The sequence below is a fragment of the Lissotriton vulgaris genome, chromosome 2_1, assembly GCF_964263255.1.
Source record: "Lissotriton vulgaris chromosome 2_1, aLisVul1.2, whole genome shotgun sequence".
Classification (NCBI taxonomy): Eukaryota; Metazoa; Chordata; class Amphibia; order Caudata; family Salamandridae; genus Lissotriton; species Lissotriton vulgaris.
The window spans coordinates 335,800,786-335,872,874 of record NC_141687.1 but is presented as its reverse complement, the minus strand read 5'-3'; positions in this window follow the sequence as shown (position 1 = coordinate 335,872,874).

Below are 72,089 nucleotides of genomic sequence, written 5' to 3'. Positions count from 1 at the left end.
GTCTAGCAGGATTTGACATGCAAGCAGGATTTGACACTGCAATTTAAAAAAGGATGCTCACAGGCCCTTCCCTGAAAATTCTGGGATGTTCAGAGGAGTCATGTCTGTCCATTCAAGTCAGCCCATTGTTAGGTCCTGGGAGTCACTTCGCACCTTTTTCACACATATTTAAATAGTAATTACTGACTGGCATAAGTGGCAGAGCCTATCAAATGCAAATACAAATGTAGACTCCAGGAACTTCAAGTGGGGCAAAGGTAACTTTCTAACAGCTACTTTTCTTAATATTTATTAAAAATCCAACTTCACTATCGAATTAGAGTTTTAATAACTATAACAGACAGTTGTGATTATTTTTCCAGCTAGTCTCATTCCTAAAATACAGTATTGGGGTTTTTAATCTGCACTCTAGATTTTTTTACAATCAATCAATCAATCAGAGTACTTGTTAAGCGCGCTACTTACCCATGAGGGTCCCAACGCGATGAGGGGAGAGGGTGGGTGCTGCTACTGCTCGAAGAGCCAGGTCTTAAGGATTCTTCTGAAGGCGAGTACGTCTTGGGTCTGCCGTATGTGGGTAGGGAGGGTGTTCCAGGTCTTGGTGGCGAGGTAGGAGAAGGATCTGCCACCGGAGGTCGTTCGCTGGATGCGGGGGACATCTGCGAGGGCGAGGCTGGAGGAGCAGAGCTGGCATGGGGGGGTGGAAGCTGAGTCTGCTGTTCAGGTAGGCTGGTCCGGCATTGTGGAGTGCTTTGTGTACGTGAGTGAGGAGCTTGAAGGTGATCCTCTTGTCGACGGGGAGCCAGTGTAGGTCTCTCAGGTGGGGGTGATGTGGCTGCGGCGGGGGACGTTGATGGTCAGACGGAGGCGTTTTGGATGCGTTGTAGTCGTCGTAGGTGTTTGGCTGGGATTCCTGTGTAATGTGCGTTGCCATAGTCCGGTCTGCTGCTGACGAGAGACTGTGTCACCGTTCTTCTTGTTTTGGTCAGGATCCACTTGTAGATCCTGCGGAGCATGCGGAGGGTGTTGTAGCAGGAGGAGGAGACAGCGTTGACCTGCTTAGACATGGAGAGGGAGGAGTCGAGGATGAATCCTAGATTGCGTGCATGGTCGGTGGGTATTGGTGCTGTTCCCAGTGTGGGCGGCCACCAGGAGTCGTCCCAGGCTGAGGGGGTGGGTCCGAGGATGAGGACCTCCGTCTTGTCCGAGTTCAGCTTCAGACGGCTGCTCCTCATCCAGTCGGTGACGGTCTTCATTCCCTCGTGGAGGTTGGTTTTGGCGGTGTGTGGGTCCTTGGTGAGGGAGAGGATGAGCTGGGTGTCGTCAGCGTAGGAGATGATGTTGAGGTCGTGATGGCAGGGCACATGTGCGAGGGGGGCCATGTAGACATTGAACAGTTTTGGGCTGAGGGATGAGCCCTGGGAAAAGCCACAAATGATGTTGGTGGCTTTGGATTGGAAGGGTGGGAGGCGGATGCTCTGGGTTCTTCCGGAGAGGAAGGAGGTGGGACAGTCAAGAGCCTTCTCTTGGATTCCAGCTTCTAGGAGGCTTGTCTTTAGAGTGCGATGGCAGACCGTGACGAAGGCGGCTGGCAGGTCCAGGAGGATGAGGGCTGATGTTACACCGTTGTCTAGTCAGCACCTGATGTCGTCTGTGGTGGCGATGAGGGCTGTCTCGGTGCTGTGGTTTCGTCTGAATATTGACTGGGACGGGTCTAAGATGTTGTTGTCTTCCAGGTGGTGGACCAATTGCACGTTGATGATTTTCTCGATGACCTTTGCCGGGAACGGGAGCAGGGAGATGGGCCGGACGTTCTTGAGGTCCTTGGGGTCCGCTTTCGGGCTTCTTGAGGAGGCCATTGATTTTGGCGTGCTTCCAGCTTTCCGGGAATGTCGCTATTTCGCAGGAGATGTAGATGACCTTCCGTAGTTGGGGTGCGATGGCTGCGTCTGCTTTGTTGAATACATGGTGTGGGCACGGATCAGACGGAGATCCTGAGTGGATGGAGTTCATGACCTTGCGTGTCTCGTCGTCGTTGATGTTGGACCAGGAGGTCAGTCGGTTGACGCTGGTGGTGTTCACAGGGGAGGTGGAGTCTGGCATAGTCGTGGCGGTCGTGGTGTTGAAGCTGTCGTCGATGTCAGCGATCTTGTGGTGAAAGAAGATGGCTAGTGAGTCGCACAGTTCTTGTGAGGGAGGGATCTCATTGGCGTGGCACTGGGGTTGGAGAGTTTCTTTACGATGCTGAAGAGTTCTTTGCTGTCGTCGTATGCGTTGTTATCCAAGCGGTCTTTGAAGTAGGATCTCTTGGCTAATCTGATGAGATGGTGGTATCTGCAGGTGGAATCCTTGTGGGCTGCTTGATTATCCGCTGTGCATTTGTGGAGCCATGTCTTCTCCAGTTTCCGGCATGCGTGTTTAGAGTTCTGGAGCTCGACAGTGAACCAGGTGGCTCTCTTGTTGGTGTGGCTGTTGGAAGATTTCTTGAGCGGGGCGAGGGTGTTGGTGCAGTCGTCGATCCACTGTCTGAGGTTTCGGGCTGCAGCGTCTGGGTTGGTGGCTTCGGTGGGTGGGTTCTTGGTGAAGGAGGTGATCAGCTGGTCTTCGGTGACTTTGCTCCAGCAGCGGCGAGGCAGCTGCTGCGTGCGGTGGTGCGTGGTTGGTTTCTTGAAGGTCAAATGGATGCAGTGGTGGTCGGTCCAGTGGAGTTCGGTGGGGTGGTTTATTTATTTATTTATTTATGGGTTTCTATAGCGCTGGAATCGACTCCAACTGGAGTATCTCTGCGCTGTGATACCAAATAAGATTTAAATATTTGAAGGTTGAAGGCAACGTGGGAGCCTGTGGAGAAGACGGGATCCAGCGTGTGGCCAGTGGCGTGGGTGGGTACGGTGATGAGTTGTCTGAGGCAGAAGTTGGCGAGGTTGTCGATTAGGGTGGCAGAGTTGGCGTTGTTGTTGTTTTCGAGGTGGAACTTCATGTCCCTGAGGAGGATGTCGTCCGTGGAGGCGAGTGCGTGGGTGCTGGGAGGTTGGCGATGGAGTCCCTAAACTGAGCCTGGGGTCCGTGGGTCTGTAGATGAGTGTTCCTCTAAGGGTGGTGTTGGGGTCGGTGTGGATCCGGATGTGCAGGTGTTCGGCGGTATTGAGGGTCTCGTCTGCGTGGGTGGCGACATTGAGGGTGGACTTGTGGACGATGGCTATTCCTCCTCCGATTCCGTTGACGCGATCCCTGCGGGTGATCCGGTAGCCGTCTGGGATGGCTATGGCGATGTCGGGCGCCGAGGAGTCGTTCCACCAGGTCTCGGTCAGGAAAGCCACGTCTGGGGCAGAGGTGTTGAGCAGATCCCAGAGCTCGACGGCGTGTTTGCTTGCGGAGCGGGTGTTGAGGAGTATGCAGCGGAGGTGGTTGGGTCCAGTCCTTGGAGGTTTGGTGGTTCTGTTGCAGGTGAAGCTGCAGGTGTGGCAGGAGAAGGGTCAGTAGGTCAGTTTCGGGGCGGCCTGGAAACAGGTGTGGTTTCGGCTGGCATTGAGTGCGTGGAGGGTGCTGGCATCGTAGTGGATTCTGGTGTCGTGGCATTCGCGGGGTCTTGGGGTTCTGGCTCTGGGTGTGGTCCAGGCGCGGAGGGGCGCAGACAGGCTTGCCTTAGGCGCGCCCGCTGCCCGAGCCCGCTGTATGGCCGCTTTTCGGCCTGCATATGAGGTGGCTTGGGAGGGAGGAGCAGCTGGGAGGCGGGAGCGGGGAGGCGAATGGGTGTGCAGGGGGCTGGGGCCGCAGGGAAGCAGCTGCGGGAAAGGGCCGGATCGGCAGCGACGGGGGGGCAGGGGGAACTGGCGCACAGGGCAGAGGGGAGAGAAAACCCGGGAAACAAGGAGGCAGCAGGGAGTCAGGAACCAGGCAGTCAGGTGACGAGCAGCGCTTGGGGGCGACCTGCCTGCGACCAGGGTCAAAGGTCACAAAAAAGCGCAGAAGGTAACAAAAAACGGGGGAAACGAGGGGCACAGAGGCACAAAGGTCACATGAAAGGGCAGAAAAGGTCACCAAAAACAGGGGGAAACGAGTGGCACAGAGGTAGTAAGGTCACAAGAAAGGGCAGAAAGGTCACAAAAAACGGGGGGAAGCAAGTGGCACAGAGGCAGAAAGGTCACAAGAAAGGGCAGAAAGGTCACAAAAGACAGAGGAACGAGTGGCACAGGAGGCAGAAAGGTCCCAAGAAAGGACAGAAAGTTCACAAAAAACAGCGGGAAATGAGTGGCACAGAGGCAGAAATCTCACAAGAAAGGACAGAAAGGTCACAAAAAACGGGGGGAAACGAGTGGCACAGAGGCAGAAAGGTCTCAAGAAAGGGCAGAAAGGTCACAGAAATGTAGGGGCAGCTAAACAACAGAAGACAAAACTGGTAGAGAGACACGGGTGCCGCGAGGGAAGTAGAAGGTCTAAGACAATCTAAGACAATGAACTATAGTTTTTGGGTGTTAATAACATTAAGTACATGCTAACATTAAATGTCTACATATCCTGTTTTTATACCATACACTCTGCCTTGTCGGCGATAAGGCCTACATAGGGGTGACTAACTAATATTTAAAAGGGAGGTGTTTGATCTGTCAAAAGGGTTTATTTAGAGAAGTCGAATTGCAGTGTTTACACTGCTACAGCCAGGCCTCACAGTATAAGCCTGAAGCCACATTTGCACAATCTCTGTAGTGGATCACTCAATGGGTAATCGAGTCCACCAATGGCACTTTTACTGCAAGGCACTGGGTACACCTTGTACCATATACTGGGGGCTTATAGGCAAGTTAAATATAGCAATTTACAGTATACCAATTTAACTATCATTAGAGGGGGAGCACAGGCAATTTACCACTGCTTGGTGGAGATAACGTGAACAGTGGTCTAACATCAGCAAAAGGAGAAAAATACAGGGTGACTATGCAGAAAAGATGGATTTATTACAGGTCGTCCCAATGTTCTCCACCACCCTGGCGGATGGTGTACCAGCCACTAAACACACAACCAGGCCCAAAGGTTTTCATCATAAAAATTATAATAGGCAAGCTGCTGAGCTGCAACAAACTTAACACATGTGTCTCATTTACATCTTGTAGATTTGCAGGGATGGAACGTGTTGGCAAAGCTATTGTGTGGTGATTATAAAAAAAAGAGGATAATTGATTTTCAATAAAGGATTTACTACAACTACAATCAAGACATATGACTGTTTGATATTTCTGTCTGGGAAGCCTTTCTGTTTGCGATATTTGTTTCTATTTATCTATATAAGCTGTACTATATTAGCTATATAAATAGAATATATGCTTCTCTGGTGCAGGGTCAGTTTAGAGTTTTGTAACAGTGACTTTTAACCACCAAAGGGGGATGTATGTGGCTGCATCCCAAACCCGCTGCACAAAGGTTTAGTACTAACTCAATAGGCCTACGTAATAGTGACGTCTGGTGCTGGATCATTTAAAACCTTTGACCCTGATCTTTTATACATTGATTCAATACTATGCCCTGATGGATCTTATGTACTTTGTTATCAATAAGGCTTTTATGATAACTTGTATTTTTTACTGTTGGACTGTAAGAATGATGATACTTTTATGATACTTGTTATTGAAATAAAGCTATTTGGTATGGTGTACCTAAGATACATACCAAAGAAAAAAAAAACTCCTTTTAGACCTGTTGTTTCTAATAAAGATGCCATTACTGAATCATTGAAAAGAAAAAGACTGACAAGTTACCATTTTACGTCAATAGCAATTTTGTAGTTATGCTTTATGTGGAGTAATTGTATATTAATATTCCTCAGAAAGAAGTGGTAAAGATAGCCAATGAAGCTGTAACAAACAATACTGAGGTGCAGACCCTGTATTTATTTACACAGTGTGCCAAGATTGTTTTAGAGAATAACTTATTTTTGTTTAATGGCTCCACCGACAAACAACACAAGGGAACTAGCATCAGAGCGGTATGTGCCCCCAGTATGGCGAACCTTTATGTAGGTGTCTTTAAAGGTAGATACATCTGTAGTGAATTGGCACGTTTCAATGAGAACTAATATACAGATATATAGATGATGTTTTCTTTATCTGAAGGAGCAACAAAGAGGCTCTTAATGAACTTCTAACTTAGCTTAACTTGTGGGACCCCAAATTGAGACAGACTCCTAAATCGAGTAGCTTGAGAAAAGTATATTAATATATGGATCTTTGTTGCTTTTTTTTTACAAAACCGTTTACATCAAACAACTGGATGTAACGCTCTGTAGCATTTTTCAGAATGAAGCATTGCCTTTTGGATAGTGCTTTGGCTTTGAAGCAACTGTTCTAATCTGGAAAATGTTGTTAAACATTTAGAAACTCTGAAAGAAAGTTTTGGGCTTGGGATTAGTCCAACGCAACATTTGATCACTCATTTGTTTCAATCGGAAGATTTTATAATAGAGTTTGTGAGTTTGAACAACCTGTGAAAAAAATGATGACACTATTGAAAGCATTATGAATCACAGGAATGTTTCAAACCACATTACAAATTTGATTATTAGCGTGGTGAAAGGGACTTTGGGAGTATCACTAGTAGTTGGTTAAAGGCAGAACCTGGTTTTTACAAATGTACAAAATGTGAAGCATGTAAACATGGGACAAATTAAAAAAAAGTTGGACAATCACTTTTCTAAGACACAAAGACCCCCTAAAAGTTGTTTACAACTGCAAAATGGACTATGCTACTTACATGCAAACATGCCTATGCTGTAACAAAATACAAATGCAGCACAAAACATGCAGTACACATCCTACAGCATTTGAGGGCAATAGATAATAAAGATAAGACATATCCAGACACTTCAGGAAAGACCATAACGGAGACAGTACCATGCTAAAATATAGTGTCATTGATGCAATCCCTAACACCATAAGAGGAGGTGATAGAGAAAAAACACTTGTTTCATCATGTAAATGCCTTCAGTTCTGTGTGAACAGAGGGAAATGACTGTTAATTGATGTTTAAGCAATTTAAATGATGTTACTTTTTTTCAGATGGGGCTTAAGTTAACTAAATATGAGTGAGAACTAAGCAAGAGGTAAGCAAGAAAGTCGGGTACGATGTCTTGTCAGAAAAAATAGGGCTTTCTAGAACATTAGGTTCCTAAAATGAATTTACTAATGACAAAAGCACAAAGCATTTAATCGGAACACCTTGTATTGCTGTACTTGGGGCAGCCCACAGGGGTGGAAATATATTAAGCCGATACACAAACATGGACTTAATGATGATACATAAACTCAGAATAAATTGCAGTATGATTGACTACCCATCAAAGAATCAGGCACAAGAGAAGAATCAGGGTGTAATAATTTGTGACACTTTCATAAAATGATTCACCCACAATATTCTTGAGATTATGGTGAAGTTATGGATTTTGAAATGCAATGCAATTAGGTAATCGCAATTTACAACGTATGAAACTCAAAGAGTTTTATATAGCGATTCCTAGGGGGTCGCTAATTGCTCTACCTCACTAATATTAATGTGGTAGATCGAAAATTTGCGAACCCCTAGGAATCGCTAAAATCATGGGGATGGTGGCTCGCTGGGGTCAGCAGACCACCATGTCCGTGATTACTTTTAAATAAAGCAATCTTTTTTTTAAATGCAGTTCGTTTTCTTTCAAAATAAACAGAATACATTTCAAAAACAAAAATTAAAAGTTTTATTTTTATTTTTTAAGAGTAGACAGTGGTCTGGGACCACTGCCTGCTCTTAAAAAATGCTGTGACAAGCATTCACAAAGGGGAAGGGGTCTCTTGGGGACCCCTTCCCATTTGAGAATGGGTTATACCTACTTGAAGTACGTGGTAAAATGCAAATGTTTTGCGACCGCATTTCGGTCACAAAACATTCCTACATACTGATGCAATTAGGTATAAGGAAGGGATGCCACAAACACGCCCCTTGTGATTCACAAACTCATTTTTCGATTCGGTAACAGGTTACTGAATCGCAAAATGGGTTTTGATACATGCAAAAAGCCTTTGTAGCGTTTGCAAACTGGCTCGTTTGCGAATGCTGAATAGCTTGATACATGTAGCTCTAACTATCATATTGACCACTAAATTATTTGTTTTAACTTTATTCATTGTATAGTAAAATTTGTATGAATATTACTCGAAAGGAGGATTCCTTATTTGTTCCTTTTAAAGTTCTTATGGGAGCTCTGGTTTCTGCTTTTGTAAGAGACTAGCAGCCCGTCCCGACGTTGTCCGGGTATGAATTGCTGCCGGCCAGTAGTATATTGTTTTGTAGGATTTCATTTAGATAGCATTTCTTATCTGTGACAGGCCTGTGAAACGCTCCGATTCACAGTGCACTGCTGATGCACTTAAGAGTGCGCGTTCAGTAGTGTGTGAACTCGAGTTTCCCTACTTTATTTTTCCTTGCAATATTATATAGCGCGAACTCGACAACATGGCATGAGCACAATTTACATTACAGAAGAACACATTCATTTGTGGTAGGCACGGGGAGACAAAGCGATTTGCCTGGAATCACAGGATGTTAAGCTGATGCCGAGATTCGAATGTAGCTCCCCAACTCTAAAGTTCGCAATTCTAGAACTTGTGGCGGGAGGTGTGTCTAAAAGGTATGTCGGTGCTGGCCATCAATGAGAGAGACCTGTACATTTTTCAAATGGGTGGTGAAAAAATATGAGTATGTTGCTGGAGTTGTGGGCCGCCGTGCCACCAATGTACTTACCGGGGGAGGGTAAACACCCATTATTCTGCAACTTTCTTTCCGCATACCATCACTCCGCATACTTTCATTGCGAAAGTACCATGACTCCGCAATGCCATTATAACGTATGGCATTACATTTTATATGCTTTTACCACGCATACATTTACAACAAAATTCGTTGTAAATGCATGAATGGTAAAAGCATTTTTTTTAATGTTTGGATAAGGTAAGTATGGGCATAGGGTATATGTTTTGGGTTACTGAGGTATATGTTTTGGGGTGTTTGGGTATTTTAAGGGTTCAGATATAGTTTTGGGTTATGAGGTAGAGGGGTAGTTTTAGGGTTTAGGGCTAGGTTTGGGTTTTGGGGTATAGGGGTATTTTTAGGGTTCAGGGGTAGGTTTGGGATTTGGGGTACAGAGGTATTTTAAGGGTTCAGGGCTAGATTTGGGTTTTGGGGTACAGGGGTATTGTTAGGGTTCAGGGCTAGGTTTGGGTTTTGGGGTACAGGGGTATTTTAGGGTTCAGGGGTAGGTTTGGGTTTTGAGGTACAGGGTTATTTTTAGGGTTTAGGGCTAGGTTTGGGTTTTGGGGTACAGGAGTATGTTTAGGGTTTAGGGGTAGGTTTGGGTTTTGGGGTACAGGGGTATTTTAAGGGTTCAGGGCTAGGTTTGGGATTTGGGGTACAGGGGTATTTTAGGGTTATGGGGTAGGTTTGGGCTTTGTGGTACAGGGGTATTTTTAGGGTTCTGGGGTAGGTTTGGGTTTTGAGGTTCAGGGGTATTTATAGGGTTCAGGGCTAGGTTTGGGTTTTGGGGTACAGGGGTATTTTTAGGGTTTAGGGATAGGTTTGGGTTTTGGGGTACAGGGTGTATTTATAGGGTTAAGATGGGTTAGTGTTTAAGGGTGTAGGGTATTTTAAGGAGTAAGGGTGGGTTATGATTATGGGGTGCAGGGTGGGATTAGCACACGATATTAGACATGGCATGAAGGGCGGAACGTACCACACACCCTCAGAGTTTGTAACGCCCCAGCACATGCCCACAGCCCAACGCAGAAACGCCCACAAGGGACTACTTTGCTGGCACGGTTCTCTTACCTTTTAAATGTATATGGTGGGCGTCTGCATAGCCTATGTACTTTTGCTGCAACTGCCCTTTCCAACGCTGTATTGGGTGTTGTGATTGGTGCTGTGGTTCCTGAGATTACCCGCCTCAAAGGTTTGGGCTCTCTCTTCATTATATTAGTATGGATGGAGTTATAATTGTTCATATTGGGGGTAAAGGGGAAGGTGTGTGGTACATGTTCACTATACCTTTATGTGGGTAGGTTCCATTATAGAATGGATTCTCACAATAGAACTTTAGAGCCCTGTAGAAAGGCAGATGGTCCTGGCTGTGGTGTGTTGCAATAAACATATCTGCAACCTGTAAAAGCTTTGTGTTTGCTGTATCATTTCACAGACACTCATGCCGTCACTCTCCGAAATGCACCAGCCACGCACTGTACCTACCTATGCCGCTAGAAGACTGCCAGTGTCAATCATTTTCTATTTTGTATAATGAAAAGATCTTTCACAAGCTTCACTAACATACACAAAAATGAAAACAATGGCAAACAGAAGGGCCAGTTGCCTGTCATGTAAAGAGCGGTGACATAAGAATGGTAGCAGTGCATACTTCTTCACACAGAAAATATCAGCTGCCCCTTCAATGTATTATTGAAGATTGTGAACAGCTTCAAAACAATGTTAAGATTGGTAACGGCGAAATAAATGCAATTGTAGTGACAAAACAACATATTTTCAGTAAATTAATTCAAAAAAAGATTATTTTGCCAATGCTTGTTTTTAGGTGAAGTGGGTCTTCAATTAATCAATCAATCAAGTATTTATAAAGTGGTGCTCTTCACCCCTTAGGGTATCCAGGCACCAAATTATGACTATATTTTACCATCCAGCCATTGGACGAGGGAGGGCAGCTTACCCTGCTTACACCAGACACATGACACCATTGCTTGCCAGGCCCAGGAGACTTCTCAATATTGGGTTAGTGCTCCCTGGCTAGGGCAGGGTACCCCCTCTCTTGTGCCTTACAGTACTGTACCGTGGCTGAAAGTGTAGTGTAGTTCCGATAATACCCTTTTATGCAGGACCTACGTTGTTTACGGTTAACATATACTGTGGGCTTGGTGGCAAACTGAGTCTGTACTCCCCCACCGAATATGTCAGCCTGTTTGGAATTTTATTGCGCACAACTACCCTGGGGTATCTCGGTGCATGTCGGACTTCCTGGGACAGAAAGCAACCAGATGCTCATTGATTAAATAACCAGATTTTCAGAAGTTTACGGAAGATGATGAGAGAGGGACTGGTTTTGATGAACAGAGGGAGAGAATTCCAGAGCCTGGGGGTTGCTACTAAGAAACGTCTGCCTCCCCAGGTAGTGGTTCTGGTACGTGGGACGGAGAGAAGATGGGTGCAGGATGAGCGAAGTGATCTTTTTGGAGCGTAGATCCGAAAAGCATCCTTAAGAAACCTGGGTCCTGAGTCATGGATGGCCTTATAGGCGATACAGAGTGCCTTAAATTGTATCCGACTCTTGACCCTTAGCCAGTGCAGGTGACGTTTGGCCGAGGAGGTGGGGCGGTGACCAGGGATGCCTAGCAAAATTCTGGCTGCAGCGTTTTGGACTGATTGTAGTTTGGTTAAAACTTGTTCTTGCGTGTTGAGGAAGAGAGCGTTGCCATAATCCATCTTGGAAAAAACGAGGGTGGTGATCAATGTTTTTCCTGCAGCTGGAGGGAGATATGGCAGCAGCTTCTTAATCTTCCTCAGCATATAGAAGGAGGATGCGACCACTGCATTCACATGGTGCTTGAATACTAGCTTGTCATCGAACATGACACCGAGGTTTCTGACCTTGGCAACTGGAGTGGGAGGAGAACCCATTTCAGTGGGCCACCAAGTGGAGGACCATTCCGGTGAAAGGTTGCCAAAGGTCATCACCTCGGTCTTGTCCGAATTTAATTTCAAGCAGTTACTTGACATCCATGAGCTAATGGCCGACATCCCCTCCTGGAATCTTGCAGCAACGGCTGGTCCATCCTTATGTACCGCCAACACCAATTGGGTGTCATCCGCATAGGTGGTTAAGAGCAGCCCGTGTGCTTTTATAACCCTCGCCAAATCCGCCACATATATATTAAATAATGTGGGGCTTAGCGAGGAGCCCTGGGGCACCCCGCACGGAAGGGTGAAGGTAGGCGAGTAGAAAGTGCCCAGTTTCACCGCCTGCATGCGGTTGGCCAGAAATGAAGCAATGAGGTCCCTGGCAAGATGGGTGACCCCAGAGATGTGACACGGTCGATCAAGATGGAGTGATCGACTGTGTCAAAGGCAGCGGACAGATCTAGGAGTATAAGGACCGCCGCCCCACCCTGGTCCATTATAGTCCTAATCTCGTCAGAGGCCTTTATCAGAGCGGTTTCTGTGCTATGGCCCTTCCTAAACCCGAATTGGGTGTCATCTAAAAGTTGATGACAGTCGATGAACCCTGAAAGCTGTTTGTTCATGACTGCTTCAAATATTTTGTCCTGGAATGGGAGGCAGGCGATGGGTCTGTAACTGGCTGAGTCAGCAGGGTCCAAGGACGTTTTTTTAACAGGGGCTTGATGACTGCCTTTTTCCAAATTCAGGATAAATGCCTGTCTGGAAGATGGAATTACATAAGTCCGTGAACGGGGAAGTAATAACCTCAGTGAGAGCGCTCAGTATGGAAGGGGGGCAAGGGTCTAAAGGAAATCCAGATTTATTAGAGGTGATAAGTTTGCTGATCTGGTCTGACGAGACCAATTGAAAATTGGAGAAGATAGGTGTAGTTGAGGGGGCCAGAGGAAGTGGGTCAGGGCAATCCGAGCATTTAGGGAGGGAGAAAGATGAATAGATATTAGTGACCTTGGTGGAAAAGAAAGTTGCTACCTCATTACAAAGATCTTGAGATGGCTCAATGGGCGGTCCTGTCGGAGGGTTAGAGAGAGAATCTACTACTTGAAATAGCTTTCTTGTAGAGTTCTGGGCATATTCAATATGGGCCTGAAAAAAAGCGCTTTTATGTTTAATGATGGATCTTTTGTATAGCGCCCGCGCATCTTTGTAGGTTTGCTTGTCCGACAGACTGTAGTGCTTGCGCCAGCGTCTTTCTAAGTTCCTACAATACTGCCGTTGTAGTCGAAGATCCTCTGTGAACCATTGGGCAGATGGCATGGCCCGGTTAGAAGTGATGGATTTGGCCGGGGCTACTTGATTAATTGAGTCCAGGATCCATTTCTGGTACCTGCTTGACAGAAGACTGGGGTGAGGTGATACCTCGTAAGGAGATTCAGCCAGGATATTGGACAATAACGGGTAGTCCAGGTTTTTTCAGGCTCTGGTACTAATGGGGGTACGAGATGTGGACTGAGGAGGGTTAGGGTTATGAGCCCAAATGGTGTAAATGACTGCAAGGTGGTCCGACCATACTACGGGAAGAACAGTGACAAGTGAAATGTTGGGGTTGTTAGTGAACAAACCATCAAGCGTGTTGCCTGCTTGATGAGTAGGGGCTGCCACTAACTGCTGTAGACCTACCGTGAGTAGATCGGCAATAAGTTGAGTGGTGTCTTTGTCCCCTGCGACTTCCAGATGAAAATTGAAGTCCCCCAAGATGGTATAGTCAGAATGGACTAAGGAGAGTTCCGTAAATTCATCAAGAGCCGAGAGGAAGCGAGTATGTGGGCCAGGCGAACGGTATAACAGAATCCCTTTAAAAACTTGATTGTGATTAAGTGTAATGAAAAAGGTACAGGCTTCACAATCCAGTCGATGAACAAGTTCGATCTTGGAGTGAAAAACCGCTTTATGGATAATGGCTAAACCACCTCCACTCCCTGTAGTTCTGTCCTGTCTTACCACACAGAAGCCCTCCGGTGTGGCCGAACAGAAATCCGGGCCGGAGGCAGCATCTCCTCAAGATTCAGTTACAAACAGGATGTTCAGCTCCTGGCTTACTATGAATTCCCTGATGTCTAAGCTATATTTCGGGAGGGAGCGGGTGTTATCAAGCGCCGAGCGAAAATAGCGCTTAGGTGTGGGACTAATACCATAGGCAGAAGGCATATGACATGGGAGAGTGTAGTTACAGCCTGGACATGGGGCAGGAGCGGGCACAGGGCAACTAGGAGGGGGCAAGTGTCGACACCGCGTGTTAGTGGTAGGAGTATTGAGTTCCCACAACTGAGAAGTGGAATAGCGCAAAGAGGTACTGTGAGTATCAAAGTGCCCGGGGCCAGGGGGAGTGGCCCTGGGCCCGGTACAGGCACGGACGGGCACAGACGGGCTTGCCTCTGGCGCGCCTCCGGCGAGCCATCGGCGCGCCTGCTGCACCCGCCCGCTGCGCGGACAGGAAGAGGAATTCATTATATCGTATGTAGGCCCCCAATCGGCCTAACACTAGAGCGCTGTCCTCGTCCTCACTTAAGATGGCGTCCGCAGTTCGTGCCGCGAGGGGTCGAGGGCGGTGGACAACAGAAGCCCCAAATCGGCTTCCTGAGGCCCCGGTAATCCCTAGAGGCCCCACAGGTAGGGAAATGCGGCGAGGGGGGGGAGCAGAGTATGTTTTCGCATTAGTTAGCAGGCAATGCTACTAGAATCTCCTGTTATCAGAGAGATTTGTTTTTGCAACTTCAGAGCATAATAACCTCAGACTCATGGAAACAACATACTACTTTCAACCCAGTCACTCGTGCTTGCTTGTTTTGCTCTCAGAGAGATACACAGAAGAACAGTTGAGCGTGTTTACAATAAGAATTTATTGTACCGTAGTTCTTCTCATGTAAAATAAGTGCGCTGCTACAACTGTAATATAGTAGCAGAGATCTAGAACCAAAGTACAGTGAAAAAGAAGAAATAGTATTGTTCTACCATTTTGCAATAGTCATGAACACATACATGAATATGAAATGCATTTATAAAATAAAGTGTGTACTCTTAAGATGCCTGTCTAGATGTACCTAAGTGTATGTGAGTATGTGTGAAAGAGCCTAAGCCTAAGAACCTAAGTCTAAGAACCTAAGTCTAAGTGCCAAGAATCCCAATAGGATTTAGTCGAACCCCCATACCTGAATAGTGAGAGTGTGGGACTGCATCCTGGACTTGAGCTGGACACCCCGCAATGGATCGTCAGACCACTGTCAGCTGGAGCGATGGAGCGATGGCATGCCGGAGCCGCAGTGTCTCTGGTCAGTGTGTCGGCCTTGAAGTGTTGGTCCCCTCCTGCTTACTGATAGCAAGAGATGTTGTATTTATACAGTCTATGTGCGTATGTTCCCCATTGTTCAGTATGAGGATGACGCTGGGGATTAAACCTTGTGCGTCGATGGGAGATGTGAAGTGGACCTCCTGCAGACGGTACTCATAAATTATTCATATGTGCTAAGGATGACGTCTTAGAAATATCAATTGGGAAAAACCCACCCTCTGCCAGGAATCAGGTGAAAGGTATCGTCCAAAAAAGGCTATAGTCCTTTAAGGTGTTATGTCCATACAAGGCAGTCTGTCCTTATTTGAAGTTATGTTCTTATAAGGCTCGTTCATGTGAAATGACGGGGAGATGACGTAGGGTAAGTGTACGATGTTCCCTAGACCTCTATCAGGGTACCGATATGAAATATAACACTCCACCTTATACCTAACAATGATAATACACATTTGAGATACACATTTATAACGGTGTCAGTGCATAAAACTATGAAGCAGTCATTTAAAATGCTTCAAAAAAATGTTAAAATTCCATTTAAAACAGTTTAAAAAACGATGAAAACATTTTATTTGTGAAAGAACAATTTGTAGTAAAGTTCCGCAAATCACAGTTCTAAATGAGTTTGATCACAGAAGTTGAACTACTGCAAGCGTACTGAGAAGTCCATGCTTTGGTATAGAAAGTGTCAATTTGAAAAAGTTATTTTGAGAAAAAAGAAGGGGAAAGAAAAACTGAATTTGTTCCCAGCACACGATGAGCCAGATTCAAATTATATGTCCTGGCTGGGAGACATAACATTGTTGTTGCCTTCTGTCGTAGGGGACAAACATTGTAGTACCTTGCATAGCACATCAAGTGTGCATAAATGAAACTCGTCAGTGCCGCCAACAGTTGTTGGTGAGGCAGCTGTTGCTGTATTCGATACCTTGGTGCCAAGGGTGGAGCTGAAATCCAACTCAGTCAAGGGCACCTGCGTATCCTCGAGGAATTCATGTGTTGAGATGAGAATACGCTGGGGAAAGAGTCGAGCCTGGGACAGCAGTGGTTCCAGCCTGGAGTCTATGTTCGCTGGCGTCTCCATTACAGGTGTCATACAGATGTCTAATTCACATTCTCCTCCGCAAAACAGGCATCAGAAAACAGGTACGATGCAGTCTTCGTAGACTGGTCTAAATGACAGGAGCCAAGAAGCACTTAGTTCTCGAAGGCGAGGCGCACCCAGATGTTGTACCATGAGCTCATGGTAATATCTTTCCAGGAGAGCTTTAGCAATCTCGCTGGCGGATGGTCCGTCCATTGCGAAGCAGGTAAACGTCAATCAGTATTCCAGATATTGCAAGCAGGATCAGAGGTATACCCCTGTTGTGCCCTAGATAGTGGGCACTACGACCCTGCAACACAAGTGGGGGACGAGGCAGACACTGGACACCAGTTCCGGTCAGGGGAAAGGAAGTGGGGGACAGACGATGGTGACCAGGGATGGCGCAGATCATTGATGCTGTAAGAATAATACAAGAATAAAGTTACCTTGATCAAGTGGTGGTCTCCTGTCGTGATTGAAGTACAAGGACACAACATCTGGCGACGAGGAGTGAAAGAATAACACGCGTGTCCTGCACAGCTGATCGACTAAGAAAAGCGAGACCAGGAGCCCACCCTGGTTCGCATGAAGAAGGAAGTCACGGCGCGAGAGCCCACCACGGCCATGACAACAGCGCCGGAGAAAATCGGATCTGACTGGCAGGAGCAGCACCGGTAAGAGACCCGATCAAAAAGCGCGCGTGAGAAACTGAAAAAGAGGCGAACTCTCGCGAGATCAATAGCAGCCATCTTCAGGTCAGGCGAAGTGACCAATGAGCGCCGCCGAAAAGCGGGTGGCCATTTTAAGGTCAGGCATTACCGGGATTGGCTCCAAATCGCGTGAGATTTCGGCGGCCATTTTAGAAACAGGCACACGAACCAATAGCATACCTCAAAGAAACGGCGGCCATCTTAAAAACAGGCAAAACATAGAGAAAAACAACAGACAGTGCTGAGAAGAGCACAAGATAGAGGAAACAAGCACTAAACAGTGCAAATGAAAGCAGTAATAAAGGAAAGCACAAAGAGCAACCAAATAAAGACTGAAAGTTCAGAATAGAAAAAAAAGAGAAGGAAAGACAGCAGAAAGAAAAAGTGCCAATAAGAGCACAAGAGACAAAAAGTGCAGAAGACTTTAACAAAAGAGGAAACAAGCCCAAGCATGTGCAAACACAAGCACAGGGAGGCAGAGTAGCGAATTACAATAAATACAATAAAATAAAGAGAAGGAAGTCAACAAGCAAGAGACACTTGAAGGTCATCGGAGAAAGGGATTAAGAAAGATGGCTGAACAAAAGAGTTAAAAGCAGAGCGCCCAATACCGCAGACCTCTCCCATTCAATCTATCGGAACCGCAAGTAGGGATCAGATGGGAGAAATGGATGAGGAAATTCAAGTGATACATGCGGGCCACGGATGTAATAGAGGCCAAACAAATGGATCTATTTCTAAATCTGGTCGGCGATGGCATAGATGACCTAGTAGTAACAGCGGAGGAGACGTCGACATACAAAGGGCTAATCAAATGTCTCTCAAGCACCTTTGATCCCCAGAGAGACATTGACTTTGAGAGATACACGTTCACCATAGCGTTCCAACACACGGATGAATCGCTGGATGAGTTCGCGATGAGGTTGCGCAAGCTAATGACACACTGCAAATTCGAAAAGTTCGATAATGAACAAGCGATTCGCCTGCGCATCATTGAAGGATATCGTGACACAGACTTCAGGACGAGAATCCTGAAGGAACCGACCTCACAGGAGAAAATATTGTCAATGGCAAGGGCTGAGGAATGGGCAACGGCGCAAGCAAATCAAATGGAGCGGGGAAAGGCATGGCAAGTAGAACAGGCACACCGCGTGGCGGAGAACAACTGCATGAACGGGTGGAAAAAAGGACAGAATGAACAAGTGGCAAGGAAGCACCATGATTCGACCTGTTACAGATCGGAACTTGAATTCCCACACAAAGGCGCGTGCCCGGCAATGGGCCAAACATGCAGGAAGTGCAATAGGAGCAATCATTTTGCCAGCGTCTGCCAGGGACTGCAATTCAAAAGTGAAAGAGGAAGACCGGGAAGACCAAGGATGATGACAAGCAAGCATGTCAGACACGTAGAAACAACAAACAGAAGCTCATCGTCCGAGTAAGGAGAAGACGAGGAAGAAGAAAAGGTAGAACGACTGTACCTCATGTCCGATAATGATGCCATGCACACCGATGAGGGCATAACTAGAGAAAGCATCCACCTGGTGAACAAAGACAACATCAAGAAGACGGAGACCGTGACCATAGAGGTGGGACCACACAAAACACGCTTCGTGCTAGACAGTGGAGCAACGTGTAATGTCATGTATGTGTCAGAATATGAAAAGATGGAAGTAAAGCCAGTGTTGATGCCATCAAAAGTTGAAGTATTCACGTGGGGGTCAAGAAAACCAGTGATGAACATGGGAAAATTCACAGAAAATCTGAGATACAAAGGACAAATGCTGAAAGAAGAAATACATGTGCTAAAAGGTGACATTCCGGCACCATGCCTATTGAGCAATGTCACAGCCCAGGTAATGGGCCTCCTCGAAATGACATACAACATGTCAGAGAAGAAGAACATCCTGCAGGAATATCCCAAACTTCTCCAAGGACTAGGGAAGTTAAAAGGACGACAAATAACACTGCACATCAATGAAGCAGTAAAACCAGTGGCTCAACATCACCGGCGAATACCAATACACCTACAACCGCAGGTAGAGGAAGAGATTGAAGTGCTGCTAAGGCAGGACATCATAGAGCCAGCCGAGGGACCGACACCATGGGTGTCGCCAATAGTGGCAGTGCCAAAGAAGAACACGTCCAAGATTCGCATCTGTATCGACATGAGAATACCGAACACAGCAATTGAACGTGAAAGACACCCAGGACCTCACATCGATGACATGATAAGTTGCCTAATAGGCACAAGACGTTTCTCCAAACTAGACCTGTGCAAGGGATATCATCAGCTGGAACTCGTCCCTAATTCCAGATATATCACAACATTTTCCACGCATTTGGGTCTCTTCCGATACAAACGTCTGAGTTTGGGATATCATCGGCTGCTGAAATATTTCAAGAGACAATACGGCAAATAATAAGGCCAGTGAAAAACAGTCTGAACTACAGTGACGACATTCTGGTGTTCGGCAAGTCAGATGAGGAACATGACAAAGCAGAGAGGAACAAGAATAGTAATGCCCAGGGCACTGAGGAAACAGACGGTAGAACTGGCACATGAATCACTAAGAGGCATGGTAGCAACAAAGAAAATGCTACCGGAAAAATGTTGGTCCCGGGACAAGACAACATGGTTGAGGCTGTAATCACACACTGCCATGTCTGCCAAGTGACAGGACAGCCACAGAAGCCGGAACCGCTGCAGATGTTGGAACTACCGAAGGCAGTGTGGACCGAATTGGCAGCCGATTTTTATGGGCTCCTGGAGACAGGAAACTACCTGCTAGTGATAATAGATGAATTCTCCAGATTTCCCATCGTACGGCAAGTGGCGTCAACGTCAGCAAACGCAACGCTGCCAGTCATGGATGATGTCTTTGCAGCATGGGGATCTCCACAAACTCTAAAGACTGACAATGGCCCGCCCTTCTCAGGAGAGGAGTTCAGAAAATTAATGGACTACCTAGGGATCTGCCACCGGAAAATTACGCCTCTGTGGCCCCAGGCAAATGGCATGGCAGAACGATTCATGGGAACGATCAAAAGGGCCGTACAATGAGCAAAGATAACCCAGATGTCGATAGGGCAGGCCCTGTGCCAGATACTAAGGGACTACCGAAACACTCCTCACAGCTTCACAGGGCGGTGCCCTGCTGAGCTCGTGCTAGGACGTCAGAGCAGGACGAGGATACCGCAGTTGGAAGAGACATCAGGAAGGGAGCGAAGCAACATAGCTGCCATAGACAAAGAAGCAAAGGCGAAAATGAAAGCATACGCTGACGCAAGGAGGCATGCCACTCCGGCACGACTAAAAAAAGGAGACAAGGTAGTAGTGCGGCAAAGACAGCTAAGGAAGTCAGACAGCCCGTTCTCAAAAGATCCGCTGACGGTGACTGAAGTAAAAGGGCCCATGATAACAGAATCAGCAGGGCGTTACCACATCACACGAAACAGCTCGCACTTCAAGGAAGTGAAGATCAAGGAAGAAGATGAGCAGGCACCAGTGCAAGAGGAAACCAGACAAGACGAAGGTGCACGAATGGAAGAAGGAGGGACAAGGCAGAGAAGGGAATGCAAGAGGCCAAAGAGACTGATTGAATAGATGTAATGGGACTGTTCCGCAAGAGAGTCTCTCTCTCTCTCTCTCTCTCTCTCTCTCTCTCTCTCTCTCTGTCAGTGAAAAGAGGTAGTGTCAGAAAATGTTTGTTTGCAACAAGGGGGCAGATGTCGTGCCCTAGATAGTGGGCACCAGGACCCTGCAGCACGAGTGGGGGACGAGACCGACACTGGACACCAGTTCTGGTCAGGGGAAAGGAAGTGGGGGCCAGACGACGGTGACCAGGGATGGGGCAGGACGCAGATCATTGATGCTGTAAGAATAATACAAGAATAAAGTTACATTGATCAAGTGGCGGTCTCCTGTCGTGATTGAAGTACAAGGACATGACAACCCCCGAAAATGCTTCCAAAGACAGAGTGTACAAAGCTAGGAATAACTCTGAGGATGGTCTGGGAGGTGTTAAGGAATCCCGACCATATGGTTTTAAATAGGTGCACAACACCGCTCATATGAGACATATTTACATATCTGCGAAATGTTGGAGGCAGTTTGTACGGATTAGTGCCTGTATCTCTGCCGAGGTCCTTGCAACTTGAAGTTCAAAGGTTTCTCGTGCAGAGGTCAGTGGCACGGTTTGCTGTAAAAGCATGGCTTTCATTCTGCTCAAAGCATCAAACTGCATAAAAAAAACATTCAGTGAAGGCCATACTGGCGCCTCCCTGACTGTATGTGTTGGAGGAAACAATCCTTGCATACAACAAGTAACCCTGGTGTTCACGGTGACCAGAAAGGAAATGCCCGGTAGCATCCCACAACAACCTTGATCGTTCAGCATCAAGTAACTGCCATTCGAAAGTAACCCGAACACAGGCGTGATCACGGCAGCTGGAGTTTCTTTCATGTGGCAAGACAGATTCGAAACTGAAGCACTACAGGCCCCGTGCAAAACGATATCTTGGCACATAAGAGAACTGCTTAAAGCGCTCTTGTAGTTAGTACCACTAACAAACACTTCCCTACTCCTGCATCGAAATCTATATGGCAAATGCTAGGATTTCCTAATGTATTCTTTACCCAATTTTTCATATCTGCCTGCCTGCCTGCCTTTGTTCAAGGCAATAGTGAAACTGAAAGGTCGTGACCCAGAGACTGATATGGCCGTGGATTAGCCACTCTCTGGATGGTAACTCAGCCACTGTCAATGGAAGCCTGTCCAGTTTTTCAATTTGCAGCATTGTATATTTTTCTCCCCTTTGTGTCATTTCTATCTGTGTATCAGTTAGATTGTATTCTTAAAACAGAGACACACTGTTTATAAAACGCCAAGGAACAAAGCATGCACTCAAAGATTGTAGCATCCAGCTCAATAACATAATAGAACGTAACTGTGATTGGCCGTGTTGTAATATGGCTAAATCCTGTTCCAGTGCGCCTATTGCAGAAGATATAAGGTAACCCAATGAATATACTCTGGAGCTCAAAGTTGTTAACCCATTATCCACCATAGAAGAATAAAATAGAATAGAAGTAGCATTTGTAAAGCGCATGGCTACCCATGGGCATCTCAGCGCTAGAAGTAAGAAGAGGCCTATGAAGCTTATCTGGGGAAGAGCCAGGTCTTCAACAGCTTGCGAAAAATGAGGTGATTAGTTTCTTTCTGTAGCTGGAGGGGAAGAGAATTCTAAAGCTTGGCGGCATTGTAGGAAAAAAGCCGACCTCCGCTTCTGGCTCTTCTAATCCTTGGGACACAGGCCAAATGCAAATCATCCGATCTTAGAGGTCTGTTATCTTGATAGGATTTAGCAAAAGGGGAGATAATCTTTGGTTCATTCCCTCCAAGCAATTTGTGAGTAATACAAAGAGCTTTGAAATGGATTCTCTCCCGAATGGCCAGCCAGTGTAGGGCTTTCAAAGCAGGTTTAGCTGACTGTCGATAGGGAGTTCCCATGAGGGTTCTTGCCGCACAGTTCTGGATTATTTGAAGCTTAGAAAGCACTGCCTATGGGGCACCCAAATAGAGTCCATTGCTAAAGTCAAAGCGTGATAGAATAAGCGCTTGGACTGCAAGTTTCCTAGCTTGAAAGGGAAGTAGAGGCAACACTTTGCGAAGCATTCTAAGCATATTGAAACAGGCGGCAAACACCTTTCTGGCTTGGACTTTAAGGGGAAGGTCTGAGTCCAGCCAGAATCCTAAACTCTTTATGTTTGCTTTGGGAACAGGTGCTGAACCCATTGCCATCGGCCACATCACCGTTGGTTTAAATAATAGAGGATTACCAAAGAGCATAAGCTCAGTCTTATCCCCATTCAACTTCAGATGGGAGTAATGCATCCATTTGGCCACTTCTTCGAGACACGTACAAAGTCGGGATGTGGATGAATCAGACTTGTTGAGTGAAACCACTAGCTGAGTATCATCAGCATATGTTATAATATTTACTACATATGGCTGTATGATTTCTGCCAATGGGGCCATATACGCATTAAAAAGTGAAGGGCTTAAAGAGGAGCCCTGTGGGACTCCACATGACAGGGGCCAGGGTTTAGACATGGTTCCACCCTCAAATACTTGGAAGGAACGCCCTTCCAAAAATGACCTCAGCCAGGTTAACGCTGTTCCCGTCACCCCTAGATTTCTAAGACGGTCAATCAAGATACGGTGGTTCACCGTATCGAATGCCGCACTTAGATCTAGTAAAATCACAGCAGAAGATCCTCCAGAATCAAGAATTTTTCTTTATTCTTCCAGGACAGCTAAAAGAGCTATCTCTGTGCCGTTACCAGGACGGAATCCTGTTTGAGTTGGATGGAGGAGATGATTCGTTTCTAAGTAGGCAGAAAGAGTGATATTTATATGTTTCTCTAGGATTTTGCTAATTCCAGGAAGAAGAGAAATCGGACGGTAGTTGATGAGACAGTCAGGATCTAAAGTAGGTTTCTTCAACAAAGCTCTTACCATGGCTTTTTTCCAGAGTGGGGAGACTACTCCGGACACAATAGAAGAATTAACAACATCTCGAAGGACAGGGCCAACTGTCTCTACTGCCTGCTTGAGGATACTAAGTGGGGTGGGGTCATTAGGTGATCCACTTTTTACTCGATCAACCATCGCTAGCAGACAGTAGTAGTCAATTGTAGGAAAGGTCACTAGACTTATTTCCTTGCCTTATATGGAGGGCTTATCATGGAAATAAGTTCATCGGTGGATGAGAAACATTCATAGATATTCTTAATTTTTTTGTGAAAAAATTCTGCCATTTTATCACAGCGCTGGTCTGATGAGGCGGAGGGATCAGAGAAGGAGGGGACATTCATTAGATTCATGACAATTTGGAAGGTTTCCCGGGAGGAATTAGCAGCCGAAGCAATAGTCTTCTCATAGTAGAGAGCTTGAGTGTTTCTGATTTCCATTTGATAGATTTTGATGACATTCTTATATTCCTGCTTCTTGTCTAAGGAAAAATTCCTTCTCCAGCTTTCTTACACAGTTGTTTCAGTTCTCGAAGCTTTGGGGTATACCAGACAGCTTTGGTGGGACCTTTATAGACCTTTATAGAGCTTGATAGTAGTTTTAGGTAGGACTGAATCCAGAGAGTTATTAATTCAATTGTCAAATTTCACATTGGCCACTGTCGGATCTGATGTAAAAGCAGGTTTGGATTTCTCCAAACTTTCTGTCCAAGAGTCCAGTTGGAGTTTTGACCAGCATCGGGACTTAGTTTGAACTAGTTGAGTTGGGGGAGTGACATAAGCAGGGGACCATAAAAAAGGGATGAGGAGATGATCCGACCAAGGAATAGATAATGGTAATTGGCAGGATAATTCCTTCAGACCAGAGAAAATAGGGTCTAAGAGGTGTCCTTTTGAATGTGTTGCTAGTTGAACTATATGAGATAGCTGTATAGCCGCTAGGTTAGAAATCAATTCAGTTGCAAGCTTAGAATTCATATCATCAAAATGGATGTTAAAATCTCCAAGAATGGTAAAATTAGCGCTGGAAATTGCTACTTTGGAGGCCGTGTCTATAAGTGAGTCACAGAATTGGCCTGCGGGTCCTGGAGGGCGATAAACCAGAATCCCTGAAAAGGTTAGTGTAGGAGTAAATCCAATTGAAAAATGAAAATGTTCGCAGTTCGAGAGAGGACTCCCCAGGACTCTGCAAGTGAAGTGATTCTTTAGAATTATAGCAATTCCACCCCCTTTACCATGGGTTCGATCAAGTCTGTGTATTGTGTAACCATGAGGGAGGTCTTGTACTATATCAGGGTCAGTGGCTATATTCAGCCACGTTTCCGTTCAATAAGAATAACCTAAAAATTTGATTCGATTTCGCTGCATATGAAGTGATATAACTAAGGTCCTGAAAACTATGTGAACAGTGCTTACACCTATAATTCCTTTGGTCAGGAGCGATGGAATGAAGGGAGAACGGGTCTAAAGGTAGGTTAAAAGACTTAAGTAAATTTGGGCTGTACCGTAGTTTTCCTGATGGGGAACAGACAGGGGGTCTGGCCAGTGGTCCCCGAAGGGTGCGGACACATCATCGGGCTTAATATAGCACTGGTGATGTGATCGACTAGAGTGCTAACTAGAAAGATGGCGGCAAGTTATATTGCAGGAGTTCCCTCCACAAATTCCCACTGGTACAGCAGTTCGTGCAGCAATGGGAAGTGCTATAAGGTAACAATTTCAAAATTCTATTGGCAGCATTCTAAAAAAAATTCTAATTCCGTTTTTCAATTCTTATTCAAAACGTGGTTCTCGCGCCAGCTAAAATTCAAGCAGCTTCTTACTCGCTGCGCGTTCGCGACATCTGGCTTAATATAGCCCTGGTGATGTGAGGGACTAGAGCGCTAACTTGAAAGATGGCGGCAAGTTATATTGCAGGAGTTCCCCCTCAAATTCCCACTGGTACAGCCGTTCCTGCAGCAATGCGAAGTGCTATAAGGTAACAATTATAAAATTCTATTGGCAGCATTCTAAAAAAACATTATAATTCCGTTTTTCAATTCTTATTCAAAACGCGGTTCTCGTGCCAGCTGAAATTTAAGCAGCTTCTTACTCTAAGGATTTTTCTAAGTTTATACGGTCTATTTCCCGTATTCTCTCTGCAGCTTCTTGTTGGGAAATCTTCTAGATTTCATTGTAGGCAGAATAAATGCCTGCATATATGAAACGTTTTTGAAGTTGTTTCCTAGGTCCTAGTAAAAAGTCCCTAAGATCCATGTCTTGTGAGAGTAAGGCTAAGTGTTGTTTCACTTCTGCAAGTGTTGAGGTTTCTCGCCATTCTAGGCACAACTTCCCGACACTATAGGATGTCACTACCCCTGGATGTTCTCTCTGTACATATTGTGGATCTGGCCTATTCATACTGAGTCCCTTTGTGATGTGCAGGAACCGTTTATGACATGTGTTTGTGTCTAAGGGCCAAACCACCCACTCCTTCCAATTTGAGTCTGAGCTTTTGTGCTTTAGTTCCTTGGAAGAAGAATTCTGCCACCCCTGTGATGGTGTAGGAAATTTTGGAGTGTTCAGGTCCTTTATCTTGGCTATTCCAAGGTAGGATGTCTGTTGCACATTATCATTTAAAAAGATCACCTGCTGTGGAATGAGGCATGCTCTAAATAGTGCCTCTGTACCCTGGACTTGCCAGATTCCTGAACCCCAAATTGATTTTGAGTCATATTCGTTTGGTCATAGGTTGAAACCCTGTTCAGATAATTGGGCTACAAAGGAAGCAAAGTAAAACTGTTTAGTGTTGGTCGACATAATTTTCAGTGCTGATTTTGGTACAAACTTATATTAATATGGGTCTGTGGTGTTAAACCCTGAAAAGTATGCAAAATTTTGTGCAAACAATTGTAAACTACTTTTTGGTGGTGTTGGGCAATGTTCCCACTGATGATACTCAAATACACTCCTAGGTGAAATGGATTTGTGCAGGAAATGATGACCAAAATGTTGATAACAATGCAATTTGTCATAGTCTTAAGATCCCTCTAATATTTATACAAACAGAATACCTAAGCACACCAGTATCATTATTTCCAATATTAGTAATGTAAATATTGCTCCAAACAGTCTGTAAGGTCTCAGTGCCCTATACAATTCAGTCCGAAAAGTCTCAAGAGGAAATGAGTGAGTAATCCAAACAAATCTTCATGGGCCGAAGTCTGTTTTTAATTTCATAAATCACAAGAAGAAGACAGCAGCCGACGCGCGTTTCGCCCACAGGGCTTTTTCAAGGCTTGTTGTTTTTTTCTCTCTTCAAGCATCTATGAATCAACGTGTTCCCTTAACGATACTACTCATGCGTGAATGGAAGGTATTCCAAATATTTATGATCAACTTTCTTTTCCGCAGTATATTGTCGCATGCATGTGCTCCTATTTTTTCACTCGATACTAAGATAAGTGTGGCCCCAATGTGTGAGACACATTTGTCCTTTTTCAAGTTCTAAAATTCCATTTTGGAGTTCAGTTCCATCGTACAACGAACACGAGTGGGCGCGATAAGCTTTTCCTTTGGAAATTAAGAAGCATACCATTGGATTTATCAAGATTTGATGGAATGATTAATTCCCTTTTATGGATGGAACTGAACTCCAAAAAGCCAGTGTAGAAGGTGGGCGAGGGAGTCTGTAGAGTCAGTCCATAGTAGAAAAATATCATCTATATGTCGTTTCCACAGGGCTATGCCACTGTGGAAAGGATTAGAGGTGTTCAAGATACAAGATGTTTCAATGCTGTCCATGTATAGAATGGCCAGATTGGGAGCAAAAATAGCTCCCATGGATGTTCCACGTACCTGGCCATAGAATTGTCCCTCAAAAAGAAAAAAATTCTTAGTTAGACAGATTTTCAGTAATTGGAGAATGAATAGTGATGGGACATTATGCGGGCGTGGTCGTGTATTTAGAACTTTTTCAATAACCCGAAGTGACTCAAATTGAGGGATGTTAGTGTATAATGATTCCACATCCAGTGTACTTATGGGGCTGGATGTGGGATCGTATTTGGAACGTATTTGGAAAATGATGGAAAAATTATACTTTCTCTCCTGGAGCACTCCATTACGAATGCAGGCGGCAAATCTTGTTCCGCTAACAGGATGTCATAACCAGATGATAAGTTCTTCCAAAAAAAACGTTTACTTTCCTGGGCTTGTCCCCCTCCAACTCGAGTGTTATTTCATATAACATATGTGGGACGCTCACCCTGGTGTCGGGTGTTTCCACCGTGATGTAATCATTCAACTCCGCTGTCACCAGAAATTCTTTCAGGTTCAGGCGTGCTATTGTTACTTCTGCCGCACTGTCTAGCATCGTCAGAGCCCATTCCCCGTTCAGAAGTTGTGTCCTCAGAATTCTGGGCATGTCTGATTTCCATACCAGAGTAGTTCAACAACGAGAGAGAAAGGGTCAGAAGGTCACTCTCATACCCCTTAAATAAATCTCAACAAACAACAAAAGAGTGACAGAACAAGTGCAGTATACTTCAAGACGTCGATGGTTTTTGTTTCTTTGGACATCCGGCTCAAGTCCCTGACATTTCCATTCATAGGCTGTGACCGTAGAATGTCTCTTTTCAATGTTTTATAAATTTTGGCCACAAATTTCGGTTTGTTGCATCTGAAATGTTTGATCCTGTATTGATTGTGGTATCAACATTTTGTTTTTTTGACTAAATATGCCTATCTCTTTTTGAACTTCACATCTTTAAGCACCCCCCTTTCTTTTCCTTTCTCCCCTCACCTTGGGGCTTTCTAAATAACATCAATCTATATAAAGTGATTGTCACCAGTATAGGTGCTCAGTGTTGTTAATAAACTGCAATACTTGCACGTTTCATACAAATGTGAACTTTGTCCTTGAATTGTGTTAAGTGCTAGTCTAGCTAGTGTAATACACCTTTTCTTACGGGGACCCCGTATTTACATGTACCAGTATACTTCAAGGACACGAATCGTGAATCTTGAAAAAATTAACAGAAAGTGACAGGTGAGTGAACTACAATTCGAAAAGAACCCTCATGCACCAAACAAGTTGGCGACTGGCTTCATCATTGGGTTCACTTTCGAGGGCTTGTGAATTTGTGCCCAAGTGTGTGTTAGTGAAGATTAAAAGAAGACATAGCTATACCCTATAAACATTTTAATAGAGGGATAGCCCACCCACAATAAAAACAAAGTGAAAGTGGACACCTAGAGGTTATGCAAATTTGAACCAGTGTGTCCAAAAAGGTCCTTATGGTCGACATGTTTCTGCTATACAGAGCCACTTAGGCTCAGCTTTCATCAGGACCAAAGATCCATACCCTAACGCTAAGGCGTGACCACTCAATAGGGATATGTACAGTTTCTAGCAACTCCCGGAATTCCCGTGTAGACTCTCCTTGTGTTGTCAAGGGTCTGCAATTGGGCAGATTACAATCCGGGCCGTGGTGTTGAATACGGCAGGTCCACAGCGGTTAGTCGCCTGATAGCACTAAATCGGGCGTGAAGGTTTCCCCCACCACGCGCCTAAGGTGAAAGTTCATTGCCATTAAGCAATTGCAGACCCTTGACAACAGATTCCAGGAACCAAACAAGTACCCTGTCCCCCCTGAACTATTATACCTCTAGTTATTTTTGCTCAATACTACTCAATCTAGTGTTGATGTCTGTAAGTTTGTTTAATAAAGGTTTTAACAGCGCCATTAACTTTTCCTCTAATTTGACCAGTATACAGTCTTCTAAGTCTACTGGAGGCTGCTTGCAGGGACATTGAGGTCTAGGGACACTTGGGCTGATGGAACTAATAACGACTACCTCTTCTGGCATGGCCTTTCTTACCGCGAGCAGGACCTTTTGTTTTGGCCACTTTACTAGTTTGTTGTGTGGTAAGAAGTAAACCCCGCCTTTCTTTTCCTAGCAATGGCTGGAGCCGTGCCCCCCTAGCCCTTGCCTGTGATTGTCGTGTCAATCAGGTTGCAGTCGGGGGTAAAGGTAAGGGTGTAACTGGCGGTTCCATGTCGATAATGAGCGGGTCTTCTGAGATTGCTATCAGAGGCTCAGGGACCGATTGGGGAGTACTATCCAAGTTGCATTCAACCGAAGTGACTGAATTGAGAAGGGGCCCACCTATGGGGACTTCAATTGAGGCTGGACGTGTGTCAAAAGAAAGTCTCCATTGAGTCAGTTCTATTTCATGGATTAAGACCGACTCAACCCTAATAAGGAAAGCGTCAAGAGTACCCACAACCCCTTGACCCCCTACCCCTTTGCGGATACCCTTACTCACACTCATTCTTAAGGCAGCCAGTACAATCAAAGCTAAAGAAAGATATAATGCAGACAACAGTAGCTAGTAAGTTCAAAGTCCTGACCAAGTTCGAGCCACGTTGGGCGCCATGTAGTGTAGTTCTGGAAGTACTGTTTCATGCAGGACCTACTCTGTTTACGGATAACATATACTGTGGGCTTGGTGGCAAACTGAGTCTGTACACCCCCACCGAATATGCCAGCCTATATTTTCGCATTAGCTAGCTCGCAGTGCTACTAGAATCTCCTGTTATCAGAGAGATTCGTTTTTGCAACTTCAGAACATAATAACCTCAGACTCGTGGAAACAACATACTACTTTTCACCCAGTCGCTCGTGCTTGCTTGTTTTGCTCTCAGAGACATACAGAGAAGAAACAGTTGAGCGTGTTTACAATAAAAATTAATTGTAAAGTAGTTCTTCTCATGTAAAATAAGTGTGCTGCTACAACTGTAATGCAGTAACAGAGATCTAGAACCAGCAGTACAGTGAATAAGAAGAAATAGTATTGTTCTACCATTTTACAATAGTCATGAACACATACATGAATATGAAATGCATTTATAAAATAAAGTGGGTACTTCTAAGATGCCTTTTCTAGATGTACCTAAGTGTACCTAGCATGTGAGTAGGTGCGAAAGAGCCTAAGCTTAAGCAACTAAGTCTAAGAACCTAAGTCTAAGTGCCAAGAATCCCACTAGGATTTAGTCAAACCCCCATACCGGAATAGTCCAGGACTTTGTCCTGGATTTGAGCTGGACACCCCGCAAAGGATCGTCAGACCACTGTCAGCTGGAGCGATGGCATGCCGGAGCCGCAGCGTCTCTGGTCAGTGTGTTGGCCTTGAATTCTTGGTTCCCTCCTGCTTACTGATAGCAAGAGGTGCTGTATTTATACATTTTCCTCATTATTCAGTATGAGAATGACATTGGGGATTAAACCTTGTGCGTCGATGGGAGATGTGAAGTTGACCTCCTAGAGAGTGTACTCATAAATTATTCATATGTGCTAAGGATGACGTCTTAGCAATATTGATCGAGAAAAACCCATCCTCTGCATGGAACTAGGTGAAAGGTTTAGTCCATAAAAGGCTACAGTTCTTATAAGGAGTTATGTCCATAAAAGGCAGTCTGTCCTTATTTGGAGTTATGACCTTATAAGGCTCGTTCATATGAAATGACTGGGAGATGATGTAGGGAAAGTGTATGATGTTCCCTAGACCTATATCAGGGTACCGATATGAAATATAACAAAAGGTCCAGGAGGGAAAGGGACACATCTCAGGATATAGCTATCAATAGTGGAGCAGGTGCCAGTGTAACCAGGCCCAATGGGTTTTAGTTGGCCAATGCACCCAAATTATGGCTGTATTGTACTATCCAGTTAGTAGACCCAGAGGCTTGCACAAAGGATTTATGGCAGCACTGCTATGCCACTGGCTCCTCTGACATGAGCCTTACAGTGACGATCCAGTAGTTCCAGGCCCAGGAGAGGCCCCCACCCATACACCTTGCAGCACTAGGCAGCAATGGACATTAGCTATGAGTCACAGCAAAGAAACCTCTCTGGTTCCACCCTGATGCACGCATACCGTACGCCAAGCCGGAGAGAGACTTAGCAAACCCCACACCACTAAAGGCCTTTCATCCCATTGGAATCCCTCGGAACCCACAAGATATTCAACCACTATCCACTACTTGTTGGCATGGAAAAAGCTACTCACAAAAACAGGAGGGTCAACATTGTACTCTCCAGCCCTACCACTGCCAGCGAATCCGTGGCTCCCCACGCAGTGGAAGTCGGGACTAAGTGCACTCTTTTGCGATTAGGACTTCACTCTATGGGGGATCTCTTCCCTGGGGGCCATGTATTTTCCCGCACTGAGAACCCATGTTTTTTGTCCGCCACGTTCATGGACCATTTCATACTCACCCATTTGCAGAGCGTGCTTGGAAGCACGCTATCAACCTATCCGATAGAGCCGGCCGAGTTTGGCCCACTCACACTAGTAATTACAGACACTAGTGGAGAGCACATCACTTCTAGACTGTACACAGCCAGCCTTTCCTTGATGCCACAACGAGATAGTAAGGTCAGAGAAGCCTGGGCTGCTGATATAGGTCAACCAATCACAGATGACATCTGGAAAGGGTGGTGCAAACAAGTTAAACTAGTATCATGCAACCATAGACATAAACTATTACAATTTAAGATACTCAGAAGGGCCTATGTTACACCACAGCAAATGGTCAGGATAAAGAACACCACTTTTACTCATTGCCCCATATGTAATCAGCGAGCAGCATTGTTCCTACATATGGCTTGGTCCTATAGCATAATACGCGCTTATTGGCAAGAAATACATGATCTAGTTCAGCAGGTCGTGAGGATAAAACTGTCCGCATCTCCATTGATTGCACTAATGGGCTATGTAGATCCGTTACCCAAAAACACACGCAGATTCATAGCAATCGCCATGCTGCTGGCGACAAAAGAAATAGTTCTTCACTGGGCAGAAATCCAACACTAAGAGCTGGCTTAAGAATTTGTCATATTGCGATACCACGAGCGAATTATACGCAGAACTACAACCGCCCACCTCACGACCCACGGATATATGGCAACCCCTTAGGGAATTTCTCCGTTTACAAGAGATGCCCGGCACAAGTACCCAATCAAGAGAGACAAGGAACTAATCAGGGCACACAATTAGCGGAGCAACGTAGGAGTTTAGTGAGGTTACAGTTCTGTTTATGGCAGCACAGAGATATCCAATTGACAAATGGGGCGTAAGAAATGGTGAGTAGGAATTCAAGTAACATACTTACAGACGATCATCAGATTTGTTATATAAGGGAATGTATCTGTTTATCTATATTGGCTTGTATAATTTTTATTTTGTATTTTGTTTTGTTCTTTCCTATTCACTGAGCCGGCAAGCAAGGTACCTGCAATCTAAGTATCATGATTCATCTGAATTGTTTAAAAAATGATAAATAAAGTTTTTAAAAAAACATTTGAATAATTATTTAATTCTATACCTATAAGCATTGCCATTGATTGCCACATGAACAAGCCAGGTGAACTAAGGAGCGTTACAATTACAATTAGTCCCCAAGCTCTGAACTATTGTTATGACATGATGCTCTCAGAGACTGGTGAACTATAGCGGTCATTTGATTTGCTAAAGATTGGGCTTGCAGATGCAAAATAGAAGGAGATTAAGTGATTGACAAAAGACAGGAGTTACAAAGAATAAGTCTACGCTAACACAAGTCATAGGATTCATTATCATTCCCACAAAAAAGAAGTTCTTCTCTTTGAAATGCCTTTGTTTGCAGAGTTTGACTATAGGGCGACATTCCCACTCTGGCCCTAGGTTTGGAACAGCAATAATGAGGGTAAGGAAGTTAACTTTTGATTTTAAATTTATGATTGTAGATGGCTTCAGTTGAACTCAAGATGAGTGTCTCACTTTTCACGGTGTTTTGGGTGCCACATTATGGTGAAAGGTTTATATAAATCAGGGGTTTTACTATTGAAATGTGAATATCAATAGTTTCATAAAAGGAGGAGATCCTGACTGAAGAAAGAACACATAATTAATAATGGGATTAATATTCTTTATCTTTGTAGGTACGCTTCAAGAGTGTGTCAACCAAAGTCAAGTATTGCCGAACATCTATCCCTATCACTCAGTTTAGTTAACTCGGAGGAACTAGGTCTTTTATCAAGGGCTCTGTATCCAGAAGAAGGCTGACGACCCATTAGGGTGATAGAACAGGCCGAAACATGTTGATACTAGCAGACAGGGTGATAGCAATATAGTCTCTCTGATACAACCGCTTAATAATGTTTTGTAATCCTGTCAAAAGAGGCCTGAATAAATAAGAAGAGGGGCACCTGCTTAGACAGTTTTAATACTTTTTTCTTTTTGCAATTGGGATCCCTTTCATGTAAAATTATTTCTACAAAATATATATGCGCTCCACCCTGAGAGATGGGGAAGCGGCCCTATGATGACTCATGCTACTATTTAGTGGGTGAGGGCAATTTAAACAACCCTATGGGTTTTCCAGTTGGTTTTCCTCCTAGTCTCTCTTTATGTCACATATTCCCATGTCCTGACTAGGGTAACTGGGAGCCTATTAATCTTTTGTCCTTCCTGTTTGGTGAGTTTTTTAAACCCTACTGAAGCCATCTTATTTCAGTATTGTCTGGGGCAATTTATCTTGAAATGCTAATCGTACACTAACCTAGAAACAATATGTTATAATTTTGGTAAAGATAGCAGTTTGCGGAGACCTAGGCTTAGCTTTCCCACCCAGTTTGTATAATGTAATGCATTTCCACTTACTAGATTAAACCATATGTGCCTATTTTATTTAAGTTATAATTTATGTTTTTATTGTTTTACTGATATCAGCACTGGGTAAATTGCTTCCTGAAAAGTTACTTCAATGATAGGGGAACAATAATGGCGCATGGCTGCCAAGTTTCCTAGATTCCATGCGTGATGTGCTGTTACAGTTCTGGATTTTGTCTCTGAATTCTAATTCTAATTAGAATGGATTAAACAAGATTACAAGCCCCAGAATGTAATGAAAAAAATGTAGGCTGGAGTAACGCATCATGCTTGGACCTGGGAAACTTGGCAGCTATGATGGTGAATTGAATCCCGGGTTAATTAACGGTAACCTTTGTTGCCTTATTTCATTTTGTCCTCGTTCAAAGTGAGGTGATGTCAACTCGCAACAAGAAAAAGGAACAGGAGGATCCTTGAAGTCTAGCCCCACCCACTCAACCTGGTTGCTGTAAAGGGGGCTGGCACTTCTGGATCCTCCTGTATATATCCGAGCCCTTGTAGAGGACTGACAGGAGGGAGGGTGGGTGTAATGTAATGACTGTGAGGAGGAAGAGATGGAGTAAGTGTAATGAAGATAACCGATAAGTAACAGGAGAATTACCCATAAGTCCCTCGTTCTCGTCCCAGTCATTACAAAGTGAGGTATACCAAAGCCAAAAAGTCCTTTGACGACCTGAAAGAAAAGAACGGAATGAATCACAACACCTGCACCCAAAATCAAATGCAAACCAGAAACATTATTAAGGCAATAATACTTGACAAATGTATGCTCAGAGGAAAAGTAGCTCTCTATCAATTTCCTGGATTGATACTCACTGGATCTACACCCAGGAGGCGGCCATTCCTCTCGTTGATCTTTCCTGAAATGGAAGTTTGCTTGAAACATCCTTTAAAATCTACAAAATTTTAGACTTGATCCATCTTCTTAAAATCATAGAATTCACCTTCTTTCCGTTTACTTATTCAATAAATGTTACTCCAGAGAGGAGGGTGAAGGCTAGAAATAAGAAGAAATATTTTCTGGTATCTATAAAAAGTAGACCTAACCTTTGGAACAAATGTAGGGTCAGGTCTTAAAATGGCCCGTCTTCCAAAAATCAAATTTAAAGAGGGCAACATTAAAAAAAAAATCTTTTTATTGATTATACAAACAAACAGTACAGCAGTGGTGCTTTCCAACGCCAATTAAGACATCGCAAGCGATTACAGCTAAAAGAACCCCTTGTAATCTCAGACTTTAAGACCACATCACTTTTCTTCATCTTGGACCTCTATAAAGTTTCCTGCCCCACCTATACTGTTACTACGTACGAGGGAGGGTTGCACATATTGCCTCTGTGTGTGTTCCACTTCCCCCATACCCGATCCCACCTCCGGGGGCATCCTCTGTTTTTGTAGACCTCTACTTCTGAAATCATGCACCAGTCCATGTCTCTCTCCCATTCAACTAAGGATGGTGACTCCGCCACTCCCCACCTCCGAGCTATATTAGGTTTGCGATCATGAAACCCATAGTGTTCCAGAGCTGCTCTGTATGATTCATGTTGGTTACTTACCATGTGTTTGATGGAGCGGGTTAATGAACAATATTTTGTTCAGGCTTGTGAAGTCAGACTTCCATAATGTTTAATAAAACTAATATGTTTGCTGTATGTTATTAAATCAACCTAGAATAAACTGTGCAACATGAACACATGGGACTAACATTATGCTTATTAGTGCAAAATACAAAAGAAATAATACAATGTAAATGTAAATGTAAATGTAAGGTGTTTTGTAGCGCGCTCAATTACTACCGGAGTATCCTGGCGCGAATGACCGCTGGGGAACCCGTCCTGGCTTTCCCTGTGAGATGGTCCCATGCTGGGTATCTCCAAGGTGAAGCCAGGCATCCCCGGCGTCTGTGGGGGGCCGTTGTAGCGATGAGGCAAGCTTAATGCCCAGAGTTACCGAGTGTGATCACTGCCCAAAGTGGGCACCGAGGCGAGAATTATCAGTCCGCTGACCCTGGTCCTCGACCCTGCCGCGTCGGGAATCGAACCCTGGTCCCGGGCCGTTCTCAGCCTCCGGGTCTGCCGCCTCTAACCAGTGAGCCACACCTCGCTACTACAATAATTATTGTCTATTGTCTTTGTCGTATACTAACTGCTGCTGTTAAAAATATTAGCATGTGCTTTTTAAATGTGCTTTTGTCTTGTCTTTTCTGTGACAAATGCAGTTCCAGATCGGATTGGTATATCAAAGGTAATATATGGTGCTTAAATGTGCTTTTGCTAGGTAACATAATTAATGGGTTAACATTTAGCAAAGGGGTGGGTAACAGAACAAATGTAAATTCTTTAATTAATTGATGTTTTATGTTTGTTTAAATAATAGTTTTCCAAATGAAGCTTAGAGTTGGCTGCAGAAAAATAATGCATTCTAAAAAAGTGACGCAAGAAAAAGTGGCGCAGAAAATTGACGCTTTCTGAAAAGAGGCCTGCTGATGTAAAGCCACAAGAGAAAACTTATTTTGAAAAAGATGAGAAGCCTATAAACTTTTATTGTGAAAAGATTTGAAAAGAACTGCCAAAGGCGACCCTATGGAGATGTTTGCTATTGTGCCACGGGAAGCTCAGAACGGACAGGCTCAAGGCCAGGATGTGAGTCGTGGCATTTTTGTGCATTACATGAACATCTTTGCTACAAAATGTAGCAGCCTAAGGAAGTGTTGCCAGGACTCTGTGCATGAACAATGGGTTAGTGAAAAAGCCCAGACCGGAGGTGGAAGATGTCACAATTTACTGTGGCATGAGGTGGCTCAGCCAATGGGGAGCTTGAATTCAGCTGTTGGAATGTGAAAATAGTTAGTTTAGCCTTAGTTTTAGGGTATTAGAATTGGCTCAAGGAGCAGACTTTTTCCTACGCTTCTTGATTCGCACGTAAGGAAAGGAGACTTTAAAAGACTTTGTTTTCAGGCGATGAGGGTAGAGACAGGGAATTAGTTAGGGTTTGGAAATGCTCTTTTTCACTTATTTCTGTTCATGAATAATATTTCTTGAATCAAGCTCTTTGATATTTGATATTTATTAGCTTTTGTAAAGCGCTACTTTCGCTCCGGAGGGAGCATCTTGGCGCTGAGCACACAGAAGATCTACTGTGGGTAGTATGGATCAAATGGCTGCAAGAACTGCGGAGTCAGATTGAGAGTAAATCCAAGTCTTCAGGGATTTCCTGAAAAGGCTTTCTGAAGGGGCATGCCTAAGATTGGGGGGGAGGCGATTCCATGCCTTGGCAGCGAGAAATGAAAAGGTCCTTCCGCCCTTGGTTTTTAATTTTATTCGAGGTTCAGAGATGAAATTGGCGCCTGATGACCTCAAGCAGCGGGTTGGAATATAACGCTGAAAGCGCTTAATCAGGTAGGATGGGCCCGTACACTTGTTGGCTTTAAAGACAGTGACTAGAAGCTTGAATAAGATTCTCTTATGGAGGGGCATCCAATGGAGTGCGTTAAGGGCTGCAGAGGCTGAAGACCTGCGGGGGAGTTTCAGGACAAGCCTAGCCGCTGCGTGTTGAACACTTTGTAATTTTTTTAGGGAGGACTTCTTAATGCCTGCTAGGAGGCCGTTACAATAATCCAGCCGGGAAAGGATGAGCGCAACCACGACTGATTTCCTGGCTGAAATGGGCAAAAAATCAAAGAATTTCTTTAATTGCTTGATTAAGCTGAAACAGCGCCCTGCGGTAATACGCACATGCTCATCGAAACTGAGGGATGCGTCGAATTGAACTCCCAGATTGCGGGCTGAAACAACCGCGCTTGGTGGTGCTCCGGAGTTATGAGGCCACCACTCTTTAGGGGAAAAGAGTGTACCTTTACCGAGGGGTATTATTTCGGTTTTGGCGCTGTTGCATTTTAGATGATTCAGGTTAAGCCAGGAAAAGACTTCTGACAGGCAGTTTTGAAATCTGATGGCAGCATCAGGGAGTCTTTTGTCAATAGTGACGACGAGCTGAGTGTCGTCGGCGTAGGATGTCACAAGAATCCCATGTGACTCAATCAACGTAAGGAGGGGGGCCATGTATACATTAAAAAAGAGAGGGCTCAGGATGGAACCCTGGGGCACACCTGAGATGGTGGAACGTTCGCCAGAAAGATAAGGGCCTAAGGAAACCGTTTGAGAGCGGTTGGACAGAAATGAAGTTATCCAAGCAAGCGCGGAGCCCGAGACACCAATCTCACGCATTCTATTAATAAGAATAGCATGTGAGATGGTGTCGAAGGCCGCGGTTAAGTCGAGCAGGATGAGGACAGCCTGCCTGCCCTCATCCTGCAAGAACTTGATGGTGTCTGATAACTCAATCAGAGCGGTTTCTGTGGAATGGCCAGGGCGAAAGCCGGATTGCTGTGGGTGCAGGATGCGTTTATTTTCCACAAAATGTTTTAATTCCTCATGAACTAATTGCTCGGTGATTTTGCCTAGCGCCGGGAGAAGGGAAATTGGGCGCATATTAGACAAATCAGTAGGGGGTTTATTTTGCTTTTTCATGAGGGGTTTGACTATGGCCTTCTTCCAGTCAGTGGGAACAATACCGGAGTTGAGAGATTGGTTCACAATAGCATTAATCAGAGGGTTGACGGCCTCGATGAGGTGGTGTAGGATGACTGGGGAGCAAGAGTCCGTAGGGGCACCTGATTTACAAGCCAGGATAGCTTTTTGCGTTTGCTGTAGGGAAACTGTTGTGAATTGATTTAGTAGGGGAGTAGTTGTATCGGGTTCTTGGGTTGGAATGGGTAAGGAGGGGAAGTCCTTATGGATATTATTAATTTTCTCCTCAAAGAAATCAGCGATTTGATCGCAGAGAGTTTGTGAGGGGGGAATTTCAAGTGCCAGTGTCTTGGGATGAGTGAAGGATTTTACGATGTTGAAAATCGTTTGTTGTTTCTGTTTAGCTGAGTCTATTGCTAGAGTGAAGAATGCCGTTTTTTCTTTTTTTATATTGGAAAGATATTGTTTTCTCTGGAGGATGTATAAGGATCTGGCAGCAGGGTCGTAGGTTTTCCTCCATTTTCTCTCCATAAGCCTACACTTAAGGTGGCAGTCAGTGAGGGCTGGAGTATACCAGGGGGCATTGGGCTTCTTTTTACCTCGAACTGGTTTTTGAGTAGCAGATGTTAAATTGGCAGAGACCATTCTGTCAATCCACAGATGAAAATTTATGGAGTCTAGTGATGCATCTCCCATAATGGGAGGGGGGGGGACAGCCGGTTGGGGGTTGAGTTTGATGCACTCAGCTACCTTTTTCCAATTGACGGAAAAGGGGGTGTGAGAGTGTTTAATGGGGGAAGAGAGCAGGGTTTTGGTTTTGATGGAAAAAGGAATGAAACAGTGATCTGTCCATATTTGTGGTAGGGGGGGAGAAACATCTAAAGAGGCCAGGTTTGTGCAAATGCCGTCCAGGGTGTGCCCGGCACAATGGGTAGGAAGGGAGACTGATTGGGAGAGACCAAAAATCTCAAGGGAGTGGCGGAAATTGAGAGTGTGTGGGTCAGTACAAGATTCCAAATGAAGATTGAAATCCCCTAGGAGGGTGAAGGTGGGGTAGTGGGTAAGGAGGGCTGCCAGAGTTTCATCAAGGGAGTCCAAGAATGAAGTGGCATTTCCAGGGGGGCGATAGACAAGACCTCCTGAGAAAGCGGAGGAAGAGCTAATTTGGATAACAAACCCCAGGAACTCACAATCCTTGAAGGCGGCCAGGTCGAATGTATGGCACTTAAATGATTTCTTTACAATGATGGCAAGCCCGCCTCCCCGACCAATGGGTCTGTCCTGCCTGAAGATGGTGAAATCAGGAGGGAGGGCGGCTGCAAGATCAGGGTTGGAAGCATCATGCAACCAGGATTCGGTGATGAATAGGGCATCAAGATCGGCTGATACAATAAGGTCATGGATGTCTTGTCCGTGGCGTGCTAAGGATCTGGCGTTAATGAGGCCACTATTAAAAGAAGTTGTCTTAAGGCGAGTAGGAGAGGGAAGGGGAGAAATAGGACTGACGGGACAAGAGGATGACCAACCACATGAACGACAGATAGAAGGGCCCCTGAGGTGGTCAGAAAAGGAGTGAACATGACAGGAAGGACTAGGTAAGGTAGGGCGCATAGAAAGCAGCGTCGAAGAGTCGTACCTGAGGACTGGGAGTGTGGGAGCAGCATGGCCCGCGCCCGGCGCGATCCTGGCGCGGACGGGCGCAGACGGGCTTGGCTTAGGCGCGGCTTCGGCGCGTATCCGGCGCGCCCGCTGCGCCAGCCCGCTGCGCCGTCTGGCTGCTTTGCACATTATGTAAGGAGATAAGAGGGTGGGAGTAGGGCGCGACTAGAGCGCTCTCCCCGCCTGCCTCACTCAAGATGGCGCCCACCGCCGCCGAGTGTCGGCTGAGAAGCGGTAGGGCGGAATTAAGAGAGAATAAACGGTGTTAAGGTGTCAGAGTGCCTAAGGTAATTGATTCCCCTTATTTTAAAAGCCCCCAAAGATGAACATCAAACAGTTTTAAAAATAGTTAAAATAACGCTAAGAATGCAATAATCACAGTGCTACAATTGGGATTCTAGATAACACGCTCGTTTTGACATCAGCCGCTCGCAGCCCCAGTTCCCCTCACTAGGGAGAGCTTCGGAAGGGCGCCGAGCGCTGCAAAAGGATAGATTTAAATACACCAAGAGGGCAGGAGTAGGGCGCGACTAGAGCGCTCTCCCCGCCTGCCTCACTCAAGATGGCGCCCACCGCCGCCGAGTGTCGGCTGAGAAGCGGTAGGGCGGAATTAAAAGAAAATAAAAGCTCTCTTTATAAATGCTGAATAAACCTTTCTTTAATGACATTTTCTGATACTTGTTTAATAAAGTTCCAAAGCCTAAGTTTTCATGAATATGTTTGAATAAACTTACTAAATAACAAGCTGGTCTTGTTTATTGTAAATAGTTTAAACAACATATTAGATTCATTCGCCTCATGATTCAGCTGCTCTGTTATTTTTATGGGCCTGGTATTGATTGGTAAGTTTGGTGGTAGATGGTGACATTATTTATGCAGAATTTTGGTAGGAGCGCTGGATCATGTTCAACAGGCACAGCTCAGGGCACAGTCGAATAACCCCACCACTAGCTTCTCTCATACATGTGATTATTGCTTCCCAGTATATCCTGATCGCTGGACATTCCCAAATAATATGATAAAAGGTGCTGATTCCCCACATAACCTTCTGCACCCTGCCTCTACATTCTTGCCCATTTTGACCAATGTGATGCCAGCAATGTAAGATCTATGGAGTATTTTTAATTGGACAAGTCACAGTCTTGATGATATTGCGACTTGTCGTGGCGATGCCAGCGCCTCCCGCCAATCCTCTTCCTCTAGGTTCGTGATATCAGCCAGCCAGCACTCTCGAAGCCTAAGAAGCGAGTCAGGTACGTTAGTGATAATTTTTTTGTAGGTCAAGGATATGGCCTTGCAGTGCATATATTTGGACGAGAGCCTTTCTTCCAATGGCAAGGCCTCTGGTATATCTTCCCCAAATGGGACCGCACCACTAAGAGCATGTCGTATTTGTGAATATCTAAAGGTTTCTCTCTCAGAAAACTCATATTCTCTCGGTAGTTCTGCAAATAGGATTATTTTCACCCTTACCCACAAATCACCCACCCTTGAAATGCGGATGGTGTCCCATTTGTTGAACCCTGGTAGTGGCCCAGCTTCCCCAAGCGCTCTGCCCACCAGAGGTGTGTGGCAAGTGTCACTCTGTTTGCCCATCCAAGATGTTTTGTCTCTCTGTGGCAGATGGCAACTGTTTGGGCAGTGGGTTTTTGCTTTCTTGGGTTGGTGTATAAGCTTTGCTGTACCCCCCGACTCCCATTAACCACTCATCCATATGAAAGCACAGAGAAAGGTCAGGGCAACAGAACCCTGCACCAGTCGTTTAACGTGTCGTGGCTGTAGCAGTGAATTTTCAACTAGGTGCAATGAGCAGGAGACGTGACCCTCATACGCCCCCAAAAAAATGGCTCTGCACTCAATTAAACAAGTGGGCGCTTTAAAAATGGACATTAGTGCCCATAGTCAATCACAAATAAACATAAAGTGGTATCTTCCCAAATGAAACACGTTGTTAGGCGTCTTTGCTGGAAAAATGAGTTCCTTTTAATATTTAACATTTACTTACAACCACTGGTGGAGGAGCTGATGCGTATGAATTGCGAAATTTTCAATTACGCAGATGATACCCAGCTATTAGTTTGGCTGGATGACACCAAAGAGGCCCAGGAATCCGTGAGGAACATGCTCAGCTTCACGGTCAACTGGATGACTAACAATCTGTTGAAAGTGAACGCTGACAAAACGGAGGTGCTGGTGATCAGTAACAAAGAGGACCCCTGGAGCGATCTGTACTGGCCTCCAGAATTGGGAACCACCCCGTCTCCTGGTTCTGTAGTCAAAAGCTTAGGGCTAAGGATCGACGCAGATCTCTCAATGGCCCCCCAAGTTTCTGCTGTCGTCGGATCCTGCATTGGTGTGCTGAGGCAACTACGAAAATTAGTCCCTATCCTATCTGCCTCCACCCTGCAATCGATCGTATCTGCCACAATTATTTCAAGAATCGACTATGGCAATGCTTTGTATCTTGGCCGGCCACAGAAGCTGCTGAGGAAGCTGCAGGTAATACAGAATGATGCAGCCAGGCTGATCCATTCTCTGCCTAGAAACTCGCACGCAACCCCCCTGCTTCAGAAGTTGCACTGGCTCCCAGTGAAATTTCAAGTCCAGTTCAAATGTCTCTGTGTGGCCCATAAGGCACTTTTTGGGAAAGCCCCAGAGTACATTAAACAACGTTTGAAGAGGTACATTCCTGGGAGACCCTTGCGCTCTGGAACAATCTCCAATCTGTTTCAACCTCGGTTCAAATTAAAAACCAAAGGAGGCAGGGCCCTGTCTGTGCTTCTCCCACAACTGTGGAATGAGCTCCCGTCTCACCTTGAAGGAGGAATCACAGCTTCTACCATTCAGAAAGAAACTAAAAACCCATCTTTTCAGAAAGGCCTTTATGACAGTCTAGGCGGTAGAACAGCTGAGGGTTTTATGGGCACCAGTGTGTTATGTTCTTCTGTTAAGCGCTTAGAGACCGGTGGTGATAGGCGCTATATAAACATTCCTTAACTTAACATAACATAACATAACATTTATTCACTAGAAATTCCTTAAAATCACTGCACACATTTGACAGCCGATACATTTCGTCCCTCTTGGGACTTCTTCAGGGCTAAAATATACAATCGATATACATATTAAAAAACATATATTACAATGCACAATGAACCAGACATAGTATGAGATACTCTCCATACATTTATGTATGGATCTATTTTATATTAAAGCAACAAACGTTTAATCATTTAAATTCTAGGGAGATAACCAATCCACAATAGTATACAGTAATAGTTTATTCTTGTTAAAGCTTCATAGTGTAAATTATGTACATATTAACATTCTTTATGGGAGGAATTGACAAAAAATAATTCATTCACAAAAACTTTTCAAAAGATCAAGCAAATTGTCAAAAACCCAACGCAATTATAAGATAACACTTAATTGAGAAGAGAAGCCGAAATTAGTGAAAAAAAGAGACTAAATATAGAATAGAGGAATGGTCTGAGAAACACTATAATGCCCAGTTAACGTACTTTAGCATTTAAAAGACATATTCCATATGCTCTTCATCTTTATCTTTAAAAGAACGAAAAAAGATCTGAAAAGGGTAAGACAGAAGATTCACCTTAATGTCCGCTCAAGTGAAAACATTCCATTGTTAATTTATTAATAAAGACAAAGCCCACTGCATAAGCTGCACAACCCTGCAGTGACTGAGAATGCTGTGCTCGCAATTCTACTTATATGATTCTTGTGAAATAAAAATGTCATGTAAGAGCATGATATCATCGCACTCCAAACAATGCTAAGTGCCAATTCATTGTATTAATTATAAATGCAAAAGTTCACGCAGAAAGAACCTGTTCAGATAAAAAACCTGAACAGTTGAATTAGTGGCAAAAAAAACACGTGTGATGTTGTGATGTTTATGTGGGACTAGATAGAATGCCATAGTCAACCACAATATATTCAATTGCTATCAACTGTATTCAAAAGAAAGACATTATATTTCTAAAACATCTTCTATGCGCAAACAACATTCTGCATAATTCCGAGCTGAGAGTTATAATTCCATTGACAGGCATCTTGTTCAAACACAGGCAAACACAAAAAATGACACTAGAATTTTCTGTACTGTATTACCCAGACATTGAAGTTTGAGGTGCAGTGTGTGAACTACTGTTGCGAACAGTATTTTCTGATATAAGAAAAATATATGCACCACGGCCCCATGACTAGGCGCCATTATGGAACTGGTGCACACTCTGACAAGTGCGGAGAATCACGCCGCGCGCACTTAGGACCCGGCCTCTCCGGACCCCGCCCGCCCCTGGTCTCTGGTGGTTGGTCGGGCGGACGGCCCAATCGGCATCCGGCCGACCCATTTCCGGTCTGACGATATCGCCTGACCGAGGGGTCAGGGGGTGGAGACTCTGGGCCTATTTAGGGTCAACTCCCTGTGACTGGGGTCTCTGTTCCCGCTATCACTCCTTGATACCTGACTGCTCACGCCGGCACCGGGCCATTCTCGTGATCCTGGCCGGCTTTCTGAAACTCCAGAAGCAGAAGGTTAGAGCATCGTTCGTGTAGCCAGGTAAGGGGTCGAGTGCCTCGGGGGGCCTCGTGGGCAGCCGTGAGTCACGGTGGGTGCTGGGAAGGGATAGGAGTGTTGCTGCCTTATGGGGCTTACGGCTGTGTGCGGGGATCCTCGTGGTACGGGCTCCTGCCGGGCGGCGTGAACGGTGTTTAGGGGTGTGGGAGCAGGGAACTCGGGCGCGTTAGGTGCTATAGCAAGGTAGTGCGAAGCGCGATATAGTTAGCATGGCGCCAAAAAAGGGAGGACAGAAGCGAAAAGATTCTGAGCCTGAATTGGCACATATTATGAAATTACTGCTGAAAAAGTTGAGCAAGGAGGCTCCCGATAGCGGGGATGAGAGCGATTCTTCCAGAGGGGAGCAACCCGAGGTGGTGGAGCGGCCACGCAGGGGGGTGCCACCGAAGGCTGCTTGTCCTCCATTAAAGAAGAAAGCCAAGGCACAGCCTAAAAGAAAAGGGGAAGCCAGGCAGGAGAAGAGTGGGCCTAGCCCTGCCAGGGGGAAACGGGACGAGGGATCAGTAGGTCCCGTCCCCACGCCTCCGTTAGATGCAGAGCAGGTTTACCCTTCTGATCCCATTCCGAATGTGCCCGCGCCAGTAGACCCAGTGGGTTCACTTTTGTCTGAGATTAGGGAGGCGCTTAAGGCGTTGGGCCCGGGAGGCGCGGTACCAATAGTTACGGTCCCTCCGGCCCCACTCCCACCGCAGCCGGTGGCCGCAGTGGCAGCTGCGTGCGACCCGTTAGACAGCTTGCTGGCGTCAGTTTCCACATTAGTGGGCCAATTATCAGCTCCATAAAAAGTATTAGAAAGAGTGAGCGCTGGAGCGGCGGCACCGTGGGTGCCCCCGCAGGCCACAGAACAGGGTGCGTTGCAGGACATTCAGAGGCAGTTGTCGCTCTTAATCGAGTTGCGCAAAGCGTTGCCCAGTGTAGCGATTGGAGCCCACCCCCCCCCCGCGACAGCGATAGCTGTAACACCTACAGGAGGTAAGCCTGGTGACGCTACAGCAAGGAGCAGCGAGGTGGGGGCTAGTCAGGGGAACGTGTTATCTCAGTCAGGGATGTTAGCTACGCATGTGAGTATGGAAATGCGAGAGAAGATTTGGAAAGGTGCCTACGTAGATATATTCTCCCTTATCAGGCCGAAGAGAAGAGAAGAGGATTACAAGGACAGGGAGGGGAAAGAGCACTCCTTCCGAGATCGGAGACCTAGGATTGAGGAGACATTAACCAATTGGTTTTTCGGCTTTCAAGTCTACGTGACAGTATTGTTGGAAAAAAGGCCAGAGTTGGCGATTCCGCTGGTGTTTTATACCAATAAGATCGTGAAGGCTCACTCCACTCATGGGGGTTCAGCCTGGCTGACATACGATAGGGAGTTTCGCTGGGTGAAGGAGGAAAACCCCTCCATTTGTTGGGATCAGGTGGAGGTCAATGCTTGGTTAGAGAGCGTGAGTAATAGGGAACACCCGGCTAGGCAGCCTTTTCGGACTTCCCAGGGAGGGCCGAGCGAGAAGAAAGGTACATGCTGGGCATTCAATGGCAAAGGGTGCACATGCCCCCCCGGGCAGTGCAAGTTTAAACACGCATGCGCCTACTGTGGTCACCCATCCCATCCAGAATCTAAGTGCAACAAGAAATCCAAAGAACGGGGGGGTACAGCCCCTAAGGATACCAAGCCTCCCCAAGTCTGAACTGCCTACTCCAGTGGATATTGAAAAGATGATTTTTTGGTTGAACAGGTACCCAGACAGGGCAGCTACTAGGATGTTGTTTGAGGGTTTTTCCAGGGGATTTCGTATTCCAGCGTCTCATGTCCCCCTATTAGTCAGTGTAGGAACCAAGTTTCAGCGAGGACCCATCCCTCAGTAGTGGCCACAAAGGTGGAAAAGGAGCGGGCCTTAGGCCGAGTAGCAGGCCCATTCCCGGCTCCTCCGTGGGAGAACTTTGTGTGCTCCCCTCTGGGAGTAGTGCCCAAGAAGGAGCCGGGACAATTCAGGATGATTCATAACCTGCATCGGTAAATGATGCCATCAACCCGGCAGTGTGCTCAGTGACGTACTCGTCCTTTGATGCCGCGGTTCAGAAAGTGAGGGAGCTAGGCCGGGGGGCTTTGCTAGCGAAAACCGATATTGAGTCAGCATTCCGCTTGTTGCCGGTGCATCCCGAGGATTACCATTTGCTAGGCTTTCAGGTTCAACAACAATTTTATTAAGACAGATGTATGCCTATGGGTTGTGCGGTCTCCTGCAAGTACTTTGAGACATTTAGCTCCATGCTGCAATGGGTGTTTTCGCAAAAGTCAGGATGTACAGATGTGGTGCATTACTTAGACGACTTCATGGTGATGGGCCCCGCGTCTTCAGATGCCTGCGCTTTGGCCCTGAGTCAGCTGGTGGCTATGTTAAAGGAATTTGGGGTGCCGCTGGCACCGAGCAAGACAGTTGGCCTCGACACGTGCATGTCCTTCCTGGGCATCGAAATTGACACAGTAGCGGGGGAATGTAGATTGCCGATGGATAAAGTAAGAGCCTTTTCCTTAGCCATTGAAGTAGCCTTGTCGTTTCCGTAGGTGACGTTGCATCAGTTACAAGTTCTTGTGGGTCAGTTAAATTTTGCTTTGCGCATCATTCCCATGGGACGCCCTTTCTCGAGGTCTATAGCCAGAGCAATGGTAGGTCTCACCCAGAAGCATCATCGGGTGCGATTAAAAGCAGGGGTTAAGGAGGACCTCAAGGTGTGGCGAGACTTCCTGACAGATTTCAACGGGCGGGTAGTTTGGCCCGCGCCGCCGGTGTCCAGTGTTGAGCTAGGCCTATACACCGACTCAGCCGGGGGTGTTGGTTTTGGGGCGATCTTGGGCCCTTCCTGGTGCGGGGTGGTCTGGCCAGCGGAGTGGCACTTAGCGGGCTTGACAAAGAATTTAGCTTTCCTAGAGCTTTTTCCCATTTGGGTGGCAGTCACGATCTGGGCGGAGCACTTCAGGGACAGGGCAGTGACCTTCTGGTCGGATAACATGGCGGTGGTCCAGGTTATCAATCGGCAAGGGGCGACTTGCCCACATGTGCTTAGGTTGCTGAAGCTGTTGGTGTTGGCATGCTTGAAATTGAACTTGACTTTTAAGGCTGCGCATATACCTGCTGTTGATAACCATGCTGCTGACGCTTTGTCTCGTTCCAAGTTGCAGGACTTCCGGAGGTTCCACCCGCAGGCGGAAGAGTGCATGACGACGTTCCCCACGTCACTGTGTAAAATTGGAGCCCCGCTTTAGCGGGGCTGGTAGGTGCCGCTCTGAGTGATCGCACCAAACGTGCTTATCAGTCACAGTTTAATGTTTACAGATCATTTGTGGAACAGATGGGAGATGAGAGGATCTTTTCAACTGAAACGTTGTACGCTTTTTTACAGGTTCTGCGGGATCAGGGCAAATCAGTGTCCTATGCTAGGGCCTCCCTGGCAGCGATAGGCTTCTTTGCTAAACTGGCGGGGAAACGGCACCCTGGGGCTTCATTCTTGATCAGGAATCTCGCTGATCTCGTCCTCCAAACCATCAGCTCATATCTCTGACCCCATTCTTCCCTCACTAATCATGAAAATGAAACACTCTCTTGCACCTATATGGGGCAAAATCATAAACAGCTCCCTAAAAAACGGAGTGGTCCCTGACTGCCTAAAAATTGGGCAAGTTACCACCCTGCTGAAAAAACCAGGTCTTGACTCAACAGACCTGAACAACTTCAGACCAATATCTAACCTCCCTCTACTAGCCAAAACATTGGAACGATGTGTACTCCTGCAACTGACTCATCATCTGGACAACATCAATCTCTTAGGCCCCCTCCAGTCTGGCTTCAGACAAGGATGCAGCACAGAAACAGCGATGCTGAACATCATAGACGATATCCACGGATCTCTGGATTCAGACAAATGCTGCCTCCTCATTCTACTTGACCTTTCTGCAGCATTCGATACGGTGGATCACAAACTCCTCACCAAGGCTCTTCAAGAAAGAGCAGGCCTCGGCGAAGTAGTTCTCAAATGGTTCTCCTCATTCATACACAACCGAACACAAATATTAAAAATCAAGAATTTCACCTCCGAAATCCAACAGGTCAATAAGGGCATCCCCCAAGGTTCGGTGCTCTCGCCCCAGCTTTTTAACATCTATATGGAACCACTCTCCAAGCTACTCAGAAAAGCCAACATCCGCTTTCACCTCTACGCGGACGATACACAAATCTATCTGGAAACTTCCTCTCTCACTGACATACATAGACTAAATGCTGTCCTGAAAGATGTTCAACAATGGCTGACAAACAATCACTTGAAACTGAATCCAGACAAAACTGAGACACTCCTCATCTCGAACAAGGAAGACAACCCACAAATCTCCGAATGGCTAAAAGCTATCGATGTGCTTAAAGGAAATCTTACTTTGCCGACTCTGTTAAATCTCTTGGCATCATCAAAGACCCCAAACTAAACATGGTAAAACACATCAAGAATGCAGCCAAAGGTGCTTTCTTTAACCTCAGACTGTTGAACAAGATCAAACCCTACATTCCTAACAAGGATCTCAAACTGGCCACTCAATCTCTGGTACTGTCAAGGCTAGACTATGGGAACGCAATCCTAACAGGCATCCCAAAATCGAACTTGGTACTGATCAAAACAACACTACATGCTGCAGCTAGAATGATTACCGGCATCAAAAAATCGGATCACATCTCCCCAGCACTCAAGGAACTCAAATGGCTCCCAGTAGAAATGCGTAGTAACTTCAGAACGGCCTGCCTAACACACAAAGCCCTCCATACCGGCAAACCCAAATACCTGGCAAATAAACTCAAAAAAGCAGGCCAAGCCAGGAATCTGAGAAGCTCTAACTCCTTCCTGCTCATCCTACCCAAAACCATAAAGAAAAGAACAGCGGACTGCTCCTTCACTGGAAACGCCCCCAAAATCTGGAACTCCATCCCCCCGCACATCAGAACTATTCCTTCTTTTGTGGAATTCAAAAGGCAACTCAAATCCTTGTTTCTGATCCGCTCCCTTGGCCGTGGATAACCAGGGTCAGCAAGCAACCCCTGAACTATGTGAATACAGTGAATCCCATAATCCAAAGAAGCTCGGCAACTCACCCATGTTCCGCTTACAATGTCACTCTTTGAATGCTTATACCTTACATATGTTATGTTCATGTTTATGTTTATGTTATGCATATGTTTATACAGATTTTTGTCATTCTATTACTGTAAAGCGCTCTGCTACCTCCGGGTCTTGACAGCACTATAGAAAACTTCCTAAATAAATAAATAAATAAACAAATAAATCTCCATAGCTACTTTGCCTTTAATACGTCTATTTTTGTTTAAAGGCTACATTTTCGGAAGTTTTGCTTTTATAGTCAGCCTAGCACTGTGGTTTGAAACATATCTTTGGTTAAGGGTTTAAAACTGACTCTTTATTCTTTCCGGCCCTTGAGTTCATGCCCATTCTAACATTTTAAGATGGTGCGGTTTCTTGCCATCATGTCCCGTAAAGTATATGGCAGATGCCGAGACTCAAATGTTAAATGCAATTCAATTCAGTTGTGTGTTTTGAGACGGTATATATACCGGGCTTGTAGTGGCGCTCAGTTCTTTTCAGGTCTTGAACCGGATGCCACAACCAAACCTTTGGGAGATACATATCCCGTGAGGAGTAGCCTTCTCTGAAATTGACAAAGGGTGTTAATAGTTTATGCCACACTCGGATGCAGGCTGTACTTTAAGCACAAACATGTTGTGCTATAAATCTGAGATAATCATTTAAAGTGATAATTGATGTAATATGATAAGATATCAAATGTAATTTCCAATATTTTCTAGTGCTCAGCACATTAACATGCGCCATTTGCGTCATTAGCATGCCTTGTCATGGGGGTGGAAAGTTAGGGCATTTAGTATTAGGACCCGTACCCTCCAGATATTCCCCCGCCGCCCAACAACCCTAGACATGCAAGATCCCCACATTTTGAAATCACCAGAGATTCAGGTGGGGGTTAAAAAGACCAAAGTTCTCGGATAAAAGTATCAGTTCCAAAGTCCGACAAATGTACCCCATCCTGGTGGTACATCACTTCTCCGGAAATCATCCGGTGCTGGAGGTAGCGCAAGCGGCCCTTCACTGAGCACGACCTTGCTAGTTTGCCGTTCAATCGCCTCACCGAGACGTTCAAAGATCTAGGACGCACTCCTGGGCCCCATGCCCTGCGTGATGGGAACTCATGTCCCAGCCAGGCAAACTCTGCTAGTAGGGCCTCCTTGACAACCAAGCGCCCTCTGTCGACCATGTCGTTGCCTCCCAAATGCAAAATAATCCAATCCGGCGATTTGTGCTCTCGTGCCCTGAGCTCCTCGGCGATCCGCCTCTGCGTCTGGGACGGGGCGGAAGCTGAGCCAGGGGGTGCTCAAAGAGCCGGGAGAGAGAGCCTGAGGAGCAGCCGAACTGGTCTTCTTGGGGTGTGAATCGTTGGGGTCAAGTGAAAGTTCAATTTTTGTGATCTTTTCGTTGAAGAAGTGGGCGAAATTGTCGCAAAGATCTTTGGACGCTAGCACAGAAGAAGACAGTGGTTTGGACGTTTGTTGCCTGATGATGCTGTAAAGTTCCTTCGGTCTATTTTTTAGCTTTGTCCAGAGCCTCGCGAAAGAAGCTGGATTCTTTGTTTTTGATGTGGTTGTTGTATTTCCTTCGGGCTGCTTTCAGTTGATCACGAAGGATGGCCGTTGGGTTGTTTCTCCACTTTCTTTCCTTGGCTCTTAGAGTTCTCCTTTCTGCGTTGAGGTCAGCGTTGAACCACGTTCTGGAAGGGATAACTCTGCTTCTTTTGAGCTTTAGTGGCGCAAGTTTGTCGAGTATGGACACTAGCTCGGAGTTGTAGCAGTCAGTGAGCTCATTGGTGGAAAGGTGCGCTTTATTGGCCGGAAGAAGAGAGCTTAACTGATCATCCAGGATATCCAGGGGTATTTGAGAGAGGTTTCTTGTCCATTTGGGGGGGTCTTGGGGGGTTTATGTGAGGTAATGGGGTGATTGATATGAAAGAGGACCATGTGGTGGTCTGGCCAGTCGACGGGAAGGATGTGGTTGATCGTGATTGATTTCTTTTGTGAGATGATAGCATCCAGTGTGGCTCCTTTGTAATGAGTCTCCTCTGTGCAATGTTGTTGCAGGTTGTTATCATGAAGGAGGCTGGATAACGATTGGATTAGGGGATTGTGTGTCTCATTCCAGCGAAGGTTCAGATCCCCAAGAATTAGGTTATTGGAGTTGCTGAGTGCGCCTTGTGCAATCAGGTCGGAAAGTTGTTCTCCAAAAGGGTTGTTTTTACCTGGGGGGTGGTAGAGCAGGTGACACCGTAGAGAGTCTTTGTCATTGGTCTTGATGATGGTGGATAGGCATTCGAATGTATGTTATAAACCGTTTTGTAGCGCGCTCTGTTACTTGTGAGTATCCTGGCGCGGGGAAAGGATCAGAACGGCAGAAAACAAGACTGCAGAGAATGTATCGTACTCAAAAGAGGTGGTTTCCGAGATGTCCAGGCTGTCCTTGTGGATGATAGCCACCCCTCCTTCCCTATGCTCTATCCTGTCTTTGGTAATGAGGGAGAAGCCAGGTGGTACCAGCATGTCAAGGTATGGAGGGGATATCTTATTTAGCCAGGTCTCTGTGAGGAACGCAATGTCGATATCATGAGTGAGGTTAGCTTCAGCTAGTTCAGTTGCGTGCAGTGAGGCTGATCTACAGTTGATTAGCAAGCAATTGGAGAATTGCTCCTGATCGCTGGCCGATTTATCTTTGATCTCCCTTGGTATGGCGGTGAGGACCGGGTATCTCTGAGGTTTCGTGGTGGGGTGGACTTTCCGGTGACCTGTGATTACTTGGATTTTGGATTTGGGAGAATCTAAGGTCGGGGTGTTGTATGTGGCGGCTAGTAGGGCTGCTTCGCTGTCTGACATAGGTGCTGCTGATCTTAAAGGCCTTGAAGTCAAGTGTTTGGTGTCTGATAGGGGGTTAGGAGGAGTGTGGGAAGGAGTATGAGTCTTGGACATAGGGAAGGGGTCTCCGGTTTTTGTAGTCTGCTGTAGGCAGGATTCCGAGATCTTGAGGGGGGGATAGTGAAGCTGGGTACTAGAGGTTTCTGTGGGCCTAGGAGAGCTGTTAGCGTTGCCAGAGAGATCCGTCAGCGGGGGGCATTTGGAGGGTCTGGGGGTTATACCTAGGTTGGAAAGGATCTCCAGTAGGCCTTGGGTGATTGTGACAATCTAGTTTTTGAGAGCCGTGAGGCGTTGTGACACAGAGTTGAGGGAGGGGATGGGGGTATCTGGGGTAGCGCCAGGTGTGTTGTGGTTCGGGTTGGGGTGTTGAGGGGTCCGGGGAGAGGACGGGGGAAGGGAAGGGGAAGGTGCAGGGGAGGACTTTGAATGACTGTGAGCTGGGATGGGACTCGAGGGGAGGGGGGTTCCTGAAGGCGGAGGAAGGGGAGGGGAAGGGACAGGGGGAGGCCTTGAATAACTGTGAGCTGGGATGAGGCTCATGGGATCAGGTTGAGGGATCAGGGTGCGGTTGATGGGATCAGGGGAGAAGGGGGGGAAGGGGAGGGGTAGGGACAGGGGAGGGCTTTGAGTGACTGTGAGCGGGGATGAGACTCGAGGGGAGGGGGGTTACTGTAGACGGAGGACGGGGAGGGGGAGGCTTTGTGTGACTGTGAGTTGGGATGAAGTTCGTGGGGCGTGAGGTTCCTGGAGGCGTGGAAGTATTGCCAGTGGGGGGATGAGGGAGGCGATAACTGGGGGAGGTGTGGCTGTTGGAAAAAGGGATTGAAGGAGGGGTTGGAGTTTCCTGTTGTGGCTGATTGGTAGTAAATGCCTGTTGTGAGACAACGGGGCAAGGGGGGCGTAGCAGGCAGGAAAGATATCACGGAGGAGAGGATCATAGTCTTCTCTGTTAGTGGTGAGGGAGGGCGGAGAGGGGGTTGCGGCGTGGTGAGGTAGAGTTGGGGAGGCTGATCTTAATGTGGGGAAAAGGGTGTCGAAGGCTTCAAGGTTCTCGTTATTGGTCTGGATAAGAACCGTGCCGTTGGTGTAGATGGTCATCGTAGTGTAGCCTCTACCGACCGATCCAAAAGGGAGTATAGTGGTAAGTTTGCAACTATGGGGAGTGGATGTGGTTTTGGCAATAAATAGTTGCGTTCTGATCACGGAGATCCAGTAATCAGGTCTCTCAGTATGGAATATAAAGTCCATCTTAGTCGGACCATTTGCAGACGAGTGGAAGATTAGGGTTTCCCTATGTTGACGGATAAGTTTCTGTTTGAAAGAGCGTCTCGATTTAGTAGAGAGGAGGGGGGGAAGATGATGGTGAAGGAGTTACGGCTGTGAGGTTTCAGGTGGGTAGATAATACTTGAGGGGAAGGGGAAGGTCGGTCTCGAGCCATCCTGAAGGTAGCGAAGGGCGTGAGAGTACCTTAGTTAGCTACGGTGTTGCGCTAGGTGACGCGACTCACCAACTTTGTATCTGGTGTCCGCGAGCCGGAGAATCCTTGAAGACAGCCAAATTGTAGACGATCCAGCATCAACTAGAGGATTGCAGGGAGGGCGATGTTGATGGCTGAAGGTGGCTCCGGTACCTGTAAGATTCGCTCTGGAGGTGTCCTGGGGTCACGGGAAGGCAGGGGAGCGTCAATCACGTTAACATGTAATCGGGCAGACAGTCCCTGCTTTCCGATAGCGTGAGTCAGGCTGCACTTCCTTGCTTAGAGGTGGGCTAGAAGGTATGGAGCTGAGGCGCCAGCTTTGTTAGAGGGCAGAGTTTGAGCGTTTAAAGCAGTCATAGTGCCCGAGTTGGGCCACAGATTGTGGAAAGGCTAGCGTTGCTTCTTTGTTGACTGATTCCACAGGCTATGGTGACGCCCTACCGTGTCTCACGTATCTAACATGAGCACATGTTTGACTCGTACAAGGAGTGCGCCGGGCCTTTCGGGGCAGTATGATCCTCATGGTTGAGTCTGGGCAGGACGATCTGTACCTCCTTGGTGCGCTGCAGGTAGGGGGGGTAACTTGGGTGCCAGGTGTACTATAGATAGGAGGGCAGGAATCTGGGAGGTCAGGTGAGCAAGGGGTGAAACGAACAATGCACTCACTGTTGCAGGAGAGACTGGAGCACAAATGGGAAATAACACGTTGCGGGCCCCTAGCCCGGTGTGAAACGAACAATGTACTCACTGTTGCAGGAGAGACTGGAGCGCAAAGGGGAAATAACACGTTGCGGACCCCTAGTTAGGTGCATGTAGCAGTAGACTTTTCTTTCGGAAACAGTTTTAAAGCCTTCCGAATGATGTGGTGTCTCCACTTTAATCCCATATCTCAGATTCTGTAACATATGGCAGCACCTACGTTGGCTTGGGATATTTGGTTTAAATTAGTGTGGGTTGGATTAGTTGATTAGATGCAAATCGAAGAATACCTTTGGTCACCCCCTCAGCTTTGCTGGATAGCTCCTACACATGGATAAGGGTGTTGGAGATGGTTTTAGATGCTTGGTTTCTTGATAGGTTATCCTTCTAGAAGCAGAGACGGTTTTCGATTTTTCTCATGCTCTGAGCCTCATACCGCAGTTCTTGATTTTATTCTGATTGATTTTCAGCTTGTTCCTTATGCAGAACAGTTCAATGGCTATCATTTGAGATTGGAAGGCACTTTGTGTCTAGGCTAGAAAGAGAGTTGTTGGCATAAAGGAGTAGTATTTTTACATCTTATGTTATGTTATGTTACCTTGTTTTTGTATAGCGCAAATCACCACTGGTCTCTAAGCGCTTTCCAGAGGGAACAAAACACCCTGCCACTAAGAGCTCCTCACAGCCGGCCCATTATATTGCGGGGAATGTCTTTCTAAACAGATGGGTTTTCAAATGTTTTCTGAAAGACAAAAGCCCTAGGTCTCCTTGCAAGAAGGCGGGAAGCTCATTCCAGAGCTGAGGGAGAAGGACCAACAGAGCTTTACCTCTTCTGGTCTTAAGTTTGAATTTTGATGACGTCAAATTCATAGCTTTAGAGGAGCGTAGAGCTGTGCCTGGGACGTACCGCACCAGTCGATCCTTGATATATTTAGGGGCCTCCCCATAGATGGCCTTATGAGCTACACAAAGACATTTAAACTGCACCCGATATTCAATAGGCAGCCAGTGTAGTTTGTGCAGCAAAGGAGTGGCATGAGTTCTTCTCGGAAGGGAGAAGATGAGCCTAGCCACATCATTCTGGACTACCTGTAATTTCCTGATGAGTTTTCTTGAGAGTCCCAGGTAGAGGGAATTACCGTAGTCCAGCCGGGCTATGACAGTAGCAGACACAATGGATTGAAGCGCCGGGACTGAAAGAATAGGTACCAATTTCCGCAATCGGTGGAGTAGGCCAATGCAGGTGCCAACCACCGAGGAGACTTGAGGGGTAATAGACAACTTTGAGTCAATTTTTAGGCCCAGACTCTTCACTACTTTCCCTGGAGTAGGTGCCTCATCCAGTTCGGTGGGCCAAAAAAGCTCACACCAGGGATTATTGGGAGTATCGATGATAAGTATCTCTGTTTTGTCAGGGTTAACCTTCAGAAAGTTGTTTGCCATCCAGTTAACTGTGAACCTAAGAAGTTTTTTGACTTGGCTTGTATTATCCAGTTGAACCAGGAGTTGCATGTCGTCCGCATAATGAAATACTTGACAGTCTCTTTGCATTAGTTCAGCTACCAGAGGCTCCAAGTAAATATTGAAGAGAAGGGAAGACAAAGCTGAACCCTGGGGGACCCCGCAAGTCACTGGACTGGCCCTGGATAGTTGGTCTCCCATTTGCACTCTTTGCAAGCGGCCAGTTAGAAAGGAGGTTAGCCATTTAAGCGCTTGCCCCCTGATCCCAAGATTCGAAACCCGGTCTAGCAGGATGGCGTGGCTGACCGTGTTGAATGCTGCGGACAGATCCAGGAGAATCAGGGCGCACGGTTGTTTATTGTCCGCTCTGATTCTCAGATCATCCACCACTGACGCCATAACTAGCTCAGTGCTGTGGTGTGGTCTAAAGCCTGCCTGCCTAGGATGAAGTAGCTTAAACTCTTCCAGATAGCTTACAAGCGTTTTCAAGACCTGTTTCTCCAATACCTTCGCTAAAAAAAAAAGGGAGCTAGGAGATAGGTCTATAGTTTTTCAGAGTTTTTACATCAGCCCCTGCTTTCTTCAGGAGAGGAATAACTCTAGCTTCCTTCATATTCGCCGGTAGATAACCTGAGTCCAACTACTCATTTAAAAGATCTAACACCGGCTCTTCCAAACCAGGCAAGGCCATTTGAAAGACCCTCGATGGGCACGGGTCCATTCTAGAGCCAGATTTAACTTGCTTTGCTGTGGCCATGAGGCTCGCCGCACCAAAGTGAGGGAAGCTCATTAGGGTGCCACACCGTTGTGGGGGTCTCAGAGGGTCCTTTATGCTGGTATCATTTGAGATAGTGGTAATCTCTAAAATGATATCTTGTACCTTTTGGAAAAAGAACTCCTGGAACTGGTCACAATTGGGAAGATCGTTTGCTTGAGTCTTGCTCCCTCTCAGAGTAAGTTCCTTCAGATTCAAGAAAATCTCTTTTTGTTTGTTTCCTGCTTTGCCTAGTCTATCCTCGTAAAAGGATGCCTTCACCCAGTAAGGAGCGCCACCTTAGACCAGCACACAATGTGCAGTTAAGGAGGTCCTGATGTCAAAAAGCTGCACCATTTTATAATATCAAAAAGTCCACTAGATCCGCATAGTTGACGTTAAAGTGTTGTTAACCAGCGCATCAGATTTGAAAATCACAAACGCAAATAAAATTCAAAGCAAAAATGAAACATTAACCACAAAATAGGAAACATAAAAAATATCCCCACACGCAAGTAAAGTCACATAAGCATTTGTGTCACATAATATATATCCTCACTTAACTAACTGTTCCATCATTCACAAAAAAGTGAGGAACTGTGAGATAATACATTTCAATATCCATTTATGAAAGTAATGCAATCAAAAATTACACTATTTCATGATATTAGTACATGCCCTCATTATAAACGGAAGGACGACAAATGTATACTCAAAAAGTCATAGCCACAGATCAATGAAGGACAGTATTTAAAAAGATGGCTCCCATGTGAACAGGGAAAGACCTTGCATCAATTATCCAATATTTGAGACTGTGCATGATTCCGAATTCACCATATCAGACTTCCTTGTAACACATTCGATTACCACTTTATATGATGAAGATTACTCAGGAGATTTGGTATAATTCGCACAAGATTTGAATGTACTAGAGGACGTAACAGTGGACAGTGGTCTGCGCAATAAATCTAAGTTAATTCCCCTAAGCAATACAAATTCTGTAATTGATCAATTTTCATCTAGGGTCACTCAAGACCTATATCGTTTGGAAGACAGTCATGCAACAGATAGAAAGTGTACACACCAATAGAACATAAGTAGGGACGATAGAGTTTTCCTTCAATCTATCAGAGATGATTCCAACCTAGTGATCCAGAAAGCGCCATAAAGACATAAATATTGTTATAATGGATTATAGAGACTATATGGCAGAAATAGATAGACAACTTGGCCACACTAACTATTATGAAAGACTTAAATCTAATCTCACAGCCTTTATTGAGAGAAACGACAATACCAAATTAACAGATTAACAGTCCTGTCTTATTACTGACTTGGAATATAGGTACCTTCTAGTTCAATATTCTAGACACCTATGCATCTACGTACTTCCAAAAATACACAAAGGTGGCCCCTTTCCCCCTGGGAGGCCCATTATATCAGTACTGGGGGCCACACAGAATGCATTGCAGGGTATGTAGATACATTCCTTCAACCTTTTGTTCAAAATCTCCCTTCCTATTTGAAGGACAGTAGAGATTTATTATGTAAACTGGAGGACTTTAAATGTGAAGAAGGTAGTTTTAAATTTGTCACCATGGACGTGGAAAGTCTTTATACTTGTATTGAAAAGAACTATGGTCTTGGAGCAATGACAAATTTTTTGTATAAACCCAATGGGAGCCACTTGGAGCATAATAATATGCTCTTAGAATGTCCGAAATTATCCTTTAGCAGAATGCCTTTATGCATGGAAATGCTTGGTTGTTACAGTAACAAGGGACTGCCATGGGCGCCAATTTTGCTTCCTCTTATGCTAACCTCTTTAAGAGGTTGTAGTAGATGGAGCATGCCTGGGTCTCAGGTGCAAGCAACTGGATTGACAATATTCTTTTTTATGCCCGATACATCGATGATGTTTTTATTATTTGGAGGGGCAACAGTAAGAATCTTGAGCAATATTTCACATACTTGAATAACAACAAATTTAATGTGAAACTTACCATCAACAGGTCCAAACTGGAAATTGCATATTTAGATCTCAGACTATATATAGTAGGAGATACCATACAAAGTGCAATTTTGTCAAACTCTACGTCATGCAACAGTGTGCTCCATGCCAATAGCTGTCATCCGAAATCTACCATCTCGGCAATACCATTTGGTGAAATGGTAAGAGCATGGCGTAACTGTAGTCAAGACCACAACTTTAAGAGAAATGTAGAAAAGATAAAGAGAGATTTTAGTGAGAGAGGTTATGATAACAATTGTCTAAGAAAAGCTGAGGAGTGAATAAACAAACTGGACAGGAAGCAGAATCTTGGTACTAGTAATCACAAAGTCGATATCACACATCGGACACAGGTGGCTTTTATAACAGAATATAATGTCTCTAGTGGCCACCTTTTAAACATTTTGAGAAAGAACTGGCACTTACTTATGTCTAACACATTGCCCTCAGACACTGTACGTAGAAAACCCATGGTCACTTACCGCAAAGGGAAAACAATAAAAGATATGCTGTGTCCAAGTTACGTAAGAGAACCTAATATTATTGCACAGACGTGGCTACCAGAGAAGCCACAGGGCTTTTTTTATCTGTGGGAATTGTTGTGTATGCAGTTTATGTGTGTATTATGTGTTGCATAAATTTGTAGCGCGCACAGATACTCAGGAGTGTCCAGGCGCGATGCCTAGCGGAGTATGGAAAATTAATTACAAGCACAGAAATGTGGAAGGGCATTCCAAGCAACATCAGCCTTCACAGCAAAGGAGCTGCCCCCTAACCTCTGATATTTGAAGCGAGGAACATGAGCAAAGCAAAGGGACATGGATCCCAAAGGAACGTAAAAGGAGAAATGTCTCTGCAAATAAAGAGGACTGCAGCCATGAAGAGCACGATGGGCCAGAACCAATGATTTAAATTTAACTCTATCCACCATGGGGAGCCAATAGAGTGATCACAACTGATGGTGAACACAGTTCCTAGCCGAAATACCCATTAGGAGTCTGGTTGCCGTATTCTGAACCACCTGTAGCTTCTTCAACAGGTAGCCCGGAATACCAACATAAAGGGCATTGGCATAATCCAGCTGCAACAGAATCAGTGCACAAGTGACCGTTTCCCTCGCCACCTGAGGTAGAGAGGAAAACATTTTCTGGGGGTTTTAAGAAGGCCAAAACAACAGCCAGCCAACTTCTTAATGTGTGTCAAAAAGGAGAGACTTTCATAAAACCATACCCCCAGATTTTTAACAGACTTCCCTGTGGAGGTGGGCAAGGGAAACTCAGGAAGCCAAAGCTGCTCTCGGTAGTTAGAAGGAAATTTACTAAATAGAAGAATTTCGGACTTCTCTTTATTGCATTTAAGCTGTGCATCTGCCAACCATTTGCAAACAGAAGATAGACAATGTTTAACCAATAGAACAGAGTCCGTATTTTTGTCCCAGGTAAAGAGCAGCTGTGTGTTGTCAGCAAAGGCTATCACCTTGGCCCACAACTCCTCCACCAGATATATCAGAGGAGTGACATAGATATTAAAAAGAATGGGGCTAAGGGAAGATCCCTGGGGGACTCCCATTGTCACTGACTGAGGGGAGGAGGAGGACGGTGGAAGCCAAATCTGCTCGACCCGCCCCTCCAAGTAGGACCTGAGCCACCCCCAAACGGCACCCGACACACCAATCCTTGCCAATTGCGCTAAGAGAAGTGAGTGCAGGACCATGTTGAACGCCGCCGAGTGGTCCAGCAAAATAAATGCAGCTCTCCCGCTGGCGTCCAAACACTCACAGATGGCCTCCGACACCTCAACCAGGACAGATTCTGTACTGTGAGATTCCCGAAACCCTGAGTGGGCTGGATGCAGCAGCGCCTCCCTTTCCACAAATTCCATGAGCTGTTTGTTAACCACCTTCTCACACACCTTATCCAAAGGAGGTAGAAGGAAGATGGGCCGGGGATTCCCTGGGCTAAGGGGTTCCAATGATGGCTTTTTTTTAGACATGGCAAGATCTTAGCCTGCTTCCACACCTGTGGTTCAGCAGCTTTCTGAAGAGACATTTTAATAATGGTATTCACTTCTGTGTTCGTGATCTCTGCCACTGCTGCCAGTAACCTGGCAGGACAAGGGTCAGAGGGTGGACCAGACTTTAAACCCTTGAGAATGTTAAGGGATTCCAGTGGATCGACTGGCCTGAATACAGACAATGAATGAGCAGGATCAGCAGATTGAAACACCGAAAATGGCCCAATGCTGTTGTCACAGGATGTAAACGCCGCCTGAATAGTCCGAATCTTATCCCTAAAGAAGCAGGAAAGAATGTTACACCAGGTAGGTGAAGATGGAGACTCACTTGCTTGGGCCAGAGGGGACGTGAAACTCTGAATGCTAGCAAACAAAAATTTCTTTAGAGTTGTTACTAGCTGATTCAATACGGGCTGAGTAAAATTGCCCCTTAGCCAACGTAATGGCTTCATAGTATTTTTTTTGCTTATCTCTGAGCTTCCGCTTGCTGCCGGGCAGTATCCGCTTCTGCGCCAAGCCCACTCAAGGGTCTTACATTCATGCTTCAAAGCTTTAAGTGCCAAGTTAAACCAGGGTTTGGAAGGGGATTCCCTAGCCAGCCTGGTGGGCCATTGTGGGATCATCGTGGCTACTACCTTAGAGACCCAACTAGTGACCCCAGCCAAGCACTCCTCAAGCCCCCCTGCCAGAGTAGGCCTAGAAGTTTCCAAGGCCAGATTGAAGTCACGTGGATCAATTTTCCCAAAGGCTGGATTATGGCATGAGCACACTAAAGGCTCAACAGTGGACACGCCCCATGAAAAGTAGGCTGTAAAATGATCTGACCATGAGACTGAGCAAAGACCCCTTAGTAGAATAGGGAAGGTGGTACAATTAGGGTAAAGTACATGGCCGGCCTGATGAGTGGGAAGGCTGACCTGCTGATCAAGTTGAGCCAAGCTTAAGATGTCCAACAAGTCGCCCAAATCCTTAGTATCCGCTTGATCAAGATGGATATTAAGATGACCCAGGATCATATAGTGAGAAAATCTTACTGTGTCAACAAATTTACTTTTTTTAACTACAACAACTCAAAAGATTTAAAACACATCTTTTATAAACTGCAACACAACATTCGTTGTCTACCTGATCAAATGTGCATGTGAGAAAATGTATACTGGGAGCAGTATACAAAGCTTGAAAGTTTGTATACTAGAACATGTATCAGGAATAGAGATGAGAGATACCTTGTGGTGCAGCACATACATACCACACATCCTGATGACACAAGGATCACATTTCATGACTTAGATCATGTTAGAGGTAATGACAGAGGTGGTGATAAGGTCGCCTACTTGAGACAGATGGAGGCCAGATGGATTTGTCGCCTCAGAGCTGTATCATTTGGTCTCAATAATGAATGTCATCACTTCCTTGGTTAACTCATATTTCTAGGTGTAGGTATCAATTGCATTTAATGTATGATTATTGATAGCAAGTCTTTGAATCAATTATTTTTACTTTGGTTTGGATCAATTTTGCTCAACGTCTTTCATTCCCTATGAGTTTTTAACTTGAAAGTATGACAGTCTTAGAGATGTTTTTTTGGTCCCAATATTAACAATTAATTTCGCCATTCTCCACAAGACATCTTCATGCCAACTTACCAGATTGATATATCTAGGTGTTCACATGATATACTTTTAAGGTGTGATCGTTGATAACAATTCTCTAAATTAATCGTTTTTCACTTTTGTTTTGATCTAGCTCACTTAAAATGTCATACTGTGAGTATGGAATATTTTGAACATCTCGCTTTTCCCATGTGGCCTTAGGGATATGTGCACTGTCATGTACCCTTGTTACTATGATGCTTTGACTCACTTTGAAGGATCAAAATATGCTAAACGCCTGATGCCTCAGCTCATATATGGCATGGATACAATGTCTGTTCACATGGGAGCCATCTTTTTAAATACTATCCCTCATTGTATCTGAGGCTCTGACTTTTTGAGTATACATATGTCATCCTTCCATTTATAATGAAGGCATGTACTAATATGATAAAATAGTGTAATTTTTGCTTGCAGTACCTTCATAAATGGATGTTGAAATGTAACATCTCACATTCCTCACTTTTTGATGAATGATGGTGATCCAGCTGCTTACCAGCAACAGGTAATCTAATATCATGGGCCCATACACACATTCACAACAACCTGGTGATAATCGCTGGGGTCATGTTTTTATGAATTTCTAACCATTATCAATATTAGTTACCTCTGGTTCTGAACTAATCTTTCCATTATCAATAGTTCTTTCCTCCGGTCGATGGACCATTAGTTGAACTAGTTGATGGTGAAATGACTTAAATCACTCATTTGCAGATTTTAAATGATCACAGAGTCGGAAGTATTTTAAATCTTTATCTAAGAATAATTTTCATGTGAACTGCTTACAAAGTACAGAAGAGTCTCCGTCTATTCATTAGGAAGTAAAATTCAATCAATCAATTCATCAAATATATTCATTAATGCTATGCAATGACTATGCATGGAAAGGAGAGGGTGGAGAGAAAAGGACATAGGCACATAAACAGGCATATAATTATAGTTACCAAGTATGGTGTGAAAACCAACTCCCTGGCCAAGGAGCTGGGAAGGGTCCCCAAGGAAAGATCTGGTGACCAAAGGCTTCAGGACAGGAATCAGGACAGATGACCTCTCCATCACCGACGCTTGTGTAGCACCCCTCTGTGACACTCTCTTCCTCCTCAAGATTCTTCTGCGATCGTTTTCTAATTAAATTAATTTAAAATAAAGTGGCTCTGCATTCCATTCTTCTTAAGCTACTCTTGTCACTCCAACAGCATCCCAACCTCTGCAGCATTTAGCATCGACGTCTCGTCAGGCAGCATCCCAGTCTCAAGCTTGCTAACTAGCTAAAACTACCTCAATTATACCCTACAATATTCATATACCCCCCAATAATGTTTCAATATCATGAAACTCCTAACTCTGATTGGACAGGCAAGCGGAGGTGATCATCACACCCTGCTTACATTTCACTCTTTTCAGTTAGCCCTTTGTTAATAAACCCATCCCCTTAATTCTGTATTCAAACTTTTTTTTCCACCCTCATTCACATTATTTTTGCAACATTTATAATAGCTTTCACAGTTTCCACCATCCTGGTGAACTCTTCACCACTTGGTACTCAGGCCAGGACACTCAGTGGCCTTGGCTTGTGTTCAAGTTTGCAGTCGTTGTTCCGGATTCACTCTCAATAGTTATGCATTTCAGTCATGTGATTCAGCTTACTTCTGTAACACTCGAGAGGCCCAAAGGCGCACTAATAATAAACTCAGAAAGACAGTTGTTATTTTCAAGAATAAATGATTTCACTGTATACCACCTATTACTATTCTAACCCCAATTTACTTTTTAATACTTCCCCGCATTACCATTAGTAAAATAACTTACTTTAGTTTTCAGCAAAGCAGATGCCAAGCATGTTAGTTCAAAGCAGCCATTTTGTCAGGAATTGTGCAAGCGCAAGCAATTCCCTCCAATCGAAAGTACGTCATACCACGAAGATGCAGTAGACGCATGCGTACTAAAGATTTTCAGTTAGCAGCCATTTTAGAATCTCACTCGAGTTACTCGTTTGTAAAACACATTGGCAAGCTTCTTCTTCTATAGTGTAGTCTGTTGTGCAAATTAATTCACACAGTACAATGTTAATATGGGGTTAAGAGTTACGTGACAGGATTGCGACTGAGCAAGTCTCTTTTCTACGAGTCCTTTCTCCATCAATATGATGGAACAGGTAGTTAAGTGAGGACATATATTCAGTGAGATAAGTGCTTATGTGACCTTACTTGCATGAGGGGATATTTTTAATGTTTCCTATATTGCTGTTAATGTTTCATTTCTGCTTTGAAATGTATTTGTGATTGTGATTTTCAAATCTGATGCCTTGGTTAACAACACTTTAACGTCAACTATGCCGGTCTAATGGACTTTTTGATATTATAAAATGGCACAGCTTCTTGACATTAACTGCACATTGTGTGCTGCTCTAAGATGGCGCTCATTACTGGGCAATGATATCTCCTTAGCTACTGTGCCTTTAATACATCTTTTTGTTTAAAGGCTATATTTCAGGAAGTTTCACTTTTATAGTCAGCCTAGTACTATGGTTTGAAACTTATCTGTGGTTTCGGGTTTAAAACTGACTCTTTACTCTTTTCAGCCCTTACGTTCATGCCCATTCTAACACTTTAAGATGGCGTGGTTTCTTGACCTCATGTCCTGTATTGTATATGGCAGATACGGAGACTCAAGTGTTGAATGCAATTCAATTCAGGTGAGTGTTTTGAGACGGTATAAATACTGCGCTTGTAGTGGTGCTCAGTTTTTTTCATCTTGAACCGTACGCCTCAACCAAACATTTGGTAGGTACATATCCCGTGAGTAGTAGCCTTTTCTTAAATTGACAACGCGCATTAATAGTTTATGTCGCACACGGATACAGGCTGTACTTGAAGCACAAACATTTTGTGCTATAAATCTGAGAAAATCCTTTAAAGTGATTTTCTTTTTTTAATCTTTTTATTAACATTGCTCAAGAGACCATTTAGTACAAGACAGTTCCATAGGTTCATACATGAAGAGACCACTGAAATCAATAGCAAGATATTCATGAGGGAACAGCAAAGACTGTAAAAAGGCACCCATCCAGCACGCAGCTTTGCACCCACCCCAAATTCTCTGTCTTTTTGCCAGGGTGCCTCCGGCTGCGGAGGTGCCTGTGACCCCCCACCCCCTAGCAATGTTGCCTTTTGCAATACCCGCAGCCAAGGCCAACCAAATTCCCTTATAGCGAGAGCAGTCAGTTTCACCTTTGATCATCAGCAGAAGCCACTTCGGCTCTATTAAGACCGTCTCCCCCACCACCCTAGACATGACATCAATGACATTCTTCCAGAAACAAACTATCTCGGGCACTCCCATAGGATATGCAGGAAGGTACCCTTTTGCTAACATCCCCTAACACACAACGCTGATGAAATCCTGCCCCATGTATAAAGGTGCATGCAGGCATAGGAGGTGCGGTGTAGAATCTTCAGTTGTACTAATCTAAATCTCCCTAGGGCTCTGCAGTGCCTCCTGCCAGTCCTCATTGTCTATGCTGCCAATGGCTTTTGTCCATGCTTTCCGAAGGGCAACCAGGGGGTCTGTTACTTTGTTTATCCATTTACGATAGATCGTTTATGTTGGTTTCTAAGTGATGAGATCTAGTAACAACCTATCTTCTGACGGGGATATTCCGGAATAGATGTATCACTATGTATGTGTGCTCGCAGAGCGTGCAGGAGTCGAACATGATGATAACTCTAAAAGTGATTTTTTGACGTAATATGATACGATATCAAATGTCATTTCCAATATTTTATAGTTCTCGGCGCATTAACATGCGCCATTTACGTCATTAGCATGCCTTGTCATGGGGATGGAAAGATAGGGCATTTAATATGAATGCGCGCCCGTTCCAGAATAGTCATGGGGCTGCAGTGTATATATTAACCCATGGCAAAGTACTACGCTACGCTCGCGTAGTTTGCGCTACTTCGCACTACGCAAATTGCACGTAGCACAGTGCAAACATGCATAGCATAGCATAACAGTCATTTTTTTGCTTGCTCGCGGTCCTCAACGTCAAGTTGGCAACCGCGAGTGAGCAAAATGACATCCCTGCGAGACTTTTTCCTCATTCGCGGTCAGCAACATCAAGTTGCCAATCGCAAGCGTGGAAAATAAACCTTCCGGCGAGATTCTCAACGCGGGGAGGTCAGGTTTTTCATTGCCAGTGGTCGCGTATGCTCGAGACCGCTCGCGATGAAAAACTACCAGTCAGTGTTGAGAAAGCTCTGCTCGAGTAGAAGTCTACTCGAGCGGCAGAAAACGACCGCTTGCACCGTGAAAAATGCAGTTTGCATTGATTGCACAGTGTGGACAAGCATCCGGCACTGTACAATCAGTGCGAACAGCATTTTGCACAGTGCACTACGCAGTTCGCGTAGCTATGCATAGCTCGCGTAGTGCGAAGTGCACTTTGCGTAGCTACTCGTAGAGCTACTACACAAACTATGCCAAGGGTTAGTATACATTTTTCTTATATTAGAAAATACTGTTCGCAACAGTAGCTCACACACTGCACCTCAAACTTTAATGTCTGGGTAATACAGTACAGGCAATTCTAGTGTCATTTTTTGTGTGCATTTGTTTGAACAAGATGCCTGTCAATGGAATTATAACTCTCAATTCGGAATTATGTAGAACATTGTTTGCTCATAGAAGATGTTTAAGAAATATAATGTCTTTCTTTTGAATGCAGTTGATAGCAATGGAATATATTGTGGCTGACTATGGCATACTATCTAGTCCCATATAGACATCATTCATGTTTTGTTTTGCTACTAAATCAACTGTTCAAGTTTTATGTCTGAGCGGGTTCTTTCTGTGAGAACTTTTGCTTTAATTAATTAATTAATACAATGAATTGGCACTTAGGATTGTTTGGAGCACAATGATATCGTGATCTTACATGATGTTTATATTTCACAAGAATCATGTTAATAGAATTGCGAGCACAACATTCTCAATCACTGTAGGGTTGTGCCTGTTTACGCAGTGGGCTTTGTCTTTACAAATAAAGTAACAATGGAATATTTTCACTTGAGCGGAAATTAAAGTGAATCGTCTGTCTTACCCTTTTCAGATTCACTCGTTCCACAACAGTTTACGTTCTTTTAAAGATAAAGATCAAAGGCATATGGAATATGTCTCTTACATGCTAAGGTACGTTAGATTAACTGGGCATTATAGTGTTTCTCAGACCATTCCTCTATTCTGTATTTAGACTCCTTGTTTACTAGTTTTGGCTTCTCTTCTCAATGAAGTGTTATATTAAAATTGCGTTGGGTCTCCGACAATTTGCTTGATCTTTGAAAAGTTTTTGTGAATAAATAATTTTTGGGTAAATTCCTCCCATAAAGAATGTTAATATGTACATAATTTGCACTATGAAGAATTAACTATTGCTGGATACTATTGTGGATTGGATATCTCCCTAGAATTTAAAAGATTAAACGTGTGTTAGCCTTAATATAAATTAGATCCATACATACATTTATGGAGAGTATCTCATACTATGTCTTGTTCATTGTGCATTGTAATATATGCTTTTTAATATGTATATAGATTATAAATAGGCTTTGTTTTTGTGTATATTTTAGCCCTGTAGAAGTCCCAAGAGGGATGAAACGAATCGGCTGTCAAATGTGTGCTGTGATTTTAAGGAATTTCTATTGAATAAAATAATGAAAGGAACTCATTTCTCCAGCAAAGACGCTTAACAACGTGCTTCATTTGGGAAAATACCACTTTATCTTTAAGTGTGATTGACTATGGACACTAATATCCATTTATAAAGCGCCCACTTGTTTAATTCAGTGCAGAGCCATTTCTGTCTTAACTCATCCATATGACACCTCAAATCACTATGTTCATGATGTGCCCATTTATTCATGACCACTAATTGGACTGCCCAATAGTATGCTTGAATATTAGGTAAAGCGGTTCCACCTTCGTACCATCCTCTGGTGAGTTTGTGGGCTGTGATGCAGGGTGGCTTCCCATCCCAAAGCAGGTCTCTAACCTCTACATATATTGACCTGAAGTAGGCTTCGGGAATTTTATAGGGAGTATTCTGCAGAGCATAGAGAAACCATGGCAGTTCGATCGTTATAAATAATGCTGCTCTTTCCAACAGGGAGAGTGGCAAAGCACGCCAGTGCTGCATATCTCCCCTTAGATGAGCAAGTGGTGAGAGCAGATCGCGTTCATTAAAAATTTCCTCTCTTAAAGTAAGATAAATACCTAGGTATATAAATCCTCGGTCGCAATCCTCGCTTCACAGCCAGCAGGCAGGGCAGGAGCCAGACCCTGTAAGGGGAACACCACTGACTAGGACCAGTTAATAGTATATCCAAAGTGTCTCTTAAATTGGAACACATCTGAAGTTTCCTGCCGATGTAGGGTCATGGTGACGCAACATACAACAGTATGTCGTCTACATAGAACAATATTCTGTCTTCACACTCCCCTGTCCATCTCAGCCCACGAATTATTGGATCTCCCCGTATACAACTCGCTAAGGGCTCTAGTATCAGAGCAAACAGGAGTGGAGATAGGGGACAGCCCTATTGTGTTCCCCGATTTAAGGTAAATATATTTGATTTGTGCCTGTTTACTACTACTTGTGCCAACAGTTCAGTATACAGCAGTTGAATCCATGTGATCATTTTTTTTCCCAGTTCCATGTGCTCTAGGACGTTAAACATATATGGCCTTGCGACGGTGTTGAAGGCCATGCGAGCGTCTAACGATAGTATTTCTGCATCCTCTTGATTGGAGTCTCTGCCCAAACACACCATTCAACCGCCTCGGGTTGAGAGCAGTATTACGGCCCGGCATAAATCTGGACTGGTCCGGATGCACAAGTTTGGTCACCACTGGGATCAGCCACCTAGCTAGAACCTAAGCCAGAATTTTAACCTCCGCGGAGAGAAATTGGCCTTTAGGAGGAGCACTTCTCTGCTGGCTTGCCCCTCTTATGCATTACTACAATGAAGGCCAGTCTCTGATCTTTGGGTAGCATACCCAACTGCCAGCTCTCTTGATACATATTGAGGAGGTGGAGCGCCACCTTGGACGCAGTTAACTTAAGGAGCTCTATTGGGATGCCATTTGGTCCCATGGCCTTAAGGACTGTATGCTATTTATAGCTGCAATTATTTCCTCCTTTGTGAAGTCGTCTTTGAGCGTTTGCCTGTCCTCGCTTGAAAGGGTCTGAATTATGATATATGCTAATAACTCTCTGGATTCCCCTGCTGTGCCTGATGCCTCTGGGGGGTAGTAAGGGGCATGGGCATGTAGTGGGTCGCAAAGGCCTCTGCAATTTCCTGAGGGTCACATATCCATTCCCCCTCCGCTCCCTGTATGGTCATTACCCACCTATCCGACTTTTCCCGTTTATCCAGCCAAGCGAGTAGTTTCCCTGCTCTGCCTCCAAGTTCATATACTCTATCCTGCATCGCCCGAAGGCTGCCTCTTACCATTTCTGTTACTATATTCCTATACTCTTGCATCTAATGTGCGCTTGATGTCCTAGTCCTAGTCTGTTAAGGAGGTGGGGAACTGTTCCAAAGCCAGTATGCCTCGTTCCAACACATCCAGCCCCTTTAGGACCGCACGGCCAGCTTCCCAGATAGGCTGCGGAGACTGAACTGAATCCACATTTTCATTGAAATAATCTTCAGTAGATTTGACAATGCTGGCTCTGATGTGCGGGATTGTGAGGTACCATGTGTGGAAAAGTAGGTCTGTTGTCTTGCCATTTACTTCACCATTTTGTTCTATACCCTTCATGTCTCATGACTGACCTTCTCTCTCTGTATCACGAACACTCTGGAGCTCCACTTTTGACCTGCCACATTCCTGCACGGACACTCACACCCTGTTCATGCTACCAACCGACCACCACATGCTCAACCAGTCGGACAGGGAGTTTCTCAGCTGTTTATCGTCCTCACCCTGCACACTACGCCTGCAGGCATCCATCAACAGGCCTATCCCTGCTTGCTGGGTAATCATACCTCTCACCTGTGCCCTGCAGGGGTCCAAACAACTAACATTTGTGGACTTATTTGTATAAACATGCTCTTCTCCTACACCCTGCAGGGGCCTCACAGCTACCACCTTTGCTTATCAGATTGACCACTGTGTACTATGTAATTATAGTGTTTTGCCCATGTCCTGCGAAAACCCCCAAAGGCTACTCACCTGCTGATCCTCCAGATTAACCATTGTTTACAAATGCAATGAAGTATTATTGGTACAAGTGTTCCCCGGAAGTGCATGGGGAGGTGTGCCATAGTGAATACCTTACCCGCACGATCTCCGACCATAACCAGCTGCTCGTGCAGATGCGATGGTCGCAGCGTCGCCCACACATTCCCACCTGGAAACTACGCTCAGAGACCCTAGACGATCAGGTCTTCCGGACCGCGATAGCCTCGAGTATAGAGACGTATTTCCAGATCAATGCGGGGACCGCGGGGTCGGCCACGGTTGAATGGGACGCCTTCAAATCAGTGGTGCGGGGGTGATGCATTGCGACAGTGTCGGGGGTATGGAAAACCTTACTTAGTGACATTCGCCGTGAGGACGGAAAACTGCGCTCGCTGGAGCGAGAACGACCTGAGCTACCGGATACTCATGAGGCCCTCCTTGAGGCGAGGGAATCAGCAACGGTGGAACATCTCAGGTGCTTCGACTACAAATCCTACCTCACGCGTGCACATTTTGAACGGGATAAAACGGGGGCTCTCTTGGCCTGGCTAGCCAATCCGGCTCGCCGCGGTTCGGTCATCCTTGAACTCAGAGATCACGCGGGAAAGGCGCGGTTCGACCAACAGGGAATTAATGAGCTATTCTATGATTATTACACGGAACTATACCATAGTCGGGTCCTTCCGTCGGAGGACGAGTTCCAGAGATTCCTGGAGGGTTTGGGTTTGCCGGAGCTGGACGAAGAGGACGCAAAACCTCTGGGGGATAACATTGAGGTGAGGGAGGTGAGAGTCGCCATCAGGAGTATGGCACGGAATAAAACGCCAGGCTCCGATGGTCTCCCGATGGAATTTTATCACACATATGTCGACCTCCTGGCGCCCCGGCTGGCGTGGCTCTACA